This window comes from Helianthus annuus, chromosome 9 (genome assembly GCF_002127325.2).
Source record: "Helianthus annuus cultivar XRQ/B chromosome 9, HanXRQr2.0-SUNRISE, whole genome shotgun sequence".
Lineage (NCBI taxonomy): Eukaryota > Viridiplantae > Streptophyta > Magnoliopsida > Asterales > Asteraceae > Helianthus > Helianthus annuus.
In genome coordinates this window covers 26275376-26347464 of record NC_035441.2, presented here as the reverse complement: position 1 = coordinate 26347464, position 72089 = coordinate 26275376, and positions in this window count along the sequence as shown.

The following is a 72089-nucleotide window of genomic DNA, read 5'->3' as shown; positions in this document are numbered from 1 at the left end:
GCATCTCCTGTTAGTGGAATTTTCGTATAACAACAGTTACCACACCAGCATCCAGGCCGCTCCATTCGAGGCATTGTATGGACGGAAGTGCCGATCACCTCTCTGTTGGGCGGAAGTTGGTGACAGTCAAATCACCGGCCCAGAACTTGTAGTAGATACAATCGAGAAGATTGCTCAGATACGACAACAAATGGCGGCAGCTCGCGACCGTCAGAAAAGTTATGCTGATAAGCGGAGAAAGCCACTCGAGTTCCAGGTTGGGGATCGAGTGCTACACAAAGTCTCACCTTGGAAAGGTGTAGTTCGTTTTGGCAAACGAGCCAAGCTCAATCCGCGTTATGTTGGACCATTCGAGATCATTGAGAAAGTCGACAAGGTGTCCTACAGGGTGAATCTACCTGAAGAACTCAGCGGAGTTCACAACGTATTCCATGTGTCAAATCTGAAGAAGTGTCTGTCAGATGAGACCCTCATAGTTCCCTTAAAGGAGCTCATTATCGACAACCAGCTGCGATTCGTCGAAGAACCAGTAGAGATTACGGATCGAGATGTTAAGATTCTTAAGCGTAACAGGATACCTCTCGTCTGTGTTCGTTGGGATTCCCGTCGTGGCCCAGAGTATACCTGGGAACGAGAAGACCAAATGAAACTCAAGTATCCCCAACTATTTAAGAAAAACGCGACCACAACTGAGACTGAAGCTACTACGGAATTTCGGGATGAAATTCCAAATCAACGGGGGGATGATGTGACACCCCAGGAAAACCAGGAAACCAACGCAACTTAACTAGCTTCCTTAGTAACCACGTGCTAAATTCGGGACGAAATTTTCTTAACAGGGGGAGAATGTGACAACCCTCGTAATTCCATGTATTCCGTACAACTTATTAATGAAAATTAAAGTGCTTGATGACTGTGCTGAATCATTTAACTACTTTCTGATATCTGTGTTATACTTACATATGCATGGTAACATACTAGTAGTGTACAGAAAAGTCATTAAATATTCCTGTGTGTTTTTTCCTAAGTGTTAGAAATCAAATGTGTTACAAAAATATATATAAAAGACACTTTACGGATTAATTAAACACTTTAACGGAACAGTGTCAAACCGAACAACCGGACATTACTTGGAACATGAAAATATTGTCAGACACATTGTTTTTATGTTCTGAGCTAGTTAGGGTCCCCGAACACCCTAACACACTATATATTATATAACACACCATAAAACACAAACTAGATACTTAATCTCCTAACTAGATTTGTAACTAAACTAGTAACCAATACTTGAGACCCAACCAAGTACCCCCCCCCACCATGACCGGTTATAGACAAGGGCCCCACCCCTTGATTTCTTTAAATTGTTTAAAGGATTGTGTTGGATCATTGGAAACATGTTACACAAAAGTTAATGTTGTAGGATGGTTATAAGAAAGCACCAAAGGTTCCAAGCATCATCATCCTCATTCACCACTCAACAAACTTCTTCCCTCTCCTCCTCCCTTGGCTTTGGCCGTAACTAACCACACCACCATCACTATCATTCTTTCATCATCACACAATTCTACATATACTCAAAGGTGCTACGGGTCATACAACGAAGCTCGGCGCTCTCGGAAGTGGAAGGACCTTCTCCATTCGCTATTAACCACCACATTTCTTCACTCGAACTTCCCTAGTCTTGAACTAGTGGTAAGAACTTAGATCTGTTCATTTTTCATGTTATTAGAATGGTTAATAGTCATTTGATGATGAGAATCCATGAACACTAAAGAACCATGAACAAAGTCTTGCATATAAACTAACTTCGTAATGAAATATTGTTGAAATATAATGAAGTGATGATAATATGAAGTTGTCTTGATTATGTTGCTGATTACTTGCTGATCTACCTGTTAATATTGATGTTTGATGTTGTTGTGATCACTAAACATGTTAACGGAATCAATCGAACACAAGTTAGAAAGATAAAAGCTGAAACAGTAGGCTGTTTGGTGATTACAGCCAACTTCAGTTGTCTGTAACAGGACGGTAACTTAACGAAAAATTTATTTTCTGAAGTCTAGATTTATTTATTATGAAATACGGTTCTAATGACACCGGAATCATAATTTTTGGACTTCGTTTACTATTTTTAAAGACCCGATTCGTAACAGCAGCTAAAGCTGAGTTTTTACAGCAGTAAATGGGTGTTATATTTTTAGTCATAACTTGAAACCTGGGTAGAACTAGACCATGAAACTGGTGCTGTAGATGGACACTGATGTCGTAGTAATTTTCACACTGGAATTTCGTCAATCCGACTTGCAATGAATTTTTAATGAATTATTCCGTTGACTGCAGTCAGAAAAAGATAAATCTAAGTGCAGTCCGGAAAATGATTTTTAATAAAATATTAGTGATGAATTAGATCCCGAGATTTTTATACAATAATATCCATAGATTATTTAGCACCTTCTGTAAAAAGTTGGGAATTTTTGAAATAAGATAACTATTTTATTAAAATGCTCGAAAACAGCCCAGTTTTGGATATTTAAGTTGAAATGACATAAGTAGTAATTTGCGTGTCTAAATGTCAAGTATGTTATCCGTGAATGAGCTAACATGTTATGTGTCGATATAAGTGTTATGTGCAATGTCGTATGTTTATTTTTGAATGGGAATAGATGGGGAGTTTACATGGGCATAAACCGTTAAAGTAATGCATGTTATGTGATAGATGCGTGTAGGAACTTTGTGTTCTATTTGAAAAACCACCAAATGACTAACTGGTAATCATAGTAGGACGTGATTGACCGACCTTGACTGTTAGCTATATTTGAGAATCTAACCGAGCAAACCGAGGTGAGTTCGCACACTTTCTAAGGCATGGGATTCCCGGTGGTTGGGAATGGGTAAAAGAATTTAAAACGGAATCTACATATCCTCCTTGGGTAGGATATGTACGGCCATCTGTGACAACTCGAACTTTTGAATTTCACTTTGCATTAAATGCACGTTGACTTTGACCGTTGACTTTGACTATTTAAAGTGTGTGACTTGATTGACTAGTAATTGTACACGATGTGATATGTTGTCACACCCCGATTTCCACGTGTCTCACCGGTGGGCCCGGTGGGGGATTACCGTGACGATGTTGGCAACAATATAGTCAAACCACACAATTATATAATGCACAGCGGAAGCATAAGATAAATATATAAACTTCAACCTTTGGTTGTAATATCAAATGTATTACAGGGGTTGAATATATCCACAGTGGATCGTAAATAATCATAAAGTATTTGTTCCATCAGATACTGCAATCAAGCTTGCGAGACTTATCACGACGCTAGGGAGCTAATACCAGCCAATTTTCGTTTAGGTACCTGCACTTAATCTTTTTGGGGAAAATACGTCAGTTTACACTGGTAAATACATTCAACTGACACATTTGAAAAATGTTTATTAAAATTGATTTGAATGCACAAGGCACAAACTCTTTTATAACTTGGGAAAATTATAATAAAATCTTGTGAACGTTTTACATGTTCTTTTATGCGTTCAGTAGCCCGGGTCGTGCCGGGTTAAAGATTTATAGACACACCACGTTTGCGTAAAACCGTAGTATAAAAACCAACGGCTACGTCTTTTAATTTTAATGTCGACACTTTATACCGGGTGTACGCCTACACCGGGATGTCGATGGTCGTGGCCATTTCGTAAAATGATGCCAAGGATATCCGGGACAACGATCATTAAACCCCCCAAAGGCTTATAAGCAACAAAACTGTTTAAATGAGCCGATCATATTTAATCAATTAACCACCTAAGCGATGGAATTATATAATGCTCAATCAAGCGGTATTAATATACCGTAACCCAAGCCCATATAGGGGAAATAAGTTAAAGTATTTACCTTTGCAAGTATATTTCCTTATTTTGGATTAAATCACCGATAGCTTTTACTGGGGCTCCTAATCTGGAACGAAGGTTTTAATTAACCTCTTAGAATCCTAACGGGTCGTTATAATGGCCGTAGCCTAGACCGGTTGGTTCCGATATATATAGATATGGTTTAATCGCGCGAAAAGGCGAAAACCAAGAATGGAGTGTGATTCTGACCCAACAAGTTCAGAGACTTGTTTTATATGGGTTAATGGTTCACACTCTGGATTTTGGGGTTCAAATGATATTATTTGACCCGTATCGGCTAAATTATGAAAACTAGTTTCATAAGCCGAACCGTGCGCGCAATAGGCGAAACGGTTAACTATGAGGGTCGTACGCTTATTTTCTAAGTCAATATGCATTAATTGGGTTGTGGTATCAGTAGGATACCTTCCGTGACGCCCGTAACGAGTTTAAGTTAGTATTATGCCCCGTAGGGGCTTTTCGGTCATTTTAAAGACTTTAAAAGGGCTTTTTGAGTTCTACAGGAAATCTGAGTTTCCCGAACAGCTTATAAAGTTTAGAATACTTTATTTATTATTTAAAACCAGTAGCAACTGGAATCGGGTCAAAAGACCTTGTAGAACTCATGTTTTGGCCGAAAAGGGCATATTCGGTATTAACCGAACCGTAGCCATAACCGCAGGTTATGAGCAAGGTAAAAATTATTAAAAATCTTTAAAATTCCCAAAATATTAATTTATAACAGTGGGTAAAAGATTTGGTGACGAAATCTTGGTTTAGATAGGCGTTATGCTATTTGCGCCGTTAATTACTAAAGTTTATTTAAATTGCGCTAATTAGCATAACTCTCATTCTAGACCTCGGATTGACGTGAAACTTTAAGGACATGCTTATAATTTAATAAGCAAAGTTTTGGTCCGTTCACGTGTCCGAAATACTCGTTTTAATTTTAAAAGGTCGTTACGGTCAACTTTTAGGCGAATGACGGAATTGCGCAAAAGACTCGGATAACTCATGAACCGATCACAGAGGTTTATACCAACATGTGACCTGGTCCTAAGAGAGTCCTAAGGTATATCTATACCTTACTAAAACGGGTCAGAACTGAAGTCAAAGCAAAAGTCAAACTTTTGCGACATTCGGCTCCGAACCGGCTCAATATAGCAAATGATCGATTCAAACGAGCGCAAACAAGTTTATATACTTATTATCATGTTTTATGATTATCAAAACAGGTTCCATAACATATACATTACAGATTATGCATAAATCGCTAAAATAGCTTTCTGTTGACTTTTTAACCGCACGTTTGACTCGACATTTGACATAGTTAGAGTGGTGATCAGGGGGAACCATTTTAGAGGTTTATTACCCACATAAATACCAACTCATAACCACTTTTGATTCTTCATAAGACTGAACCATTACTGATTTATTGTAAAGTCAAACCGTAGTTACGACGGTTTGGTTCTTAGCCATTTACTAAGGAAATGTGAAACCACAAAGGGTTAGATCACTTACAGAAGTTGATTCTTGCTTAGAGAGCAGAGAAGGGTGCTTGGGAGCTCCTTAGAATGACCAGAGGTGTATGTTTAAGTTGTGTGAATGTTATGTGCAAAAATGTGGCTATTTATAGCCAATGCCAAGCATCTATGATCATTACAAACCCCCACAATAGTCCAGAGATGATGGGTAGGTGTCCCAGAGGGCTATGGGTCGAGTAGGGGGCGCCCATGCCTCATTTATTGGAGATTGATCGTTCACCATGCTCAAAAGTCAAGAAAACATCAACTTTCTGCATCTGGGCGTCTAATGCGGCCCGCATGGAAGTTCCATGCGTTTATAATGCGGGCCGCCTGGGATCTAAATACCAGACGCGTAATTGAGGAGGCTCGCGGCCCGCCTCAACTTAACCCAATATGCAATGCGGGTCGCGTGAGGTTAAGATTTCAGAAATTTTAAATCTTTTGTCATGATTGCGAAATCCTGGTAATTAATAACGAAATCTTTCGTAATGATTTACCTGACCTTTCGGTTTTGAAGGGGTAACTTTGCGGTTTGGCCCTCGGTTATTTACCGATAGGGGCCTCGTGTTATTTACCCGCGTTGTTAAGTCCCTGATTGGTTTATTAATTATTCAGAAAGTCTTAACTTTCATTATTGACGCTTTTAACCCTTCTCATACGAATCTGAGTATAACTCTCTCGTTTTAAGACGGAACTTCGCGGAATTTATACAGTATATTCTAGTGAGCGTATAATACTGTTACGAAGTCTTGGGAACGTTAAAGGGTCACTCAGAGGTATAATTAAACATGTTGACACAGTTAACCCCTGTAGTTCGTAATCTCTCACTTTCTTCCGTGTTTCACTTCCGTACGATTTATGATTTATTCGTTTGAAGGTACAAGCGTTATTTAGGGTTACTATACAGTATTTTTTACCCTTGTTGACATTTATAACCCTCGAATTTATATACTTTCAAGGTTTGTCAAAATCAGTCCTTTATTTAATATCAATGCCACGTGTAAACAAATGACACGTGTTAACACATTATTGGACACAAAAATTCGAGGTGTTACATCCTCACCCCCTTAAAATAAATCTCGACCCGAGATTTACTCAAATAAATAGGGGTACTTTTCTTTCATTGTTTCTTCGACTTCCCACGTATATTCGGGACCTCTACGAGCATCCCATTTGACTTTTACAATCGGTACGTGCTTTCTGCGAAGCTTCTTTACCTGTCGATCCTCAATCGACAAAGGTTTTTCTATAAACTTTAAGCTCTCATCTATATGCACATCTGTGTGTGGAATCACCAACGATTCGTCGGCGAAGCACTTTTTGAGATTGCAGATGTGGAACACATTGTGAATTCCATTGAGCTCTTCAGGCAAGTTCAGTTTATAGGCAACTGATCCGACTCGTTCAATGACCTCAAAAGGCCCTATGTATCTCGGACTCAGCTTGCCCTTCTTGCCGATACGCATCACCCCCTTCCAGGGTGATACCTTAAGTAATACCTTTTCACCCACTTCGAAGTGAAAATCCTTACGCTTTGGATCAGCGTAGCTCTTCTGCGTATCGCGGGCAGCCTTGAGACGTTCCCGGATCTGGACAATCTTGTCCGTTGTCTGGAAAACAATCTCTGGTCCTGACAGTTGGACCTCCCCTACTTCCGCCCAACAAACAGGCGATCTGCATTTCCTACCATATAATGCCTCAAAAGGCGCAGCCTTTATGCTGGTGTGGTAGCTATTATTGTAGGAGAATTCGATCAGGGGTAGGTTTTTATCCCAGTTACCACCTAAATCGATCGCACATGCACGAAGCATGTCTTCTAGCGTTTGGATAGTACGCTCACTTTGACCGTCCGTCTGTGGATGGTAAGCCGTACTAAAGTTTAAACGCGTGCCCAAAGATTGCTGGAAACTTTTCCAGAAGTGAGATGTGTATCTAGTATCCCTGTCGGAGATAATAGACACAGGTATGCCGTGTAAGGCTACAATCTTATCAACATAAAGTTGGGCTAACATATCAGAGCTATACGTCTCCTTGATGGGTAGAAAATGAGCTGATTTAGTCAGCCTATCGACTATGACCCATATTGTATCGTTTCCTTTCCTGGTCTTGGGTAACTTGGTTATGAAGTCCATAGTTACGCATTCCCACTTCCACTCGGGAAGTTCAGGCTGTTGTAGTAAGCCAGACGGCTTTTGGTGCTCGGCTTTGACTTGAGCACAAGTCAAGCACTTTGCTACATGGGCGGCTACAGACTTTTTCAAGCCTATCCACCAATAATTTGCCTTTAAGTCTTGGTACATTTTGTCAGCACCTGGATGGACTGAGTATTTGGAACTATGGGCTTCCTGGAGAACAACATCTCGTAGTCCTCCATAAATCGGAACCCATATACGTCCGTTCAGCCTCAAGATTCCATCCTTGCTAAGAGTCAACTGCTCCTCAGTTAGTCCCAGCTTTTCATTAGGGTAATTAGCTTCCAACACAGCCTCTCGCTGTGCAGCTAATATCCTTTCCATCAAATTATTCTTAACCTCAATGCTCTTGGCATTGATTCGAATGGGTTTTACCCTTTCCTTTCTGCTCAAGGCATCGGCGACTACATTCGCCTTGCCGGGATGGTACCTGATTTCGCAGTCATAATCATTCAGGGTTTCCATCCAACGGCGTTGCCTCATGTTCAACTCTTTCTGGTTGAACAGGTGCTGGAGGCTTTTGTGATCAGAATAAATCACAAATTTAATGCCATAAAGGTAGTGCCTCCACAACTTAAGTGCAAATACAACGGCACCCAACTCCAAATCATGGGTGGTGTAATTCTTTTCATGCACCTTTAATTGCCTTGAAGCATAGGCAATCACCTTGCCCTTCTGCATAAGCACACACCCCATGCCTGTATGTGATGCGTCGCAGTAAACCACGAACTCATCAGTACCTTCTGGTAATGTTAACACAGGAGCGTTGCTTAGCTTCTGCTTCAGGATTTTGAAGGACTCTTGCTGCTTTGGGCCCCAAATGTACTTCTCTTTCTTCTTGGTCAAGGAAGTCAAGGGCGCAGCAATCCTTGAAAAATTTTCAATAAACCTCCGGTAGTATCCTGCTAATCCTAGGAAACTACGGATTTCGGTAGGCGTCTTTGGCTCTTGCCAGTTCATAACCGCCTCTACCTTAGCGGGATCCACTTGGATACCATGCTCGCTCACAACGTGACCTAAAAATTGAACCTCTCGTAGCCAGAATTCACATTTCGAGAATTTGGCGTAGAGTTTCTCACGCTGTAGTAATTCGAGAATGCAACGAAGGTGCTTCTCGTGATCTGCTTGGTTCTTGGAATAAATAAGGATATCGTCGATGAAGACTATGACGAATTTGTCCAAGTACGGCTTGCAAACGCGATTCATGAGATCCATGAATGCAGCCGGTGCATTTGTGAGCCCAAAAGGCATCACTAGGAACTCGTAATGACCATAGCGAGTCCTAAATGATGTCTTATGTACATCTTCATCTCTGACCCTTAGCTGATGATAACCCGACCTTAAGTCGATCTTGGAGAAGTAGCTTGCTCCTTGCAGCTGATCGAATAGATCATCGATCCTTGGTAAAGGATATCTATTCTTTATGGTAACTTTATTTAGTTCTCTATAGTCGATGCACAACCGCATCGATCCGTCCTTCTTCTTTACAAACAGTACAGGAGCTCCTCAGGGAGATGAACTAGGTCTGATAAAACCTTTCGCCAGCAGTTCATCCAACTGGGTCCTCAGTTCTTTCATTTCCGTTGGAGGTAGCCTGTAAGGTGCTCTTGCTATCGGAGCTGCTCCAGGAATGATGTCTATCCTGAACTCCACTTGTCTATCTGGTGGCAAACCAGGTAGTTCTTCGGGAAAAATCTCGGGATATTCAGAAATGACAGGAAGATCCTCGATCTTCGGCTTAGGTTCTTCTATTATCACCTGAGCCATGTAAATTACACAGCCTCTGTTCAAACACCTTGAAGCTTTCAGCATAGATACGTCTTCGGGCAATCCGTAGTGCGTATCCCCTCGAATGGTAAGAGACTCACCACTCGGAGTCTTTAAAACTATCTGCCTCTTGCCGCAAATGATTTGGGCCTGATTACGAGATAACCAGTCCATGCCTAGCACAATGTCAAAACCCGCAAGTTTGAAAGGAAGTAGAGATAAAGGAAAAGAATGGTTCCTAATGGACATTTCACATCCTTCTAGAACAGTAGAGACGGTTTCTATCGTGCCGTCTGCTAACTCTACTTCGTATTTCATATCAAGGGTTTTGATAGGCATATTTAGTAGTTGGCAAAATTTCTGGTCTACAAAGGATTTATCGGCGCCAGAATCGAATAGTACTCTTGCAAATATATTATTTACGAGAAAAGTACCTGTAAGCACATTGTCGTCCTTAACCGCTTCCTTTGCATCCATGCGAAAAACTCTCGCATTCGACTTCTTCGTCTCTTCCGCCTTCTTGGCATACTTTGGGAAATTACTCTTGATATGCCCCTTTTCATTACAACCATAGCAGGTGTCATCCTTTATCTTTTTGCACTCCACGGTCTTATGATCCTTGGACTTGCATAGCCCACAGGATGGAGTCTTTTGTTGCGACTGTGAACCAGACGCAAACCTACACTTCCCGGAGTGAGGTTTCTTGCAGACCTTGCAGTGAGGTCTTCCATCAGCTTGCCCCTCCTTCTTTGCCTCCGACCCTCTCTTGCCCTCACCGTTTCCACGGTGCTTTTTCCCAGACTTTCGTGAGGTGTCATCCTCACGTTTCCGCTTTTCAGCCTCCTTGCTCCTTTGCGCCCTCAGACGGACAGCATCAAGTGTAAGAGACAAGGAGAGGTTAGTAACTGACCTGAAGGTCGTCGGCCTAGAGGCCTTCACACTGGCCTTGATCGCCGGCTCTAAGCCCCCAATGAAACGGGCAATTCTTCTGGGTTCTGGTGTCACCAGGTATGGAACTAGACGAGACATGGTATTGAAACTCGTCAAATACGCCTGGCAGTCTAGGTTCGTCATCACCAGTGAGACAAAATCAGCCTCTATCTTTTCAACCTCGTGCTGAGGGCAGTAGTTTTCTTTAATGAGAGCAATAAATTCCTCCCATGTCATCTTGTACAAAGCAGACTTACCAGATGCTTGCACCAATGCCCTCCACCATGCCAGGGCCTCGCCCTTAAAAGACTGGGACACATACTTCACCACATCCCTCGCTGCACACCCGCTGATGTCTATTATAGTATCCATCTCATCCAGCCAGGTGATGCAATCAACAACACCTTTCTCCCCTGTAAATTCCCGGGGCTTACATGATACAAAGTATTTGTAGGTGCAACCCTTAGCACTGGATGCATCAATATATTCTCTATCGCGATGAACGCTGTGCTCAGTGGACGAGTGTTTGTCGTCATCTTTCTTGGGTTCAGAGGGTGGTTTGGAGTGTGTCTTTGGTTTAGAGGGTGGTTTTGACACAGTTCTGCCTTGGGACTCAGTATATTGACGATCAATAGCTGCCTGAACAGCATTGTCAATCAGAGCCTTCAGTTGTGCGCCTGTCAAATGCACTGACGCATTGTCGTAGTCATCTTCATTTGTGTGGCTGTTCTCTCCATTGGGATCCGCCATTGTAACTTGAATATGTTACAGAAGATAACAAAATTTTATTTAGGAGATTATTATATAATTGTCTTTTATGACAATTTGTCAACCATGGTACAGAGACCATATTTGGTTAACTTTTTATTCTATTACATGCTAGGATTTGAATATATCCTATTTTAGCTATATAAATAGTATTGGCGGCATAAAGCCTAATCATGATGATGTTTTATAATATTAGCCGAGATTTCAGAGAATCAAAGGCATAGAGATTTGAACCGTAGTCCTTTTATCTCTTTCTGACAGAGAGTCATAGACTACCACTGTCTTTTGTCTTTATAAGACAATTATTATGGCCTATAGGCACTACACCTCTAATGGATGTTTTAATATAGTTGGCCCGTAGGCACTACATCTCTAACGGATGTTTTAATAATATTGGCCCGTAGGCACTACATCACAAATGGATGTTTTTATAATACTGGCCCGTAGGCACTACATCTCTAATGGATGTTTTAATAATATTGGCCCGTAGGCACTACATCACTAATGGATGTTTTTATAATACTGGCCCGTAGGCACTACATCTCTAATGGATGTTTTAATAATATTGGCCCGTAGGCACTACATCACTAATGGATGTTTTTATAATACTGGCCCGTAGGCACTACATCGCTAATGGATGTTTTAATAGTATTGGTCCGTAGGCACTACATCACTAATGGATGTTTTTATAATACTGGCCCGTAGGCACTACATCGCTAATGGATGTTTTAATAGTATTGGTCACCTTCATTGGTGATTTAACCCACGATTCATAAATCATTTAGTTGGGTTTTGAAATCCTTAAAGGATTATTGTATAAGAATGACGTGCGTGATCTTAATGAATCACATCTGCCATGATTGTTAACATGCGTACAGAGGTTAACAGGGAATCAGAATCTTTTCATTTAGGTCATACCATCTTGACTGGATCTTAAAAGACACCAAGCTAGGTTTCACCTTTCAAGATTCTTTATTTAGGCAGATCAATATAAAAGGAATGGTTTTGATTTATTTTATACATGTTAAAACAAAATTCATAACATACATTCCAAAATCTCAAATACAATTACATATTGCCCGAAACGGGTCTTTCAAATAGTACATACCTCCATAGAGGTTTTTTTTTAAAAATAAGTGACAAGTCCACGCAGAGACTAATACAAGATAGATGTCCATGCAAGGACTAAAGATAAGTCCACGTAGGGACTGAAATACGATAAGTTGTCCACACAGGGACTTATTTTAAAGTAGAAATTACATTCGTACAACTATTAAGGGCTAGTGGTCACGTTTCTTCTTTTTGCCCTTTAGTAGATTCGCCAAGCCTTTGAGAAATCCTCGGTGGCTTTTCTTCTCTTCCTCGAACTCTCTCTCCACACGATCTAGTCGATGGAGTATTTCTTCCTGTTCAGGAGGAGAGAAACGTGGTTGTGGCGCTTGATGCGGAACTAGAGGTCTGGGAGGTATTGGATACCCATGAGCTGAGTAGTCCGGTGGTCCCATGTTTCCATGTGCTCCGTCAGGGTAGCGCGCATTATATCTTGCCGACACCACATATGGGTCGCGCTCATAGCCATAGTTGTATTGTGCTTGTGACGGTTCGAACGGGTTGTAAGCCGTTGGACCCGTGTAAGCAGGTATGGGTTGGTCATACCCAAATGGTGGCGAATTTTGTGCAGCTGGTGCGGAGTTCGCCTCCTGTATAGGACTTGAAGGTCCTTCTTCTTGTAGCGGCGGGTAGTGGCTACTACTAGAATGTCGAGGAGTGCTGAAGTGGATACCCCCTCCTCCTCGTGTAGACATACGAGCATTTGTCCTCCTACGCCTCGGCGGATCAGGTATTACTGGTTGTGCCGGTGGCGGAGGTGGTGGCGTAACTGCCTCAAAGCGTGAATCCTCAGAGGGATCCTGTGGATGTCTCGGTTGTTGAGATGTCTGCTGAGGTGGCGTGTAGTACCACTCATGTCGGTCAAACATCGCTTGGAAACTGTCAGGTCCTTGATAGGGCGTTCCATGGAAGGATGACCCATCAGAAACTTCTATCGGATGCGTGGGCGTACCACGAGCTGGTTCAGTAGGATCCTCATCTTCCTCCATGGGATCTTCAGAAAAGTGGTCTTGTGAACCAAGCGGAACAAATCCTGAAGGTTCCTGTATGTAGTCAGCTGGATTAAACTGACCTATGTAGTAGGGAGTGGGGTCGTCATAATTCCGGTGCGAAACCGAACGTTGTAGAGGTATGAAGGAAGGTTGTGGGTTTTTGGGATCATTTTCTGAATCTGGCCCAAAGGAGTGCCGGTAGGATGGCGTCGAGCTGTGCGAAGTGGAATGCCTCGCGGGTTCGTAAATATCTCTTCGTCGTTGTGGCTCTTCGCTCCGTGTCATCGAAGGATGTCTTGTACCAGATGGTCCAGCCTCGTTATCGTGATGTGTCACGATTTCTCCTCGGCCTCTTCTTCCCCTTCCTCTTCCTCGGAATATAACAGGTGGCATTTTCCTGCTCCAAAACTTATTAAAAATCGAATCGAAAATAAAGACAAAAAGGAGTAATAATCCGAATTTGTCCTAAGTTATTGTCTAGACTCAAGTATGTGCAATTGTGTCATTGAGATTAAACACAATAGGATAGTGTTTAATTCACTCAATGTTGGCTCTGATACCAACCTGTCACACCCCGATTTCCACGTGTCTCACCGGTGGGCCCGGTGGGGGATTACCGTGACGATGTTGGCAACAATATAGTCAAACCACACAATTATATAATGCACAGCGGAAGCATAAGATAAATATATAAACTTCAACCTTTGGTTGTAATATCAAATGTATTACAGGGGTTGAATATATCCACAGTGGATCGTAAATAATCATAAAGTATTTGTTCCATCAGATACTGCAATCAAGCTTGCGAGACTTATCACGACGCTAGGGAGCTAATACCAGCCAATTTTCGTTTAGGTACCTGCACTTAATCTTTTTGGGGAAATTACGTCAGTTTACACTGGTAAATACATTCAACTGACATATTTGAAAAATGTTTATTAAAATTGATTTGAATGCACAAGGCACAAACTCTTTTATAACTTGGGAAAATTATAATAAAATCTTGTGAACGTTTTACATGTTCTTTTATGCGTTCAGTAGCCCGGGTCGTGCCGGGTTAAAGATTTATAGACACACCACGTTTGCGTAAAACCGTAGTATAAAAACCAACGGCTACGTCTTTTAATTTTAATGTCGACACTTTATACCGGGTGTACGCCTACACCGGGATGTCGATGGTCGTGGCCATTTCGTAAAATGATGCCAAGGATATCCGGGACAACGGTCATTAAACCCCCCAAAGGCTTATAAGCAAAAAAAACTGTTTAAATGAGCCGATCATATTTAATCAATTAACCACCTAAGCGATGGAATTATATAATGCTCAATCAAGCGGTATTAATATACCGTAACCCAAGCCCATATAGGGGAAATAAGTTAAAGTATTTACCTTTGCAAGTATATTTCCTTATTTTGGATTAAATCACCGATAGCTTTTACTGGGGCTCCTAATCTGGAACGAAGGTTTTAATTAACCTCTTAGAATCCTAACGGGTCGTTATAATGGCCGTAGCCTAGACCGGTTGGTTCCGATATATATAGATATGGTTTAATCGCGCGAAAAGGCGAAAACCAAGAATGGAGTGTGATTCTGACCCAACAAGTTCAGAGACTTGTTTTATATGGGTTAATGGTTCACACTCTGGATTTTGGGGTTCAAATGATATTATTTGACCCGTATCGGCTAAATTATGAAAACTAGTTTCATAAGCCGAACCGTGCGCGCAATAGGCGAAACGGTTAACTATGAGGGTCGTACGCTTATTTTCTAAGTCAATATGCCTTAATTGGGTTGTGGTATCAGTAGGATACCTTCCGTGACGCCCGTAACGAGTTTAAGTTAGTATTATGCCCCTTAGGGGCTTTTCGGTCATTTTAAAGACTTTAAAAGGGCTTTTTGAGTTCTACAGGAAATCTGAGTTTCCCGAACAGCTTATAAAGTTTAGAATACTTTATTTATTATTTAAAACCAGTAGCAACTGGAATCGGGTCAAAAGACCTTGTAGAACTCATGTTTTGGCCGAAAATGGCATATTCGGTATTAACCAAACCGTAGCCATAACCGCAGGTTATGAGCAAGGTAAAAATTATTAAAAATCTTTAAAATTCCCAAAATATTAATTTATAACAGTGGGTAAAAGATTTGGTGACGAAATCTTGGTTTAGATAGGCGTTATGCTATTTGCGCCGTTAATTACTAAAGTTTATTTAAATTGCGCTAATTAGCATAACTCTCATTCTAGACCTCGGATTGACGTGAAACTTTAAGGACATGCTTATAATTTAATAAGCAAAGTTTTGGTCCGTTCACTGTCCGAAATACTAGTTTTAATTTTAAAAGATCGTTACGGTCAACTTTTAGGCGAATGACGGAATTGCGCAAAAGACTCGGATAACTCATGAACCGATCACAGAGGTTTATACCAACATGTGACCTGGTCCTAAGAGAGTCCTAAGGTATATCTATACCTTACTAAAACGGGTCAGAACTGAAGTTAAAGCAAAAGTCAAACTTTTGCGACATTCGGCTCCGAACCGGCTCAATATAGCAAATGATCGATTCAAACGAGCGCAAACAAGTTTATATACTTATTATCATGTTTTATGATTATCAAAACAGGTTCCATAACATATACATTACAGATTATGCATAAATCGCTAAAATAGCTTTCTGTTGACTTTTTAACCGCACGTTTGACTCGACATTTGACATAGTTAGAGTGGTGATCAGGGGGAACCATTTTAGAGGTTTATTACCCACATAAATACCAACTCATAACCACTTTTGATTCGTCATAAGACTGAACCATTACTGATTTATTGTAAAGTCAAACCGTAGTTACGACGGTTTGGTTCTTAGCCATTTACTAAGGAAATGTGAAACCACAAAGGGTTAGATCACTTACAGAAGTTGATTCTTGCTTAGAGAGCAGAGAAGGGTGCTTGGGAGCTCCTTAGAATGACCAGAGGTGTATGTTTAAGTTGTGTGAATGTTATGTGCAAAAATGTGGCTATTTATAGCCAATGCCAAGCATCTATGATCATTACAAACCCCCACAATAGTCCAGAGATGATGGGTAGGTGTCCCAGAGGGCTATGGGTCGAGTAGGGGGCGCCCATGCCTCATTTATTGGAGATTGATCGTTCACCATGCTCAAAAGTCAAGAAAACATCAACTTTCTGCATCTGGGCGTCTAATGCGGCCCGCATGGAAGTTCCATGCGTTTATAATGCGGGCCGCCTGGGATCTAAATACCAGACGCGTAATTGAGGAGGCTCGCGGCCCGCCTCAACTTAACCCAATATGCAATGCGGGTCGCGTGAGGTTAAGATTTCAGAAATTTTAAATCTTTTGTCATGATTGCGAAATCCTGGTAATTAATAACGAAATCTTTCGTAATGATTTACCTGACCTTTCGGTTTTGAAGGGGTAACTTTGCGGTTTGGCCCTCGGTTATTTACCGATAGGGGCCTCGTGTTATTTACCCGCGTTGTTAAGTCCCTGATTGGTTTATTAATTATTCAGAAAGTCTTAACTTTCATTATTGACGCTTTTAACCCTTCTCATAAGAATCTGAGTATAACTCTCTCGTTTTAAGACGGAACTTCGCGGAATTTATACAGTATATTCTAGTGAGCGTATAATACTGTTACGAAGTCTTGGGAACGTTAAAGGGTCACTCAGAGGTATAATTAAACATGTTGACACAGTTAACCCCTGTAGTTCGTAATCTCTCACTTTCTTCCGCGTTTCACTTCCGTACGATTTATGATTTATTCGTTTGAAGGTACAAGCGTTATTTAGGGTTACTATACAGTATTTTTTACCCTTGTTGACATTTATAACCCTCGAATTTATATACTTTCAAGGTTTGTCAAAATCAGTCCTTTATTTAATATCAATGCCACGTGTAAACAAATGACACGTGTTAACACATTATTGGACACAAAAATTCGAGGTGTTACATATGTCAAGACGTGTTGTGATTATTGAATATGTGTTAGTGTTCGTTATTATAATGTGTTATAGTGTGAAAAGCTTATTTATAAACCCGAACTGAATAAAGCCCATTAAGAACCCGACGAATCAAATGTGATTCGCCATACAATTCTCGATGAGATGGATGTTGTTTCGCCGAGCCTTGATTCGCCAAACCGCCAAAGCCCAAATCACGGCCCAAACGTGTTTGCGTAAAAAAAATATATATATTAGATTAGGGGAATCAGTTATCAAATACTTAAACCCTAGAGCCCTTCCCTACCGACGGCAATCTTGTGACTGCGAGGCCCTCAAGAACCATCGTGGTTAGTGCTAATCATTATCAGATTATATGTTTTAAAACAGTTATTGGAATATTACTCGTGCATATCGATTTTGATGCTTGTTGATGTGTGTTACATATTAGCCGAGGGCATGCTTGAAATTGATTGATATATATATGCTTATCATGAACTATTTGTCGTCATCATATGTCAACTGTTATGTGATTATGATTGTGGCTCAATTATTGGTAAATAGTTGTACATCATTGGATGAATGGGCGGTTGGGTCTAGTGTAGGTCCAATCATCAAAATAGTGGCTCTACACCTTTATTTGTAGCAAAAGCCAATTATGCAGTGCATGTGTTTACTGAAAATGTGTCAGCCGATATGTTTGTATTGCATGTGATTGTATAGGAGGGTGCATGTGGGTGTCGGCTAGTATATTAGGGTTATTAGGATTTAATGATTAAAATTAAAGTTCTATGACAGATACATGTGCTGTGATGCTGCCGTTATGTTGTTTAGGGTGTGGTAATGTGATTGGAGGGATGGGGGCGGTCAACCGAATTCAATTGGATGTGGGCTTGGCCCAATAGGGAACCGAATTTCTTTGTGAGTGGCAGCTAACCTTTCACGTGACCAACTCACTAATTTGATTAATGTTGTTAAGCGGCCAACTTATCCTAATTGGTGGGACTTGGGCGGCCCTTATAAGGGCATTGGTCACTTTTGTCGGCCCACTTATTCATGGGTGTCAACCAAATATTTGGAAATCATTATTTTGTTACTGTGATGATATTAACGAAACTGGACTTTAATTTCGCCAAAGGGGATCTTGACGAAACAGAAAGTGTTTCGCCAAGGATATGTTGACGTATTAGAGGGGTGTTTCGCCAAGGGTAGTTGGCGAAACATAATATGTCTCGTCAATTATGTGTTTCGCCAAAAATCCTTGTTTCGCCAACTTGGTTATTTTGCACAGTAACATGATTTAACCCTGTTAAAGGTTAACTGGATTATTTAACTGCTGTTAAGTGTTGTACATAACTTATGTGATAACGACTACATGCTGGTACTTGTATGATTACCTATACGTGCCCAACCTGGAAATAAACTGATTGTGTATACGTGCATACTCTAGGACGTGACTGATTTATTTGAGCACATACTTAGCATACCGAGCAAACCCAAGGTGAGTTCACACAGCCAAGGCATGGGTTCCCGGGTGGGAATGGGATTTGATGGATTATTGTGTATACTCAGATGGTAGAACCTAACGAATACGAACCAACTAGACTAGTAACACTTATTGAACTGATCTTCGCACACCTGCCAAGGGTTGGCCGCGATATTATGACATCTTCGCACACCTGCCTTTGGAAGGCCGCGAACTAAACCTACTAACATCTTCGCACACCTGCCTGGTAGGCCGCGATACTAGTAAACCTAGTCTAGAACACTTGGGAGAAACATCCCCTAATATCTTCGCACACCTGCCTGGGAGGCCGTGATGGAAATATGATACACGATATAAACGAACGAACATACTATTACTCATACCATACTATTACTGAACTGTTAACTGTGAACTCGCTCAACTAGTTGTTGACTCTCTGCTGCATGCCTTGCAGGACCTTAGGTACTTATGGAGCTTGCACTGGAGGAGCGGGTCGTTGTGGGCAATGGATCATGAATACTATGTTTAACGTTTCGAATATTTGAACTTATGATTTACTTTGGGTTTACATTATTATGCTTCCGCTATTGATACTATGTTTGGTTTAGAACATCAATTATATTGAATTGGGTTTTACGAATTATTTTATTTATATTATGCTATGTTCAATATGATTGATGGCTTGATCCTGGTCGCGTCACGCCTCCAAGCGGTGGTACTCCGCGTGTGGATTTTGGGGGTGTGACAGATTGGTATCAGAGCCATTGGTTATAGAGAACTAGGTTTTAATATGGGAAAACGTTTTTATTAAAACCAGACTATAACCAGAACAGTGCTCTCAACGATCCACAACGGCGCTTCGCTCCACGTGCAAGACTCGACATCCTAGGTAATAAGGTTTATGTTTATTGCCTACATGCTAGAATTACATAGAACTTTGCTCATGGTATGCTTAGATTACGTTGCTCACTATTTGTTATTGCATGAGAACACTCGTGTGTGCTTACACTCTTCTGTCATTGCACTACTCGCGAACCATTCATACTTATGCTACCTTTACTACTCGATCATGTCTGGACGTGTTGACATGACTCAAGCCCAGTTGACGGCTCTCACTAACGAACAAGTTGCTGCGGCGCTTGCAGCCGCACAAGCAGGAGGCATAACCTGCTATTCCAGACCTATCCTAGGATGTTAGATCCTACTCTCGTGACCCAACTCTCGCCTATCTTTCTCACGCAACGGGTCAGAACGCACAGCAGCTTGTCTGCACAATCAAGAACTTCATGGACTGTCGTCCAAGCACATTCAGTGGCACAGAAGGAGCAGTGGGACTACTCCATTGGTTTGGGAAGCTCGAGTCAGTATTCGAGATGTGTGAATGCCCAGAGGCTCGCAGGGTCAAGTACGCCACTGTTACGTTGGAAGGAATCGCGCTAACCTGGTGGAACGCGCAAGTTCAGATATTAGGGTTGGCAGCTGCTAACGCCACCCCTGAAACGAATTCAAAGAACGCATTAAAAGGGAATACTGCACGCGTGATGACATCCACAAGTTGGAAGTGGAGCTTTACCATTTGAAAATGACGGGGTCAGAAATTGAAGCTCATACAAATCGGTCGAACGAACTGGCCATTATGTGTCCAACCATGGTGGACCCTCCAAGCAAGCGTATCGAATTGTACCTCAAAGGTCTAGCCTCAGAGATTCAGAGCCATGCTGCATCGGCTAACCTCGACAATAATCAAGACATTCAGCGTCTTGCTCATCGCCTCACGGATCAGGCAGTGGAACAGAACAGGCTGCCTAGTTGTATCAGCGCTATTACTACCGCTATCACTTCTGCTACTCTCGCTACTCCTAGTGACAACAAGCGGAAATGGGATGGGTATTCCAGCAAGGGTTCCGCTACCATTCAGTCTCAAGCACAGCAGCAGCGCAAGAATAGTGATCACCAGAGCCGAGTCAGCCAACTTCTGGTGGTCAGGGGCAGGGTGGATATCGGGGAATTCACCCAATGTGTAACTAATGCAACAGACACCACGGTGGTTAGTGCAACGAGGGACGTTGCCAGAGGTGTCTCAAGATGGGCCATGAAGCTAAGGATTCAGGAGCCCACGGCCTGCAAATCGGAATCGCCAGCAGCAACAGCAAGCAAAAATCCTATGCAAAGAAAAGATTGTTCGCATTCCTCGTTCTGGTCAAGAACCTCTCGAAGTTCAAGGCGACAAGAGTGGTGCTGTGGTTGGCATCACCTCTTTCTTGAAGGCTCAGAAATGTTTGCGGAAGGGCCACACCGCAATTTTGGCTCTCGTTATTGACGCATCAACGAAAGAAAAGGAAGTTGGAAGACCATCCAGTTGTACGCGACTTCCCTCAGGTGTTTTCTGAAGATTTACCTGGTCTACCGCCTCATCGTCAAGTCGAATTTCAGATCGAGCTCGCTCCAGGAGCAGCATCTATAGCTCGCGCACCGTATCGTTTAGCCCCAGCTGAACTGGAAGAACTTTCAAAGCAACTGCAAGAGCTCTTGGATAAGGGCTTCATTCGTCCAAGCTCTTCGCCTTGGGGAGCTCCAGCACTATTTGTGAAGAAGAAAGATGGAACTTTCAGGATGTGCATTGATTACCGTGAACTGAACAAGGTCATAGTGAAGAACCGTTATCCTCTTCCACGCATTGACGACTTATTCGACCAGTTGCAAGGGTCGAGTTACTACTCCAAGATTGATCTGAGGTCGGGGTATCATCAGCTGAGAGTCCGCGAGGAGGACGTCTCCAAGACAGCATTCAGAATTCGCTACGGTCACTACGGGTTTCTTGTTATGCCATTTGGGCTTACGAACGCGCCCGCAGTCTTCATGGATCTTATGAACAGGGTGTGCAAACCCTATCTAGACAAGTTCGTCATTGTCTTCATCGACGACATTCTGATATACTCCAAGAGTCAGGAGGAACACGAGCAGCACTTACGACTTATCTTGGAACTGCTTCGAAAGGAGCAATTGTACGCCAAGTTTTCTAAATGCGACTTCTGGCTTCGTGAAGTCCACTTTCTAGGCCATGTGGTGAACAGGGATGGGATTCATGTCGATCCATCCAAGGTAGATTCAGTACGAAACTGGTCTGCACCGCGTACACCGACAGAAATACGCCAATTCTTGGGTTTGGCGGGTTATTACAGGCGATTTATTAAAGACTTCTCCAAGATCGCTCAGTCGCTCACTATGCTGACACAGAAGGGTGTCACCTACCGTTGGGGAGATTCCCAGGAAATGGCTTTTCAGTACTTAAAGGATAGGCTTTGCAGCGCACTTATTCTCTCACTGCCGGAGGGCACGGATGACTTCGTGGTTTATTGTGACGCATCGATACAGGGGCTTGGTTGTGTATTGATGCAACGAGATAAAGTTATTGCCTACGCTTCGCGACAACTTAAGATTCATGAACGTAATTACACGACGCACGATTTAGAGCTGGGAGCTGTTGTTTTCGCGCTTAAGATATGGCGACACTACCTGTACGGTACCAGGTGCACGGTTTACACCGATCACAGGAGTCTCGAGCATATCCTTAAGCAAAAGGATTTGAACATGCGTCAACGGAGATGGGTCGAACTACTGAACGATTACGAATGCGCCATCAAGTATCATCCAGGCAAAGCCAATGTGGTGGCTGACGCTCTCAGTCGGAAAGACACTTTACCTAGACGCGTACGAGCTTTGCAGCTCACTATTCAGTCCAGTCTTCCTGCACAGATACGAACTGCTCAGATAGAAGCTTTAAAACTCGAAAACGTCAAGGCTGAAACCTTACGCGGCTCAAGGCAACGAATGGAACAAAAGGAAGACGGTGCCTACTATGTAGCGGGGCGTATTTGGGTCCCACTTTTTGGCGGTTTACGAGAGCTGGTAATGGACGAAGCTCACAAGTCTCGCTACTCGGTACATCCAGGGTCGGGCAAAATGTACCACGACATCAGGACTACTTATTGGTGGCCCAGTATGAAAGCTCACATCGCTACTTACGTTGGCAAGTGCTTGACCTGTGCGAGAGTCAAGGTTGAATACCAGAAACCAGCGGGCCTACTTCAGCAACCCACGATACCGCAATGGAAATGGGAAGAAATTTCCATGGATTTCGTTACAGGCCTACCTAGATCCCAGCGTGGGAATGATACCATATGGGTGATCGTGGATCGACTCACAAAGTCTGCACACTTCCTGGCTATAAAGGAAACGGATAAGTTCTCCACTCTCGCAGACGTCTATCTTAAAGAAGTTGTTTCGAGGCACGGAGTGCCCACTTCCATCATTTCAGATCGGGATGCACGATTCACGTCAGAACTATGGCAAGCGACGCACAAATCTTTCGGCTCAGGGTTAGACATGAGCACAGCATATCATCCTCAGACGGATGGGCAGTCTGAGCGAACGATTCAAACTCTTGAAGACATGCTTCGGGCATGCGTTATTGATTTCGGCAACGGCTGGGAAAAGCACCTCCCTTTGGTGGAGTTCTCATATAATAACAGTTATCACACCAGCATACAAGCCGCTCCATTCGAGGCATTGTACGGACGTAAATGCCGGTCACCTCTCTGTTGGGCAGAGGTGGGGGATAGTCAGATTACGGGTCCAGAGATTGTAGTGGACGCCACGGAAAAGATTGCACAAATACGACAACGCATGGCGGCAGCACGAGACCGTCAGAAAGCCTACGCGGACAAGCGTAGAAAGCCTTTGGAATTTCAGGTCGGGGACCGGGTTTTACTTAAAGTCTCACCCTGGAAGGGTGTGGTTCGTTTTGGCAAACGGGGCAAACTAAATCCGCGGTATGTCGGACCATTCGAGATCATAGAGAAAATAGGCAAAGTAGCCTACAAGCTAAACCTACCAGCTGAACTCGGTGCAGTTCACAATGTATTCCACGTGTCGAATCTGAAGAAATGTCTGTCAGATGAGACCCTCATAGTTCCTTTTAAGGAACTCACTATCGACGAGCGGTTGCAGTTCGTCGAGGAACCAGTTGAGATCATGGACCGGGATGTGAAGGTCCTCAAACACAAGAGAATCCCTCTTGTTCGAGTTCGTTGGAACTCCCGTCGCGGCCCAGAGTACACCTGGGAACGCGAAGACCAGATGACAGAAAAGTACCCCCAGTTATTCGAAACCAATGCAACCACTACTGAGGCTGAAGCTACTACTGCGGAATTTTGGGACGAAATTCCAGATCAACGGGGGGAGGATGTGACACCCCAGGAAAACCAGTGAACGATGCAACCTATCTAGCTTCCTCAGTAAGTAAGTACCAAATTTCGGGACGAAATTTCTTTCAAGTTGGGGATAATGTGACAACTCGAACTTTTGACTTTCACTTTGCATTAAATGCACGTTGACTTTGACCGTTGACTTTGACTATTTAAAGTGTGTGACTTGATTGACTAGTAATTGTACACGATGTGATATGTCAAGACGTGTTGTGATTATTGAATATGTGTTAGTGTTCGTTATTATAATGTGTTATAGTGTGAAAAGCTTATTTATAAACCCGAACTGAATAAAGCCCATTAAGAACCCGACGAATCAAATGTGATTCGCCATACAATTCTCGACGAGATGGATGTTGTTTCGCCGAGCCTTGATTCGCCAAACCGCCAAAGCCCAAATCACGGCCCAAACTTGTTTGCGTAAAAAAAAATATATATATTAGATTAGGGGAATCAGTTATCAAATACTTAAACCCTAGAGCCCTTCCCTACCGACGGCAATCTTGTGACTGCGAGGCCCTCAAGAACCATCGTGGTTAGTGCTAATCATTATCAGATTATATGTTTTAAAACAGTTATTGGAATATTACTCGTGCATATCGATTTTGATGCTTGTTGATGTGTGTTACATATTAGCCGAGGGCATGCTTGAAATTGATTGATATATATATGCTTATCATGAACTATTTGTCGTCATCCTATGTCAACTGTTATGTGATTATGATTGTGGCTCAATTGTTGGTAAATAGTTGTACATCATTGGATGAATGGGTGGTTGGGTCTAGTGTAGGTCCAATCATCAAAATAGTGGCTCTACACCTTTATTTGTAGCAAAAGCAAATTATGCAGTGCATGTGTTTACTGAAAATGTGTCAGCCGATATGTTTGTATTGCATGTGATTGTATAGGAGGGTGCATGTGGGTGTCGGCTAGTATATTAGGGTTATTAGGATTTAATGATTAAAATTAAAGTTCTATGACAGATACATGTGCTGTGATGCTGCCGTTATGTTGTTTAGGGTGTGGTAATGTGATTGGAGGGATGGGGGCGGTCAACCGAATTCAATTGGATGTGGGCTTGGCCCAATAGGGAACCGAATTTCTTTGTGAGTGGCAGCTAACCTTTCATGTGACCAACTCACTAATTTGATTAATGTTGTTAAGCGGCCAACTTATCCTAATTGGTGGGACTTGGGCGGCCCTTATAAGGGCATTGGTCACATTTGTCGGCCCACTTATTCATGGGTGTCAACCAAATATTTGGAAATCATTATTTTGTTACTGTGTTGATATTAACGAAACTGGACTTTAATTTCGCCAAAGGGGATCTTGACGAAACAGAAAGTGTTTCGCCAAGGATATGTTGACGTATTAGAGGGGTGTTTCGCCAAGGGTAGTTGGCGAAACATAATATGTCTCGTCAATTATGTGTTTCGCCAAAAATCCTTGTTTCGCCAACTTGGTTATTTTGCACAGTAACATGATTTAACCCTGTTAAAGGTTAACTGGATTATTTAACTGCTGTTAAGTGTTGTACATAACTTATGTGATAACGACTACATGCTGGTACTTGTATGATTACCTATACGTGCCCAACCTGGAAATAAACTGATTGTGTATACGTGCATACTCTAGGACGTGACTGATTTATTTGAGCACATACTTAGCATACCGAGCAAACCCAAGGTGAGTTCACACAGCCAAGGCATGGGTTCCCGGGTGGGAATGGGATTTGATGGATTATTGTGTATACTCAGATGGTAGAACCTAACGAATACGAACCAACTAGACTAGTAACACTTATTGAACTGATCTTCGCACACCTGCCAAGGGTTGGCCGCGATATTATGACATCTTCGCACACCTGCCTTTGGAAGGCCGCGAACTAAACCTACTAACATCTTCGCACACCTGCCTGGTAGGCCGCGATACTAGTAAACCTAGTCTAGAACACTTGGGAGAAACATCCCCTAATATCTTCGCACACCTGCCTGGGAGGCCGCGATGGAAATATGATACACGATATAAACGAACGAACATACTATTACACATACCATACTATTACTGAACTGTTAACTGTGAACTCGCTCAACTAGTTGTTGACTCTCTGCTGCATGCCTTGCAGGACCTTAGGTACTTATGGAGCTTGCACTGGAGGAGCGGGTCGTTGTGGGCAATGGATCATGAATACTATGTTTAACGTTTCGAATATTTGAACTTATGATTTACTTTGGGTTTACATTATTATGCTTCCGCTATTGATACTATGTTTGGTTTAGAACATCAATTATATTGAATTGGGTTTTACGAATTATTTTATTTATATTATGCTATGTTCAATATGATTGATGGCTTGATCCTGGTCGCGTCACGCCTCCAAGCGGTGGTACTCCGCGTGTGGATTTTGGGGGTGTGACACCATCCTCCATAGGTAGGATGCCAATATTAATCCTGCGTATTCTCCTTGGGTAGAACTACGTACGTTCGTCCTCCTTGGGTAGGACAACAACCTTAAAACTTACTAGAAAAAACTCTATCATAAGTCCCCCATTTTATATCGACTTAACGCCGAGGCCAATGGCGAGCGGGTCATTAGTTAATAGCGCTATTAGGTTTAACAAACCTCACACCGTGCCAGTCGGACGGGCGTGTACTAATGGACTATGGAAAACCGTCAGTGATGATAGACACTGATGTAGGGTACAACTTACTTGCGTAGTAGTCGATATCATACCGTCTAGTGGTTCACATGGGGAAGCTCCCACTGATCATGGATATGGTTTGGGTAATAAAGAATGAACTGGTTAATCATGCTTTCAACTACGGGGTAACCCCCACGGCAATTACGCCAACGAAAGACAAACCACGTTTGCAGAAACAACTTAAAACTAAACAACCAACCGTGAATTCACTCAACCTTGTTGTTGACTCGTTGTTACATGCCTTATAGGTCGTTAAATGCTTGGAGCTTGCACGAGGAAGGAGTCGTTGTGGAGTACGGACTGTTATGTTCCGTGCTTAATATTTAAATCCTTATGAACTTATTAAACTTACGCCTTGGTCTTTAAACTTATAAACTATGGACTTATGTTTTAGACTTTACGTTTATGCTTCCGCTGTTGAATTTAAAACTTGGTTAACTAGCTTTTGGTCACCAATCGTATTGTGGTTGGCTTTATTTACTTAAATACGTTTTTAAGTATGATTGGTGGCTCGATCCTAGTCATGTCACGCCTCAAAGCGGTGATGCTCCGCATGGTGGATTTTGGGGGTGTGACATACACTCCCTACTAGTGTAGTGATTTGTTCCTGGCTCATACCCGCCTCAGAAACAATTTCTGTCTAGTGCTGGCAATGTCAGCATGTTTTACTGGGTTATCCGCTCACTGTGCTAACTGTGCTTTTATGCATCAAGTTTGTCACTGTTGTTTGTGTATAATAAAGGGAGTGACAGTATAAAATGTGATGCGTGAGTATGTATGTATCAGAAAGCAGAAAGAAGTTTATTCATAATTGTAATCAAGCACAGTAATTAAGCACTAATTCTCCCCCGTTAAGAAAATTTCGTCCCGAAATTTTAGGCTCTGCTTCTAGTCGTAGGGGTCTTAGGAAATAAATGGGGGTATTTTTATTTCATACGATGCTCACGTTCCTATGTATATTCTGGACCATGTCTTGCATTCCAACGAACTTTGACGAGCTTGACACTACTCCTACGTCTTTTGTTCACCTTCCAATCCATAACCTCAACGGGTTCTTCAACAAAGTGGAGCGTGTCGTCAATATGAATTTCGTCAGCAGGAATGACAACAGTTTCTTGAGTTGGACTCTTCTTCAAGTTTGATACATGGAATGTATCTTGAATACCGTTAAGTTCGGCAGGTAAGTCCAACTTGTATGCTACGAAACCAATCCTCTTCAAAATCTTGAATGGACCAATGTATCGCGGATTCAACTTTCTACGCTTTTCAAAGCATGCCACACCCTTCCAGAGTGAAACCCAACAAAACCATGTCTCCCACCTCGAATTCCAGAGGTTTCCTTCTTCGATCCGCATAACACTTTTGACGATCGCGAGCCGCCTTGATGCGTTCTCGGATCTGTGCAATCTTGTCTGTGGTTTCCTGGACCACTTCAGAACCAACTAACTGTCTATCACCTGCGTCAGCCCAACAGATCGGTGACCGACATTTGCGTCCGTATTGAGCTTCGAACGGTGCGGCTTGAATACTTGCGTGATAAATGTTATTGTATGAAAATTCGACCAATGGTAGGTGAGTATCCCAACTTCCACCTAAATCCATAACGCAAGCTCGCAGCATATCTTCTAAAGTTTGGATCGTTCGTTCACTCTGTCCATCCGTTTGCGGGTGGAAAGCTGTACTCAGGTTCAACTGAGATCCGAATGCTTCCTAAAAAGACTGCCAAATTCTTGACACAAACCTTCCGTCTCTATCAGAGATGATCGAGAGAGGCACTCCATGACGTGCAACGATCTCTCTCATGTATATCTCAGCTAATTTTCTAGTGTTATCTTTTTCTCTGATTGGCAAGAAATGCGCAGATTTCGTTAACCGGGCTACTATTACCCAAATAGTATCGTGACCTTTGGGCGTTCTCTGCAGTTTCGTTATAAAATCCATTGAAATCTGTTCCCATTTCCATTTGAGTATCTCAGGTTGCTGCAGTAGACCTGAAGGCTTCTAGTATTCGGCTTTTACCTTGGCGCACCTTAAACACTTACTAACATAAACAGCAACATCACCTTTCATCCTTGGCCACCAGTAGAAATCCTTAAGATCTTGGTACATCTTATCCGCTCCTGGATGAATTGAGTATCGTGACTTGTGAGCTTCATCGAAAATAACCTTTCTCAAGCCACCAAACAGAGGAACCCAAATTCTTTTCATGAAACACAGAGTTCCTTCCTCGTTTGGTACCAACTGCTTCTCCATCCCACGGAGATATTCCTCTTCAATGTTCCTTTCTTTAAGAGCTTCTTTTTGTGTGGCACGGATGTGCAATGAAAGATTTGTCTGGATAATCATCTCCAGAGCCCTATCCCTTATGGGCTTCATCCTTTCCTTTCGACTTAGGGCATCAGCGACCACATTCGCCTTCCCTGGATGATACATGATCTCGCAGTCGTAGTCGTTCAGCAGTTCGACCCAGCGTCTTTGTCTCATGTTAAGCTCCTTTTGGTCGAATATGTGTTGCAGGCTCTTGTGATCAGTGAAGATTGTACACTTCGTACCATATAAATAATGTCTCCAAATTTTCAACGCAAATACCACTGCGCCTAACTCCAAATCGTGCGTGGTGTAATTCTCCTCATGAACCTTCAGTTGGCGTGACGCGTAAGCTATAACTTTCTGTCGTTGTATTAGCACGCAACCTAAACCTTGACGCGACGCCTCACAATATACCATAAAATCATCAGTTCCTTCGGGTAGCGATAAGATCGGCGCATTGCAAAGCTTGTCCTTCAACAACTGGAACGCTTCTTCTTGTTTGATTCCCCAATCAAACTTCTTATCTTTCTGCGTGAGGGAAGTCAAAGGTTGAGCGATTTTTGAGAAATCCTCAATGAATCTTCGATAATAACCAGCCAAACCTAAGAATTGTCGTATCTCGGTCATCGTCTTCGTCTTCGAATAGATCAAGATATCGTCTATGAATACAATCACAAACTTGTCGAGGTACGGCTTACAAACTCGGTTCATCAAATCCATGAAAACGACTAGCGCGTTTCTCAACCCAAACGGCATCACCAGAAACTCGTAATGTCCATATCGAGTTCTAAAAGCAGTCTTGGGAATACTTTCCTCTTGAATTCTCAACTGATGATAACTTGATCGCAAATCGATCTTTGAGTAGTAACTTGAACCTGGCAGCTGATCAAACAGGTCATCAACTCTTGGCAGAGGATATCTATTCTTGATGGTCAACTTGTTCAGTTCCCGGTAATCGATACACATACGAAAGCTACCATCTTTCTTCTTGACAAATAAAACTGGAGCTCCCCAAGGTGAGAAGCTTGGTCTGATAAATCCCTTGTCTAACAACTCCTGGAGTTGCGTCGACAATTCCTGCATCTCTGATGGTGCAAGTCGATAAGGTGCTTTAGCCACAGGCGCGGCGCCTAGAAATAAGTCAATGTGGAACTCGACTTGTCTTTGCGGCGGCAATCCTGGCAAGTCTTCTGGGAAAACTTCAGGATATTCTTTCACCACCGAGATGTCTTCAATCTTCGGCTCAGCAGCTTCTTTATCCACGATGTGTGCCAAGAAGGCAACACATCCCTTCTTTAAACACTTCCTAGCTTTCTGACAGCTGATGATTCTCAGAGGCATATCGCGCTTCTCTCCGTGAACCACGATCGTTTCTCCATCTTCTATTGGGATGCGAATGGTCTTTCCATGACAAACAATCTCAGCTTTGTTGTTTGACAACCAATCCATCCCTACCACCACGTCGAAACTTCTCAGCTCGACTGGTAGTAGATCCAGAGTGAACTCGCGTTCTCCCAGCTCAATGACACAACCTCTGACAACTTCATTCGCTTCAACTAGCTTTCCATTAGCCAGTTCAATTGAGTACGGGATATCTAACTTACTTGCAGTTAACCCAAGCGTGTTCTTAAATTCTAATGACACAAAGCTATAGTCGGCACCAGTATCAAACAGAACAGATGCAAAGCGTTGATTTATAGGGAACGTACCAGTGACAACGTTGGGATCCTGGCACGCTTCCCTCGCTCTAATGTTAAACACTCTACCACAGGCTTGATTCAGCTTTGGGCATTCCTTCTTAAAGTGCCCAACTTCTCCACAGTTAAAACATCCGGGTCCTTGACCATTACCATTTCCGTTTCCAGCTTGAGTGTTGTTTTGGTTGCGATTCCCATTCCCAGCTTGATTCGCATTGTTTCCATGGTTTCCATTTCCTCCATTATTCCCTTGCGGCCGGTTTCCATTACCACCGCGGTTGTTGTTACCGAAACCCCTTCGGCCACCCTGGCCTGAACCAACCCAGCAAGTATCCTTCAAGTGGCCAATTTTCCCACAAGTTTCACATTTTCTATTTCTACACGGAGCAGCATGGTGATACTGGCATAATGCACACTTGGGCAGAGTGTCCATGTAACCCTTTCCTTTATTCTCAACACCGGTTGCAGCTCTGGCCGGTGTGCTTGATTCACTCTTCTTGTTCACATTGCTTGTACCCTGCTTGAAGTTCGAAAATTTCCTTTTATTTTCACCAGACGACTCCACGTGAGTCTCTTTCTTCTTTTGCTCAGAATTCGAGAACTTGTTCAATCGAATAGCTTCCTCAGTAAGAGCCACACTGAGATCAATAGCTTCTGTGATTGTCGTGGGCTTGGAAGTGGTAACCATACTCATAATCTGAGGTGCTAATCCCCAAATAAAGCGCTCAATTCGTTTGAACTCCAGTGTGACCACGTATGGCACTACATGGGATAAATCGTGGAATCTCTGAACATACTCTGCAATCTTGGAACCTTCCATTTTAGATGCCAGAACTCGGTCTCTAGCTTCTGAATTTCGGGACGTGAGCAGTATTTCCTTCTCATGAGCTCCTTCAGCTCATTCCATGACATCGCATAAGCAGCAACTTCTCCAAGAGTTTGCACTTGCAAATTCCACCAAGATAGGGCTCCATCCAGAAATAGCCCTGAGATGTAGGTCACTTGTTGCTCGGGAGCACACTTGCTCATTCTAAGAACAGATTCAGTCTTCTCAGCCCATCTAACAAATGCAACAGTACCTCCTGTGCCGTCGAAATTTACGGGCTTGCAATCGAGATATTGCTTGTAAGTGCACCCTGCACATACGTTTCAATTTACAAATGGTATTAGCATACATGCTATAAATATCAAGATGTATCATAGTATATCCCAAACGACTTAACATTACCATTAGGTGGATTGTTATTGCCGTGGTTTTGAGAGATATTTCCACTTGTTTCTGCATGAGAAGCAGCATATTGCGCGATAGCAGTGGCAATGATTCCTTGAAGTTCTGCCTCATTAGTGGGCATGCGCGGATCACGTCTTGGTGGCATCTTCTAAAAGATGTTTCACTTTGGTCAGGTCATAATAAGTAAATGGTATACATACGTAACAACATCATTAAACACATAACATCTCATGTTACAAATTAATCAAGCACATAACATCACATGTTATAGAATATAAACAATCAATCCAACATCACATATAATGAGAATACTGCGATTGTGCTATCATAAATCAAGATCACAATGTAATGTTTACAAGTGCATAACTGTATCGTAGATCAATAGTGACTAAGGGCCACATCACCCTAGTCCAATCTATCTAATTAGTTACAACAACAACCAAAATACAAAACATCAAAAGTCATAACATCAAAATGCGGTCTCCAAAAAGCTGTATAGTCTGCACAATCGCGGTCGTCTCACCAAAAGTCTACCTGCATCGAATCAAAATGCCTATGCTGATGGCGGAGGAGGAGGAGGAAAATGAGAAAAGAGTAAGCGACGCATTTGCAACCAGTCCTACTCTAAAGCACGACAGACGCGCAGCGAATATGCTATCTGCTACTCAGAAGTCCAAAAGCGAGCGTCTGAGTCGGGGGAAAGTGGACGCGGAGGGTGTGATGCTGCAAATGGGGTCTGACAATAGTAAGGTGGTCGTGGAGCTCTCTCCAACTCCTGAATACGACGTGTCACTGCCTCCTGCTATATCATCAAAGAAGTAAGGATGTCCTCCGTAGAGTACCCAACACGGTACGGGTGATACGGATCAGACAGTGGCATGATAGGGGCGTAGTCCATAAAAATGGCTCGCTCGATGGAGTGAAAGATGGTGCAGTAGGTGGTGCAACATGGGGAAACTGTGATGTGAATGGAAAAGTGGATGACAACATGGGTGGAACAGGGATAGGCGGCTGCCTAGATGACCCCTCTCCAGGACGCGGTGGCGGTATGTCCTGAAGAAACGTAATTGGAAGATCTGTGCGATGAGCATCTGTGGTGTGTGGGGGAATCAGTGGGTGCTGAAATGGGTGCTAAAATGGGGGCTACTGGAGGTGTAACAGGAAACACAAATGGTGGGTAATCGTCATCGTCATCAATCCACCCGTTACGGGTGTTGGCGTAACATGGATCTACATGAGTAGCAAATGGTGCACGGTCGAACGGCACCGGCACAGGATCAGGAAATGGTGCAACAACAGGATCCTCTATCAAGAGTGGGGCGTCAACAGGAGCGTCAGCAATGGGTGCATCATCAACAAAGGGTGCAATGGCTAGTGCATCATGATGAACAGGGTCATGCTCTATTGCAGGGTCAGGAGCAGCTAAAGGCTCTGGGGCCACAGCAGGCTCCGGGTCAACAAAATCCATATCAAAACCAGCTGGATCATCAAACAAAGGATCGATAGGGGCTACATGCTCCTCTAGGGGCTGGTCAAGGTGAATGAACTCGATATCCTGGTCAGGATCAAAACCAGGGGGAAACACAGGATCCAGATCATCATCAACCTCATGATCAAACTCGTACTCGTGTGCTGGAGCAGATGCAGCTGATAACGCCATGTCTGGGTCGGCGTCATGAGAGTGATGCTGCACTCCCTGAGCGTGTAAGGACGCAAATGCCACATACTAAGGAATCTGGGACGGGTGAATCAACAGGAAGCTCCTCCACAGGGGCCTCAATGGGAAAAATGACATCAGCAGTAATAGGGGCCCCGCCCTCATGGTCAGCCTCAGGTGGGTCCTCCTCAAACAGATCGATGTCGTCGTTAGAAACAACATCGAGTGGCATATCTACAACTGGATAAGCAGCAAGAGGTATAGGAGCAGGGATCACCACAAGTGGTAAGTCCCCGACAGGAAGGACATCAACAGGCTCTACTCCGACGTCAGGTAGCACGAACGGATGGAAATCGTCGTCGTCAGTGCTGGTGGTGTCCGAGGTGTAGACCTCTCGCTCAGATGGAATCTCGTCATCTGATACTATCGCCATGGGATCTAAGGTGTCCGAAACTCCTGTGTCTGAGGATGATGGCATGATGTCTGTAACACAACCACACATATGCACAAATAATCAACATAAGATCAAATAAACATGTAAGTCACCATAAAGCAAACAAGTAATCCTCCTAGTCTCACTAGACTACCCTCCCAGCCTCTCAGACTGAACCTCCTAGTCTCTCAGACTAACTCCCTGGCCTCACAGACCAAAACCTCCCCAATCTCAAAGATTGGCCCCTCAGTCTCCATGACTGAACCTCCCCAGCCTTTAGGGCTGAACTCCCTCAGTCGCCAAGACTGAACCATAAATTTGGAAAAGTGCTCATACTTTTTGTTTGTAAAAATGTTTTGTATCTTGGAACTGGACGTATATGTATGCAATGTGAAAAATGTTTTTGTGAGAGCCCTAGTGATCATAGTCTAGACTCGAGAAATAATCCTAGTTCGCTATGATCTATGCTCTGATACCAAGCTATCACACCCTGGCTTTGCGGAAGCGTGGGTTTATTTGGTGTGACTTCTTAATACCTTATCATAATCACAACAATGGTATATGAAAATAAAACCATGATGTTCATCCATTAATTCAAGTTTAAAAAGTAAAATACAACAACATTGTTTTCAAAAGTCGACCCATGCAACGGATTACAACATGACATAATAAAAATCTTGTTCATTCGACACAACCATAAGATGTGAATAAAAAACACAGTTCAAGACTTGTGACTCGTCCAGGAAAAAGTGACAATACCTGAACTCGGATGACATCATTTCTTCTACGCAGCTTGATGACATAGCATACCTTGCCAGATCCCTAATTTCCTGAAATACATGTAATTTGAAAAATCAACAAAAAGTTGAGCGAGTTCATGTAAAAGTGAGTATGTTTATAAATCGTTAGAGTACGTCCCAAAGTATAAATGTTCCTGGTATGTAGCAATTAAGGAAAAGAGATCACCACTGGGTTGCAAAGCCACTGGTATGTGTGAAGTGATGCAGGAAAACTCAAACCTAGCAAATTTGTACCGAGCCTCGGCTGTAAGACACAGTCACCACTATGGGCCTCCCCGGCCTCACGGGTGTGGGCTTGCTACACCCAAATAGATCTATCACTCTTGTGTCCTTCGGTCCTAACAACGAGGATTAATGGCTTTAAGTGTTGTACCCACCACTCACATGATCTGAACGTCCTAACCCTCCTTAAGCTAACCATACCATGTATAAAAATGTTCTAAATAAATGTAACATGTATTTCACCCCCGAAGTTATAAAACTGGAAACAGTTAAGAGAAAAGGGGGACATGAACTCACTGAAGTGCGTCTCGTGAAATAGTCGATCCCAACTCAACCTGCTGCGTGACGACCTACATGTACTAATTTCTATTAGACGAACGGCCGTGCCTTGGCTTAAGGTTTAACGTTTTTGAGAAATAGTTAGGCAACTATTTCGTATTCACACTTCTTAATTATTTTGTAAGTATATTCCTTCCCAAGGATGGGGGTTTTAATACATGTTTGCTGTCTGATTCTGAAAATATATTTTTAAGTCTAACTAGAAAAATATATTTTAATCACTTTGTCTAAAGTGTTTTAATTTCCAAAATATATATATTTTTCCCAAAAATATTATATTTTATGTCATAAGTTTTTCCAAAATAATATTTTCACAAAGATGTACAAATAGGAGTATTTTTCTGAAAAATACATAAGTTATGTTTTTAAGGTTCGCGTTGTATTACGATACCTGCATAACTTAAATATTTATTTGTGAGAGCGTTGGTAATATTTTGGGAGTCGTAATTTCATGATTTTTCAAGTTATATTATTTTTACTCTAAAAATAATATATATCTAGTTCACAAGATAATCACATAATCACACAAGCGTCTTATTATAAAATATATATTCTAAATATATATTTACCAAGTTTTATTTACGAAAATCCACCTTCGATACTTGGTAATTTTTGTAATAAAAATCATGGCGAAGTTTCTTTTTGGAAACAAGTTAAAAATATATTTGTAAATATTTGTTAGAAAAATATTTCTAAGTGCTATATTTCTAGAAAAATTTCGCCTAAGTTTCCTTTGTAAATGGAGGTGTCCATGCTTTTAGCATATCATTTTCTTTTGAAGAATCAATCAACAATCATCAATATACAATTCTCAACCACTAATCTTGACAAAATAAGACTATATCATAAACTCATGAACTTGAGGGTTTATAAAAATATGTAGTAAATTACTATCATATTTAGTAGGTCTTGTTATCTTTAAAAATAAGATTAGTTTCCTTGAAAACTTTAATTTTAAAGAACTTGAAGTTTCACAACTTCTTGTCATAATTTACAAAAAATACTTCTTTGTTAAATTTCCTTGTTACACAAGTGTTTACACACTTGTTTGTTTACCAAAAATGCTTCTAGTTCATAAAATGTCTGGGTTTTAATAAAACTAGTATCTTTCACTTGGTTCTTCCGAAAAATCACTTGTAGATCTTTAGATCTACAAGTTTACAACTTCAGTTTGCAAGAAAACTTACGTTTATTCAAGTTCAAGGCTTATGGGTGGATGGATCCATCATCTTTCAACTTTCTAACTTTTACATCCTACTAGTTTATGTTCTTAAACATGAACTAGTATGTCTAGATGATGATCTATCTTGTTTCTACTAACAACAACATCAAATAATCACAACTACACAAGATTTACATGATTTACACACATATCTTCTCTTTATCCACCCTTTGCTTCTTTATGATCAAGATTAATGTAAGTTCTTTAGAGTTTCTTAAGTTTTAACCATTCAATCAACTAATAACCACCAAAAACAAGATCAATATGAAGATTAGAAGCACTTACTACTAGCACAAGGCTAGGGAAGAAACAAGGTGTAAAAGTGGTGGACAAAAGAAAACTAGAGTGGTTCTTGAACTTCCGAGTGCACCGGGCTTGTTTGTAGGACTCCTTGCACCTTTGAGTGTATGAGAAACACTTGTATGGAGGTTGGATGGTGGTGATAGGGTGGTTGATGGTGGCGGCCGTGAGGTGGTGTAGAGAGGAGAGAAGATGAGTTGTTGATGATGAGTGTTGATGAAAGAGAATGGAAGACTAGAGTGTATATTTATAAACCAAGTCTTAAGTTTACCCAACATGCAACATGTCTCTAATTGTCCAACATTAGTGAATAAAATAATCAAAGGAAGGCAAGGGGTGGGTCACCCCTTGTGACTGTCAAAATGAGGGGGGGAGGTATGGTTGGGGTGTAATGATCTAGTTACTAATTTGGTTAGGATTTAAGTATTTAGTTAGTATATTAAGTGTGTTAACTAATATAAAGGGTGTTAGGGTGTTCGGGGACCCTAACTAGTTCAGAAAAGTAAAAACTATGTGTTTGGCAATATTTTTTATGTTACGGGTAAAGTTCGGTTGTTCGGTTGGATGTTGATCCGTTAAAGTACTAAATAAAGCTTTAAAGTGTCGTTTACATTGTTTTTAGTGACACATTAAATTTCCAACACCTTGGAAAGTGTCTAGGACTATTTTGCCAAGTTTTTTCACTTTACTAGTATTGTTAAATGCTGAATTTTTGTATGTAGTGCAGAATTTTGTAATTAAAGTATGTTTTAGGCACATCCGGTAACTATAACTATCACCTAGTGACGCAGTTTTATGATTCTCACCCCCCTACACTCCCTACTAGTGTAGTGATCTATTCCTGGCTCATACCGGCCTCAGAAAAAATGTATGTCTAGTGCTGGCAATGTCAGCATGTTTTACTGGGTTATCCGCTCACTGTGCTAACTGTGCTTTTATGCATCAAGTTTGTCACTGTTGTTTGTGTATAATAAAGGGAGTGACAGTATAAAATGTGATGCATGAGTATGTATGTATCAGAAAACAGAAAGCAGTTTATTCATAATTGTAATCAAGCACAGTAATTAAGCACTAATTAAATATTAATTAATTTGTATGGATACCTGGATTTGTGAGGGTTGTCACAATGTGTTTCTTCTTTGAAGATGAATAAGGAATGGTCACATTGGCTATGTTGAAAACCCATCTTAAAAACAAAATCAGTGAACCGTTGGTACCATGCACTTGTTGCTTGTTTAAGATTGTAGAGAGAATTTTTGAGGAGGCACACATGATTCAGATAAGTCGGATATGGTTGGTGCATGAAAAACGTTTCATTTAGGTGGCCATGTAAAGAGCGTTTTTGACATTAAGTTGATGTATTGGCAATGCCAAAGAGAGAACGGTTCTAATTGTAGCTAGTTTAACAACAGGGCTAAGAGTTTCCCCGCAGTCAACTCCGACTTGTTGAGATCGACCTTCACAAAAACTAACTGAGCCTTGTATCTTTCAAGAGTTTCGTTCACTTTCTTTTTGTGCCTATAAATTTACATACTCCGAACAATATTCATAGCAGGTTGTTTTGGTACTAATTCCCAAGTCCCGTTATCAATAAGTACTCGAAACTCATCTGTCATGGCATTTTTCTAGTGCGGATTAGAAAGGGCCTCTGTTGGTGATTTGAGTAATGGAGAGATTGGAGGAGGAATAGATGCGTTAAGGTTAAAGTGTTGTTTGGGCTTAAAAACACCGGACATTGACCGGGTCTTTATGGTATGTGTTCTTTGGGTCAATTGGGTTGCAAGTGGTGGGTTGGGAGGAAAGGGAGTGGGATTGGGCTGAGTATGTGGGCCGTTTAGTGTTGGATTGGGCTGAGGAGTAGTATGGGATGGTGGGATAGAAGGTGTATTAGGGGATTAGTTGAGTTGTTTGTTTGACCAGTGGGAGAAGGTGGTCTCGTGAGTGGGAAATTGGGTGGGGTATTTTCTAAGGCAGAAGTGGAAACATGGGTTGGAGTGTTTTGAGTAGGTGAGGAGGTCCAAAAAAATGGGTAAGGAGTAGAAGTTAGAAAACCATAAGATGAGGGGGGGTAGAGGATTGAGTGGCGATTGTAAAATCAAAAAAGTGGGTGTGAAGTTGTGAAGAACCTTGGTAGGTACGGTATTTAAAAGCTAGGTTGCATGTTCTAGAGCATGGTGCCAAAAATTATGAGAAACAGAGGATTGAGATAAAATGGTTAACATTATGTTGTTGATGGACCATATTTTGCTCCTCGATTTACCGTTTTGAGCGGATGTGTATGGACATGAAAAACGGAATGTGATGCCATTCCAAGTGCAAAAATTATGAAATGAGTTGTTATTATACTTGTGACAACTCGAATTTTACCTTTCACGTTCAACTTACTTTGTAACCTTGTGAAATTACTGAACATGGTTAGTTATGCTTAATTGGTCCTATGTAAAAGTATATGATTATATTTGTCACACCTTCAATTTCTTCTTGCGGAATACCACGGCGAGGCTTGCGACTAACCAGGATCCAGCTACCAATCATGTTGAACATCATAATAAATAAACTGTTTCCATCACAAGCAATATGATTAGTGACTAAAGTCCATAATTCATAGTTTTAAAAGCATTAATAAAAGTTAAGATGGGAAGCATAACACGGGTTCATGAGACCACTACAGTTTAATTTATTAAAAGGAAACCCAACACGGGTTCAAGTCCATAATTTATTAAAAGGAAACCCAACACAGGTTCATGCGACCACTACACTCCCCGCTGCAAGCTTCTGCTATCACTGAGTACCTGTAAAGCATGTAGTAGGGCATCAACATAAAATGACAATATAATTTTAGATTAGATTTCATAGCAATGCTAAAATGTCATACAAGATTCAACATAAACGATAACAACATTGTTTCAAACATAACATCAAAATAAATTGTTTAATTCTAGGTGTGTTTCTAAGTCCACCTAAATCTCGTTTCTTCACTTAGCATCATCTCGTCTATCAACTTGCCACATGTATGAAACTATGATCAACAAAAAAGTTTACGAGTATACAAGTTTTGTACATAGCATAATATAGAATAAAAAGTTTAACAAGGCTCATATCCAACATGAATAACATAGATAAAAGTTACTAATATGCTGAAACGGTGTAACAATATGTTCAAACCCAAGTATACAACGCAAATTTTCCTTTCCCAAGAGATTAGTGGGAGGTTAACATGTTTAACTTAACAATACCCCAAGACTAATGGGCTATGCGTTAATCCTATAGCGCTATGATTGTTAAGGTAGGTGTAGGTCCCCTTGACGTCTATGGATCTTCACAGAATCGTCTTTCCAATCAAGAGTGCGGAATCCTCTTGATCAGAATAAGCAGAAAACGAGTAGAAAACAGTAATAGCAATTCTAATCAAATCGGGTTTTCTATTGATTATCAATCAAACAAGAATTACAATCAATCTAAACCCTAACCCTCACAATTTCGTCCAAGCCTCTATCTCTCACGAAATTTCTCTCTCACAAACTGTTTTGGCTGATTAACCTAAACCCTAATGTCTAACCTTGTTTATATAACACAAGGTTTACAAGTGGGCTAGGTTTACACTCTTGGGCTGCGAATTGGACAGGCCCAATTCGCCCCCATCACCCAATTCTTTGGGTTTAGTTAGCCCAAACATTACAACTAACTATTACAAAGCTAAACCCGCTAACCGTTTATCGTTTAACTAATTACAAGATATCCAAAGACCAAATCTAAGCTGTTGTCACAAATATGCACCAACAAACTCCCCCTTGACAATAGCTTCATAAAAACTTTGTCTTGAGTCAAAACTTTGTCTTCGGTCTTCTTGCAATCTTCAAGTAGTCTTGCACTGTCTTTGGTCTTTGGATAGCTTCAGCTTCAATAGCTTCTGTCAGCAACAGACTCCCCCTAAGCTGATGCATCCAATCACCAAATCTTCAACATGTTAGCGTTTGAGTAAACTCCAGTTCAGCATTTGCACAACAATCTTCAAACTCTTCAATCTTGTCTGCAATATAGAAAGGAGGTTCTACCATGCATCCAATCAAACTCTCATCTTCACACTTCACAGCAACTTCTCAGCAACAAACTGCTTCAATCTGTATACTATAAAACAAACATCTCGAGAAAACATAAGAATTCAACAAAGTTAAATAAATTATTATTTTTCAAGAGACAGTTAAACTGTATCACAGATTAAGCTTTTTCAACTTATCACCAACACGCAAAACTTTTTGTTCAACACACAAGAACTTGCAAGATTTAAAAATTTGAACTCACTTTCTAACACCGTCTCCCCCTATCAGTAACAATTCTTCCATGAATAACAGTTTTCCGTACGTTAAGAATTTTAAACAGAAAGAAAAAGACACTATTTTTGTATTTTTATATTTTTTGAAAGCAAGTAAATACAAAAGCAATAAACACTCTATTTTTGTGAGAATCACTGGTAAGAAGATCATATCAGCACAAGCAAACTGTTTCACACAATTAGATAATTCTTTATGTAATTTTTCGTGAAAAACAGTTCAAGACGATTACCAGTATGTTTGTCCACTTAAACAAAATGCATGAACATTTCAAGTACCATTACCATATGATACGTTAAGGTAATTTTATTTATTTATTTATTGAAATACGAGCGTGTCCCACAACAGGATATACCCCCGCGATCAAGGTATGCACAAAGATTCATCGTAGTAGGTGAGTATACTGATGTCATCCTTTAAGATATCCTGACTGTGTCTAGTTCTGCATATAAACTGTTTTATCATGTTTTAATTACTTAACTCTGAACACCCAAATAAATACTAATCAAATCCTGGAAATATAAACAACACACTCTATCATGCAAGTATCTTCCCTACCACATATTTCACAAGTCCAATCCAGATTTCTGAAATCTTAACTGGGAATAGGTTGAGAAGAGAACAGAATAGATCTTTAGTAGAGATGGTATAATATACAGATCAAATGAGATTTTCTCAGTTTGATATAGGTTTCTTGGGTTTCTTTTGGGCACTAGAGGGCCTCTTTCGGGTGTATTAGATCTATAGTGCGACAACGTACAGCTAGGTCAGCATGTATCTGGATGCAGCAGAAGCTGTCGTTGCCTAGCACCTCCAGGTCAGCATATATCTGGATGCAACAGAGGAGGTACACGACTTTTTTCAGAGAAGATTTCAGAATCAGATCAAAATTGTGTGTATCGGGAAATATACAGACATTCAAATAGAAATGAGCTAATTCCAAGTGACTTTCTTTCCTGGGGTCATGTACAATTTTAGTTCTAACAGACAGACAGCCAAGATATCCCTAGATAAAACAACAATATAAAGACCCAAAACTTCAGATTTTGGCAATCTATCAACGCAAGAATTAAGGTCATTAAACCATACACCTCTGATGTGTTCCCCACTCATATTCAGTTCATTTAAGTTTATATCACATTGGTAAGTTGATTATTTCATGCTTTTGCCTACTGGTACATCATATAATGAAGCTGCTATCACACTTAAGCAATTTAGGTTCAAGTTCAGTGTGACAGTCTAACTTGCTGATGTACTATCATCTCTTCTTTTTCACACAATGATAACTCATTTTTGATTTTCTATTTTTTTTTATGTTTTTGATTTTTCAATTTTTTTTTTATTTTTGAGTTTTAAGAAAAACAGTAAACTATTTACAAAAATTCTTATGAAAAACCAGTTATTCAGGATTCCTCATCCCGTTGAGTTCGACTAAATGTTCAAAGCGAGCCCTGTCAAATGCTTTAGTATAAAGATCTGCCAGGTTATCCTCTGTGTCGACTCGATGTAATTCAATTAGTCTCTTTTCAGCACAATCCCGTATAAAATGATGACGTATGTCAATATGTTTTGTGCGACTGTGGTTCACGGGATTATTAGTTATTGAAATAGTGGCATTATTGTCTATCATAATAGGAGTACGAGTGAAATCCAAACCGTAATCGCGCATTTGCTGTTGTATCCAGAGAACCTGAGAGCAGCAGCTTCCAGCAGCAATATATTCAGCTTCACACGTAGAGGTAGACACACAGGATTGCTTCTTGCATTGCCAAGACACGATCCTGCCTCCAAAGAACTGACAACCACCTGTGGTAGACTTTCTGTTCGATTTGCATCCTCCAAAGTCTGAGTCAGTGTAAGCAACAAACGTCAAATCACTATCAGCTGGATACCACAACCCAAGTTTAGGTTTCCCCTTTAAGTAACGAAGAATCCGCTTCACTGCTTTCATGTGTGACTCCTTAGGATTCGCCTGATATCTGGCACACAAGCATACGGCAAACATGATGTCGGGTCTTGAAGCAGTCAAGTACATTAGAGAACCAATCATCGCCCTGTATTGAGTAGGATCAACGTCTTCAGTACTTTCATGATCTGGGCCAAGATTGTGATTTTCACATATGGGTGTGTTGGAAGTAGAGCAATCATTCATTTTGAACCGACTCAAAATGTCATACACATACTTTGTTTGATGAATAAACATCCCATCCTCCTTCTGTTCAACTTGTAATCCCAGAAAGTAAGACAGCTCACCCATAGCACTCATTTCGAACTTGCTCTTCATCACCTGCTCGAACTCTTTACACATGCTTTCATCAGATGACCCAAAGATGATGTCATCCACTTACACCTGCACCAGCAGAAAATCTTCCTTCTTTCTCTTGATGAACAATGTGCTGTCAATCTGACCTCTTTCAAAACCATTCTTGATCAGATGTGTAGACAGTGTCTCGTACCACGCCCTGGGTGCTTGATGTAACCCATACAAAGCCTTATCAAGTTTGTACACTCGATCTGGATAATCTGGATCAACGAACCCATCTGGTTGTGAGACATACACCACTTCTTGGACTTTCCCATAAAGAAACGCACTCTTCACGTCTAGTGGGTAAACTTTGAAGCCCTTGAAAGTTGCGAAAGCCAGAAACAAACGAATTGCCTCCTACCTTGCCACTGGTGCAAACACTTCATTGTAATCTATCCCTTCTTGCTGATTGAAACCTTTGACAACCAATCGAGCCTTGTTTCGCGTGACTATACCTCTTTCATCCTTCTTGCACCTAAACACCCATTTAGTGCCAATCTCTCTTTCACCTTTAGGAAGATCAACCAACTCCCAAACCTTCAACTTAGCAAACCGGGCCAATTCCTCTTGCATAGCTTCAACCCATGAATTGTCGTTAAGAGCCATATGAATGTTCTTCGGCTCCTCTTGGGAAATAAAGCAACTATATAAGCACTCGTTCACAATCCCAGTCTTCTCAATCGACACAAATAAACCAGTATTCGCTGATATGCTTCTTCTCGTCTGAACACCTGCAGTAGGATCTCCAAGTATCATGTCAACTGGATGATCTCTATTTGCTCGTGTAGTAGCAACATCATCGACTACTAGATTGTCACCCAGGTTTGATCCAACCTCCCCTGAATGTTCTGATTTGCAAACGGATTAATGAAATCCTCCCCCTGATTGGGTTCGGGTTCACCATCACTTGAATCAGTATCAGCAGCATCATGGGAAGTTTCCGGAGCATCTGTCATATCAACATTCGATCTAGGCATGAACTCGCCTTCATCATCTCCATTTATCACTGTTTGAATCAGCTGAGACTCATCTGCATTGAAAAACTCAGGAATATTAAATGATTTAAAAACACTTTCATAATCATATAATATAGCTGGTCCACTCGTTGACTGTTGAGGTTTGTAAGAAGTAATTTCAACATTAAACACAACCTCAATTTTACCAGTTTTTAGATTAAAAACCCTTTTATTTGGTGCGCCAGGTACGTAACCTAGAAAGTAGCCCTCGTCAGCCACCTCACCGAATTTTTGTTTATCTTTATTTCGCACAATGGTGCAGGGTAATCCAAATGGTTCAAAGCCTTCTAAGTTTGGTTTCTTGTTAAACATTAATTCATGACAAGTTTTGTTAAAACGTTTAACAGTCAAAACTTTGTTTAAGACATAGCAAGCTGTATTCACAGCTTCTCCCCAGAAGAGAACTGGTAGCTTAGAATCTGAAAGCATCGTCCTAGCGGCTTCAATCAACGTCCTGTTTTTCCTCTCAGCGACTCCATTCTGTTGAGGCGTATAAGGAGCAGAATATTGATGTTCAATTCCCTTGCGAAGACAGTAGAGATCCAGAATACGATTCTTGAACTCCGTGCCATTATCACTCCTTATCCTCTTTATCTTTGCATCATGGACGTTTTCCAATTTTGTAAAAAGATCTATCAACATCTCTGTTGTCTCATCTTTTGTACCTAAAAGAAAACCCATGAATAACGTGAGTAATCATCAGTGACAACTAAACAATAGTACTTTCCACCTATGCTCCTCACGTTCACTGGACCGAATAAATCCATGTGAAGTAATTCGTAAGGGGCATCTATGGAATTTACTGTTTTTGATTTGTGAGGTTTCTTGTGTTGTTTTCCCTTTTGACATGGAAGACATTTGTCCTCCACTTGAAACCTCTGCAATGGAACCCCTTTCACTAGCTCATTTTTAACAAGGTAATTCATTTTTCGATAGTGAATATGGGCCATGCGTCTGTGCCACAACATCGATTCAGCTTCAGATGCTTTTGATAGTAAACACGCCACCACTGCAGTTGGATCCTTAGCACCCATGTCCATGACATAAGTGTCATTTCTCCTTGGTGCTCGCATCACTATCCAATCGTCCGGTATCTCCAAACCTGGTTTCAACACTAATGCTTCATTCTTGGTGAAATGGACCGAGTGACCCTTGTCGCAGACTTCTGACACGCTCATGAGATTGTGTTTAAGCTGCTCCACATAGTTCACTTTGTCCAGTGTGAAATGGACCGAGTGATCCTCGTCCTGTAATTCTACCACCTTTCGCACCCGCAAAATTCACATGTCCTCCATCATAATCTTCAAATTCAGTCAACAACCTCGCATCCCCCGTCATGTGCCTGGAGCAGCCACTATCAACATACCACAAGTTGATAATCCTCCTTAGCAGCTCCTGCACACACCAACCAAGAAATTAGTTAGATTGGGGGACCCAAGCCTTAATGGTCTTGGGTCGTCCAAATTCACCAACCACCGGAACATCCATCCAATATCCATTACTCCTAACTGGAGTCTTGGATCTCAGACAAGTTGGGATTTGATTTTGATTTCCACTAGGTCTTTGGTCCTGAGGGTTCCTATGTGTGTTTGGACTATTTGACCTTTGAAAATTTTGATTTTGATTCCAAGAAGCATTATTATTATAATTTCTAAAGCCATTGTTATAAAAATTTCGACCACCATTTTTTTGGTATCGATTTTGATATTGACCTTGACTTCTGACATTATTTGTATTTTGGTTGTTCATTCTTGGTGAACTGTTTCTAGGTCTCTCAAATCTGCCTGGTGGAGATCTAGGCTGAAATCTAGGTTGATTTCTTTGAAAACGAGGAACTTGTGGAGTTCCTTTTTCAGCCTTATCCACACCAACAGCAACTTTCTCTGGTTGCTTAGGAGCAGATTTCTTTGGAGAGTTTGACTCTCTCTCCTGCTTATCACCACTTTTCTCTGGTGACTTCTCTCTCTTCCTCTCATCCAGTTGTGCTTCATTCCTTTTGTTAGGACAGCAGCTAGCTACATGTCCTTTGGTGTGACATTTGAAGCACGACATCCTCTTTGAAGACTTCTTATCTGAAGCCTTTGAACTAGATTCAGGCTTTGATGATGATGCTTTAGAAGAATCTGGTTCAGTTTGCTTAGTTTCAGAATTTTCTTTGTTCTTGTTTTTAGCAAACTCTACATTAGATTCATTTTCAATAACAGCTGTTTCGTTTTTCATGTCACTTCCTTGAACAAAATTAATCTGTTTAATAACAGTTGGATTCTTATTCTTAGGATGTGAAGTTTTCTTTTTCAAAGCTGGTTTGCTGCTATCATTCTTCTTAGCATCATCACACGACTCATCACCTCGACTTGCTGTGGAACTACTTGGTGCTGTTGACATCAACTTTGTTAGCTCATCTTCATCAGGTAGGAATGAATAATCATGACTAAGAGGAGGTGGGACTTCATTAAAGCCTTGGAATCCCACACTAGTCTTGTCATTACTCTTCTTTAACCCACCCATCATATGTTTCATAACAAAAGTAGAATCCCTGAATTGACCCAATTTCTTTTCAAGTTCAACAATTCTCTTTTGTTTTCTCAGCCATCATGTCATGAGCTAAGTCTATGACTTGAAGTTTTTCATTTAATTTGCAGGTTACGGCTTCAATTTCACTTTCATAACCTTTTATTTTCTTCAAGTATGACGTTTCATTTCTTTTAGCAAAAAAGTTTGATTCTTTAATGTTAGACATCTCGCTTACCAAACTTTTGTTTTGTACAGACAACCTGTCAACCTCACCCTGTAATTCACGACATTTTAAACACACAGAATTAGATTTTACCTCTCCTGTTTGTTTGTCAAGGTTGGCCATTAGAGCTGCAAGCTGAGATTCCAATTGTTTATACTTAGGATCCTTTTCCTCAGCTACTCTTTCATGTTCAGACTTTTGTTTTTCATCTTCAGCTTTATTCTCTACCTTCACCTCAGCATCCACTTTCACTTCAGCATCATCTACTTTAGCTTCACCATCATCGATTGGAGTAATCTCTGCCATGAATGCTTGAGTGACATTCCCATCATTTTCTAAATGAATGCTCCAATCATATGAACCCTCTCTTGCAGTAGAGATCAATGCCTTTGAGCTAGAGTTGTTTGATGCATTCCTGTTGTTTGAACTCTGACTCGAATTTTTTTGCTTTTGTTTCTGACATTCCCTAGCAAAATGCCCATAACTTTGACAATTAAAGCACCTTACTTTGGTCTTGTCGAAACCAACACTTTTTCCCACAAACTTCCTTCCTGTTCTTTTCATGAACCTTTTCACACGCCTAGAAATCATGTCCATCTGCCATTGCAAATCCATCTACTCAAGATCATCAGGGTCAATCTGATCATAGTCTTCATCTAAAGTAGCAGGCTCAGATATCTTTCCCTGAATGTAGTTTTCATAAGAAGCCACAAACGAAGCAAGTAGAGCCAGATGCTCTTCAGCAGACTTCACACTCATTGGCATTGACTTAGCACTACTACTCTGCTTAGAAGCTGACGATTTCTTTACTCCTGATGATCCTCCTGAAGCAGCAACAAAACACACATCACCATCCTGATTCACCATAACCTGCTCATTTTCACATGATAAAAAAGCAGTAGCAGAGTCGCTAGAAGCGTTGTGAGATGAAGAAGATGTAAGCCCATTGTAAACCGCCGGATCTTGAACCTGATCATATCCAGTATCTTTCTTCTTCATGCTGAGCTTATAAGCTCTCAACTTTCCTACCACCTCTTCAAGCTCTTTTGTTTCATAATCTGCTTCACCCTTGATAATAAGAGTGTAGATATCCCACTTAGTAGGCAAAGCATCAAGCAGCTTGTCATTCTTCTCTACGTCAGAATAGCAATCGATCTCATAATTGTCCATTTCTGACATCAGATGGTAGTAACGAGTGATGACATCTTCAATTGACTCATGCTTCATGTACTTGAAAACAGCAAACTGCTTCTTCAGTAGATCAATCTTGTTCTTCTTGACATCAGCATTTCCAGCGTATCTTTTCTCCAAAGCATCCCACATATCCTTTGAGTTAGTGTACTTCTTGAAGGTATGTTTGATGCTATCAGGTAACGACATTTTGATTGCAGCCAAGGCTCTCTTTTCAGCCTCATACATCTTTTTATCATTATCTTGCATGTTCACATATTCTGTTCTACGTGGTATGCCCTCAAAGTCGTGTGTAGGATTCACGTACCCATCTTCGATGCATATCCACATGCGCGTATCCTGATATTCAATGAAGGACTGAAAACGATCCTTCCATGTCAAATAGTTTTCCACCTTCATCATCTTAGGTGGTTTGTTTGTAGTACCAACCTCATGTTCCATCTTCAACAGCTCGTTCAAAGTAGACATGTTCGACATTTTAAACGTAACAGACTGAGAAAACCGTACAAAATTTTCCGAAAACAGTGATTACTAAATTACACCGTTAGAATCGTCTCGAAAAGACGAATTCAATGATATATAATGTCAAAAAACCGAATTCGGGATTTTTTTTCCCTAAAAATCCAAGGAATCTAACGGCGCAAACGGTTCTGACAAACGAGCTACGGATCAAATTCTATTTGCGAAACACTGAAAATTTTCCGACGCTTGCCAACTTAAATTCCACCCCTTAACTTCTCTACTAATTTCGCTGGGTTTGTTTAATTTCGCTGGCCAAAACGTTAATTATGCTGTTCTAGTTCGCTGAGATGTTCAAGTTCACTGATCAGTTAATTTCGCTGGTCAAGTCAAATTCGCTGGTAAATTCGCTATTATGACGACCAGTAAAGTCGCCGAAAACCGTAATAATTTTGCTGTGGAAAATTTATACGGTTACCAAAGTCGCCTTTGGATTTTACTTCGCCGATCACCGAGTAATTTTGTCACAAATTCGCTGGGTGTTAATTTCGCTAGTCAGTCAGCAAAATTAATCAAATTCGCCAGTTAAGTTTGGAAACTTGATCTGATTGAAATTTTGAAGATTTTTCTGATTTTCTAACACTAATCTGCAAAATCAAAACACCAAATCAACAACTTAAATCGAAAATTATGAAGAACTGATTGAATAAACACGAAGAACAGTCTTCGAATCTTCAAGTCTATCAGCCGAAAACTTTTCCAGAATCAACCGAATCTTTCCAGAAATCCTGCAAACCACCAAACAAACAAACCAGAAGATCAAACAGCCAAAAATTCGAAAATTTTATCAAACCAAAACACACAAATTTCGAAAATTTTAAAAACCCTAATTTTCAGTTTCAAAAATTTTCGAAAAACTTCCTGTTTCTGCAGCAAACAATTCTGAACCGAGCTTCTTCAAGAGCCTAATGCTCTGATACCAATTGTAGGTCCCCTTGATGTCTATGGATCTTCACAGAATCATCTTTCCAATCAAGAGTGCGGAATCCTCTTGATCAGAATAAGCAGAAAACGAGTAGAAAACAGTAACAACAATTCCAATCAAATCGGGTTTTCTATTGATTATCAATCAAACAAGAATTACAATCAATCTAAACCCTAACCCTCACAATTTCGTCCAAGCCTCTATCTCTCACGAAATTTCTCTCTCACAAACTGTTTTGGCTGATTAACCTAAACCCTAATGTCTAACCTTGTTTATATTACACAAGGTTTACAAGTGGGCTAGGTTTACACTCTTGGGCTGCGAATTGGACAGGCCCAATTCGCCCCCATCACCCAATTCTTTGGGTTTAGTTAGCCCAAACATTACAACTAACTATTACAAAGCTAAACCAGCTAACCGTTTATCGTTTAACTAATTACAAGATATCCAAAGACCAAATCTAAGCTGTTGTCACAAATATGCACCAACAGTAGGCTAGCAAAGTTAATGAGCATATATCGACACAAAAGTTTACATAGCATATGAGATTAACAAGCATCATATAGTTTCATGTTTAAGCATGGATAGAGTGAGATTAAAATAGTTTCAAGTGTTGCGTGTTTTGTATAAAATACATGTTGCACCCAAAGTGTTAAAAGGTAAAATGGGATCGAGTATACTCATGGTTTTGCAAGCTTTCCACTTGGTAATCCGCGAGTGTTGTTGGTTGATTAGGATGGAGCACCAAGTCCTTCTACACGAATAAACATAGGTGTATGAGTATTGGATAATTATGGAGGATTAAGGATTCCGAGTTTAAAAGTACATGAAAGTAGACATATGAAAAATAATCATCTAGCCCATAATGCTTGTTTTGACACTATGAAACCCAAAAGAGTTTAAATGTTTTCATGGGTCAAAATGCCCATTAGAATCGTAACAAGTACTATGGTCTTTAGATGATGTAACCTAATATTTTGACAAATAACCACTAGGTTATCATCAAGGGTTTGGTTACTTAGATAATATATAGGTTACATAGTATATAGTATAGATTCTAGTCCATCAAGTAATACAAGAACATCATACAAGTCATGCATGATGTAGGAAGATGAATCCTGCATTTAGGAACCTCTTGTGTTTCACCAATGCACAAGTTGTCATAGACAACAAGGATGGTCATGAATACGTACAATAAGGAATGAAATAACTACAAGCTAACTAAGAAAACATCAAGTGATGTGTGGATTTTCAAGTAGGATAGCCCAAGCTAACCTTATAGTCACACAATCTCCAAGTCTTAGACTTGTTCATCACTTGTGGGTTAAAACCCTATCAAAACAGAATGTTTGTGAGGATTATACCTCTGGATTTACATGTCACAACCTTGTTTTTAAGCTCACATAACCATGGTTTTGATTAGTGGCATAAGGACATAGGAATGTGTTGAGAAATCTCAATTTAAAGTGTGTTAAACAAGAGTTTATACAAATCAGAAAGTTTATTGCACTTTGGAGACTTTTATGGCGATGTTCCAGCCTTGGTTTTCCATGGAAAACCTGTGGAAACATACCTAAGGTTGTTCCAAGTGATTAGAAAGAAGAATCAATGAAGAAGATGGAAGAATGATGAAGTTATGCTCACCTTAGTAACTTGAAATGAATTGTCCTTGCTTCTGATTTTCAGCAGATTATGGAGTGATTTGAGGGTGTTTAAGTGAGTTGCAAAGTGGAAAAAGTGTGGAGGAGGCTAGGGTTTTATAGGAAAGGATTAGGGTTGGGTTTGGTGAGCATTTAATGAAGAAAACACAAACAAAAACACAAAAACTCGCCAATAAACGAGCTGGAAGCATGAATCTGCGGATTAGACTGACTCGCGGGCAGAGAGCCAGAAGGAGGGCCGAGTCGCGGCCGATGAGGGACTCGGAGCTGGGCAAAAGTTTGATATTCTGTCATATTTCATCCCTAAACTTCCATATTTGATGTTTTAAGGTGTTTTAGGGTTGTTTAGGCATAAGGAACCATATTTAAAGGCAAGAAATGAAACTATATCATAAAAATAGTATAAAATGAGTATAAACAAGTATCTTTTTTGAATTTGCGTAAATTGAGCATATAAGTCACATGTTTGCATGTTTAACGTGTTTTGCATAAATTGTGAATAAAGTATCATATGTTTAACAAATTCGAACGTATAAACGTGTGTGAAATACGTACAACATGAATTTAAAGAAAATACGAAATTTTATTATGATCCAAGTCTCGGATTTTACAACGATTACAATGAAAAGACGAATACAAGAATACAAGATTTCCCAAAATAGGAATACGAACAACGCTTTCTACTTACGTTAAATATTGTAGGATCGTGTAACGACCTAACGAGTCGATCAGAAGAGTGCTCAGATAGAATCAGAGGCGGAATTCATTGATTCTGTCTTTGTTTAGCTTGAATTCACTTTTAATTGTCTCTTGTATTGATCAGAAAGCTATTACAGACACGGAGACACTTCGACGGAGCTTCGCCATCGGAAACTAGAACTGAACTGACTAACTATGAGATTTCACTTGAATAGCCTATATATAGGCAGGCTGATTTCGCTTGAACACAGTTCAAGAGGAATCACCAACAACATTTCAAGCGGAATCAGACATGAACATTTGGAGCGGAATCATAAGCTTATGTGATTTCGCTTGAACATGACCTAGTGCCATTTCAAGCGGAATCACCTCTAATTTCCACTTTCTCGTTTTACGTGCACTATACAATCAGTTCTAAACTAAGACTCGAACGAAGATGAAGTCGACAGATAACTGCACCAACAGACTCCCCCTTGAATGTTGACGGAATCTTCAGTGAGAGTCTTCAACATGACGACTCTTCAATCTTGATCGGTCTGCTTGAATGATGTTCCAGGATTTATCTCTTTGGCTCTAACCTGTCAGACTCCCCCTTTCACCATGCTGGGATCGCTGTCTGGATTTAGCTATCACCTTGAGATCAATTTCTGGCTTTGTCTCTGATTAAGTTCTCCACAGGTTCTGAATTTCATCCTGGCTTTCTGTAGCAACAGGATCAGAAACCTTTCTTTCACCTACACATATCTCATCCCATTCATAAGATAAACAAATTTTCACATTTGAAAGACCTATCAAATTTGAAACATTCTAAAAACTGATTCAATTTAAAGAATCATCTTAAACATTTCAAATCAATTATCTAATCCATTTGTTCATCATGTTTAGCCTTTGGAATTTTGAAAATCAGCTCTTCACCATTAGTTGTCGAAAATCTTTTTGGATTTTTCAAAATATGTAAACTAAATAGAAATTTAAATGCAGAAATGAAATATGTACAAACATTAATTTTGCGAGTTTGTGAAAGAGGATCATAGTTTTGAGACACATCACTAGCACCGTTAAGCTTTTAATCGTGTTAAGTTCTAAACAATTCATATAGATTGACGATATTGTTGTCCACTTAAACTCAATCTAAAAACTTTCGAAATGCTTACTGATACGTTAAGGTATATTAATTATGCACTAAGTTCTTATGGACCCCACGATCTCAGCATATCCCCTCATCATGTAATACACTAACTCAAGTAATGCCTTTAAACTTTGATCAACTGTGATTTGTGCAAAAACAACGCAGAATGTTTAAACATTAACAATCAGGTTGATACTTCCATATACGCAGAGAAAGTCCAATGTTTAAACAAAATAAAGAAAATAAAAACAAGATGAAGTTGTTTAGGCTTTAACCACTAGGTCGATACTTCCGTATTCGCAGATGTGATCCAAAGCTTAAACGAAACACCAAAGAAAATAAAGCAGAATGTCTAGGCACTAACATCCAGGTCGATACTCACGTATACGCAGAGGATGTCCAATACTTAAACAAAATAAAGAAATAAAACAAGTTTAAATCTTTGCAAAACAAATACACAATCACAGTGTCATTTTCAGCAAAGTTGTGAAAGCTCACAAACTTAACCAGTTTTTATGCTTTTAGGCATTCAGCGATTACTGAGCAGGCACACAATCAAGAAGGACAAAACTAAGTACTATGCTTTCAATCATGTTTCCCACTAGAACTAGGCTTTTTCTTTATGTTTGTATCGTTATCGTAAATCTACTAGTCTAGCTGAGCCTATCGTCACATCCTTAGTGAGATCGTTTATCACTTTTGGCAATACATTTCTTTGGCATGCTGTGATAGTCTAACTGATCTACTATCATTTCCTGTTGTATCAACAAAAACTCATTTTTGAATTTTTCAATGTTTTTGAATTTTTCAAATTTTCTAACTTGTTAAAATTTTTACTCCCTCTAAAATCAAAATATGTTTCAATTTTGATTTTCCGGGAAAATTTGAAACAAACTTGACAACTTGATGAGAATTGCTTGAATTCTCCATTTTCTAGGCGTATACAATCAGAACTCCCCCTCACAACAAGCTATTCTCCCATTGTGATTTCAAAACACTTAAGTTTGTTTTAATCATCATGGTTTTCCCGAAAATTAGTTTGTTTATCAACCATTTGTAGGTACGGGGTCACTTCATCACTTTGTTCTCCTCAAACACATGTAAAGATTTAGTATTTTTCAGTTTTAAACCTCAACACCACTTGTAGAAAATCAAGTACAATTTAATGTCCTTGATTAACCACTTGTCGATCGAAATATCAATGATAGAATTATCATCCACTTTGGTGATATTTCTCAAGAAAGATGCCGATTCATGTTCCACGCTTACCAACCTGGGAACTCCGGCAAGTCAGGTTTTTCATTTAAACAGATTCACCCAAGCCTGACGATCCTTGGGTGATTTTGAATTCTTGTTCAACAATGGTGGAAAATTTGCATCATCCATTGTTAAACCTAAATTCTCAACTTTTACCTTAACAACTGGCTCCTCTGGTTTTGACGAACCAAAATCATTGCCTGAATGTGGCTTGTCTGACTTTGATGAGCCAGATTCAACGCCGACACGTGGCTCCTTTGTTTCCAAAGAAACAGATTCATTGCCAACAACTTTCTTTTTCTTCTTTCTCTCTTCTGTCCTCAGATTTGTATCTGATGAATTCGTTTTGCTTGATTTGTCATTCTTTGGAGAGCAAGACGATTTATTAGAAATGTTGTTTGGTTTTTCTGATGTACCCGAGGACAAAATCCTTTCTAGATACTCTCTCGCCTTCTTTCTCTTCTTCCTCAGCCTGTCTTTCTGCATTTGAGAAAGCTTAACTTTCTTTTCTTGAAGTTTATGTTCTTGAACTTTTGGTTCTTGAACTTTCTGTTCTTTGGGCTTGACACTGACTGATGTCTTTGCCAATTTCTGAGATTCAGCCCTCGATCTTCCCTTTGATCTCATTGGGCATTCTCTGGCAATGTGACCTTTGATTTGGCAGTTATAGCATCTTCTCATCTCATAACTCCAACTCTGCCAGTTAACAGCAATGTGTCCTTGATAACTGCATCGGTAACACACTCTGTTATCATACCAATCACCATTTTCAGTCCAAACATTCAGATCATAGCACTGTTTGGCTTGGTGATAGTCATTTCTCCTCCTGAAAACTGGATTTGGCTTTGAAGCACTGTGGTCAAACCTGCACCACTTATTACCAACTATTTTTGAGTTTTCATTTTTCAATTTTTGTGATTTTTGATTGCGATTGGATGGTTGATCTGATGATTTTTATTTTCTTTTTGAACAATTTTCTTATTTTTCATTTTTTGTTTTGGATCTGCATTCTTTTCCAAAGGTTTCTGCTTTGAACATTCACCTTTTTCTGTAGAATGCAAATTCGTTTTCTGAAACTTTTCTTTTAATTTCAAAAACATTTTCTTTTTCTCAATTTTTTTCATTTTCATCATCAGATTTCTCATCGCAATCTTCAATTTTGACTTTGTCAAAATTTGTGACATTGTCACTTATTGGAATAGAATTGATCGGTTTTGGACAAGGATGACTCAAAAACTCGGATGAAGTCACAAAACCTTTCAATTTCTTTCAAGCTCATTAATTTTAGCTCTTGAATTCTCAGCTTAATTTTCAAGCTGAGATATTCTTTCAAGATGAGACTTGATTGTCTTTTCATTTTCAATCTTAAAGTTTTCAAGAACAGACTTTTCATTGTCCAAAACATTTATCTGTTCTTGATATTTTGTTTCATTTGCTTTCAGATTTTTGTTTTCAAGCTTTATCCAGAAATCTTCATCTTTTGATGATTTCTTTTTGCTTTCAAACTTTTTTCTTTCTCTTTCAAAATCTTGTTTTCTAATGTCAAACCGTTTAAGTCACTTAACAGTTTAACATTTTCAGATTTCAGCTTCTCACAATCTCCCTGCAAAACAAGAATCTCTTTATCATCAGATTGCTTTTCATCCTTCAACTTTTTGATTTCCAATGCCAAACTTTCCGCATCCTTCAAGAGTTTGCCATTGTCAGCCTCAAGTTGTTGGTGCATACGTCTGTCGGCTTCGTCTTGTATCGAGTCTTGTAATAAAATAATTAGATCGAGTTACTTAGTTCAGGAAAATAGAATTTTAGAGATCATTTCCCACGAAATGTTTATTCCCCACGAAATAGACATGGCACTTTCAAGGGGAATTAGAAACATTGCACTTTCAAGGGGAATTAGAAACATAGCACTTTCAAGGGGAATTAGAAACTCTATAAATAGGGAGTTTAGTCATTTCATTTGTAACTTCTCCCATTCCAGCAGCGAAGCTGTGCTGAAGTGTCTACAGGTCTGTAAACGTGTCATATCAATAAACAAGACGGTTAAACTACTTTCTAGTGCAAATCAAGCTGAACCGACACCGAAACGTCTGATTCCGCCTCTCGTTTTGGTCGAGAACTCTTCTGAAAGATTTGTTTTGGTCGTTACTCGATCCTACAAGTGGTATCAGAGCTCAGGAGGAAGAGTTCTTACCGATTCAGCTTGATTTCATCCAAAAATCTGATTTCTACTCATTCTTTCACGTTTTTTTTTTCTGATTTTCACAAAATCGAACAGGTTTTTACGGTCCAAATCGGCTAATTTTTGGATATGTTGTGCGAAAACACCAGATCTACAACCCTACAAAGTTTCAGACCATAATTCCAAGCCGTTTGAGAGTAATCTGATTTTTTCGGTCCGATATCGAGTGACATCAGCTTGATTCCGCTTGAAAACAGCATGATTTCGCTTGAATACACCTAATTCCGCTTAAACGTTGCTGTTAATTTCGCTTGAAAACAATATTCCGCTTGAACATTACTGTTGATTCCGCTTCAGATTGCAATTCCGCTTGAACATTGTTGTTAATTTCGCTTGAAAACGATATTCCGCTTGAACATTGTTGTTGATTCCGCTTCAGATTGCTATCCCGCTTGAAAGGGTCTGTTAACAGTTTATTGGTCCAATCACAAACATCAATGGAGAATATGTCAGCCATGTTAAGGTGTGTACGTGAAAATTAAAGTGGACGGCCAATTGATTCTATCACAATTAAAGTAGATGTTGCATGCGAGATATTAATGTTGTCATCTCTTTTATCATTATACATGAATCAAGTAAAATCACCGACCCACTTGTCTTGAATGGCCCAATCAAGTTAACATAGTTCTGACAAATGCATGTGATCGTAATACTCAATTAGATTTACTTTGGTTTATGTTGAACGATAAGCCTGCGGGGTATGGTGGGGCGGGGGTTGGGCTTGGGTTGGGGCATTTGTTGACACGTGCCTTGGGGTGGCAGACATGGGGCGACCCACATTTAAACAGGGTATGGTGGGGCGGGGGTTTGGGGCGTGGGTTTGGTGGGCTTCGCTAGATCTGAGCCATTGATAGTTAAATCAACGGCTAGCCCAACGGCTTCTTTGGTTTGTCCAATTAGAGCCCGCCATGTCAGCTTGGCCAGACCGCCCCACGCCCGGCTTCAAACCCACGAAAAAGGGGCCACGCCAAAACCCATGCCCATCCGGGGTGGTGGCTTGGGCGTTTTCAGCCCACCCACGCCCAAACCCCCGCCCCATACCCCGCTGTCTAATAAAAAGGTTTTTGTTGTCTGACATACACATAAAGAGGTCCAATTAAAATCATTTGTGAAACCCAATAGTTTTTTAAAAAAAAATGTCGGTTACGTTGAATTGAATTCATTATTATTCACAAGATTATCTTGGGTTATGGACTATTGATTGCATGTTCAGATTTATCGGTCCAGTGGGAATTTAATGATTCAATGTTGTCGGCTTAGTGGTGCATGTGTGAGTGTGTTGGTTTAAGACAAAGGTTGTCTGCCCAACTGTTAAGTCATTAAAAGAAGATATTTCGGCCCAATATTTTGAGTCCATAGTTGCAGCTCCCATCAAAGTGTAAGAGGTCCAATTGTTTTTGAATGATATCAGTTTACAATTGCCTTCGGTCCAATTAAAGTTTTGTTTGTTCATTTAATCGCGGCCCAATCAAATTGAGTATAGCTTTTATCTTGTCGGCGAAATATACATTTGGATTATCTTACGAGATCACACGAAGTTAACCAAATTGTTCAGTTTGCATTAAGTCTCCAGGTCACACGAAGTGAATCTAGATCACACAGTTTGATTACTAATTCTCACCAAATTTATCTACTTCACACGTATTGTGCACGAGGTCGCGTCAAATTTGTTACACGTCAAACTAAATGGTCGTTTAGTGTGGTCAGGTCGCGTGAAAAAGTCCAATTCGTTTGAAAGATAACTCAGTTCGCTTGAAAATTCAGTTCGTATCAAAGTCATCAATTCGCTTAAAAGTTAGTTCCAGTTCGTATGGTTTGGAGTTCCAAGTTGTCAAAAGTTCATCAGGTCATTTGAGAGTCCATCAGTTTGCATGTAATAGGGTCAGGTCATTTGAATTGGATCCAGGTCATAGCAGTCTGCACGGTTTGACAATTTAAACCTCAGTTCACACAGAATAATCATCAGTTCGAGTATTAGTCTTATTATGTGAATTGATAAGTCTTTAAACTGATTGTGTTTTGTTTGTTTGTTTGTCTACAGGTGATACAGGTGTTTTACGAGGTGAACCAGTTAGTTTGAAAGCTTGTTTGAAAAATTCTTGGTTACCGAATCATAGAAGAAGAGTTCTATAACGCGTTTGCTACATCTTCAACTACTCCGGCTTCCATTGCTCAAAACATGAACTTGGAAATCGAAACTGGACTTTACAAAAACCCCCGAAGCTTATGGGAATTGAAGAGTATCATGGCTGGAAAAATCGTTTTGAGAATTGGGTTCAGGCAAACCATCTAAGAGCTTGGGAAAGTATTGAAATAAAGTATGTAAGACCACAGCCTGCTTTGAGAGTTGATAAAATCATTTCAGAATTCACAGAGCAAGAGAGAGACAGTTATAAAGGGGAGAAAATGATGATTAGCCTTCTACAACAAGCTGTCAAAGAAGACATCTTCATTTTGCTTTAGCATGATGGTAGTGCATTTTCGATCCGGGAAGCACTTGAGAAGAAGTTTGAAGGAAGCACAAAAATGCTCAAGAGTAAAGCATCATTGCTGAAAAAGGAGTTTGAGTTATTTACTAGTATGCCTGGTGAAACTACAAAGACTCTCAATGAGACATATTGTCATCTTGTGCGTACCATGTCTCAGTTGAAAATTACTAAAACTCCAGCAGAATGGGTTGAAAAGCTAGCTGACGCATTACCGCAGAAAGAATGGGGTACTTATCTAATGATTTTGAAGAATTCTGGAGAATTTAGCAGATTATCAATTGGACAGTTTATTGAAAAACATGAGGCACAGGATCTTGAACAGCAGAAGATTGCCAGAATGAACAGCTCAAGCAATCAACAAGACATCAAACTGTACTATAAAGGAAATGTTTAAACTGTTGAAACAAGTCCAAAGATCCAAACTGCTTTTAGTGCAGGAAATTTATCCGGATCAGCCAGTCAAAGTTCAGTCAACACTAGTGGATTTTCAAATGTTAATCCTCCAAGTGTTCAAAGTGCAAGTGTTGGTAATGGGCATGTGATTCAGTGCAATGTGGCATTACACCTTCAAAATGGCTGAGGAAGTTGTTAAAAAGCATATGGCTTTACTGTGACTGCCTTAGAATCTTATGAAGGTCTGATTGCTGGAAAAATTGGTAATCCTATGCTAACAAAGGAAGACTACGGTCAGATCGATGCAGAAGAATTAGAGCTCATGGACATTAAATGGTGTTTAGCTAGTGTCTTGAGAAGAGCTGAAAAGTTCAAAATGATTACAGGGCGAAATGATTTTTTGGATGCACATCTTTCAGCTTTAGGTTTTGATAAATCTAAAGTTACTTGTTTTAAATGTAGGGAGAAAGGTCATTTCAAAAGAGAGTGCAAAAATCAAGAGACTAATGGAGCAAAGAATCCGTTTGGAAAAGATGATTATTATCGAAAGGCTATATATCAACAAATCACTAATCAACCGCATCAACAAAAGGATTCACAAACTGCATATGGAAAAATGATCGAAGATGCAAATAAGAAAGCTTATTATGGCATTATTGATCAAGATGATGAGAAAGTGGTTGAAGGTTTTAGCTGGGATAAGTACATTCCAGCTGATTCCAATGTTCAAGCTTTCATTGCTCAGATTGTTCAAAAGCCAGAGTTGATGAAGGAATGGATAGCTGTGTTATCTGATGAGGAGAAAAACCAAGATGAAGGATCTGTTTCATCAGAAAACAGTTCAACAGAAAGCAGTGATGATGATGAAGAAATTGAACAGATTAATGTTGGAAAAAATAGTTTTGAATTTTATTTTGCAGATAAACTGAAGAAATTCAAAGAGAGAAAAGCTGCAAAAGAAAAGAAAGAAATCAAGATTGTGGAGAAGATAGCTGAAGTAGAGAAGATTGTGGAGGTCGAAAAGATTGTTGAAGTCACAAAACCATGTGTTACATGTTCTGTATCTTGCATACAATGTGAAGAAAAAGACGAGAGGTTTAGTGAATCAGAAAAATTGAAAGAAAAATTGATGTTTGATGTTAAGAATGTAAAAGAATCGTATGATGTTTTGAACAAGACAGTGAACAGTTTGCAAAAGACAAACTCAGAAAGAGAAAATGCTTTGAAGATGATGAATGCAACAATGATGTCGAAGCAGAAAGAGATAAACTTTTACATCGAAGAATGTGCGAAATGGAAGCAAGAGTTGGAAACTAAGAAAGCTGAAAATGAAAGAATCAGAAGATTGTTGAGAAGTTATACAAGTTCGGATTATATAATTGACAGAATTTATCCAACTGTTGCAGGTTTTGAAGCATTTGAAGACAAGAAGTCAAAGAAGAACGATACTGGTAAGAAACAGAGTGTCTGTTACAATATGTGTCCACCTCCCATTTGGGAAGGGTATTCGCCTAGGAAACCGAATGAGGAACAACTAAAAAAAGCAGTCAATATATAGTTAGAGTCCAAGATAACCGATGTATTACCAGACAATATCGACGTCACATTCACAGCGTCCGACACAGATCATGAGTCCGAATTAATAAAAATGGTGGTCGATCAGGTGTTGGATAAGGATGAGGAGTCAGAGTCAAAGTCCGAGTCCAAAAGTTGGTGTTTGTCAGTCGGAAGTTCGAGTTCGTCTATCAGGAGTTCAAAAACGTCAGGAAAACGGGTTTATAGTAAAGAATTTTTGTTGTCAAAATCTAATTTGAGGGACGAAACATTTGAAGTTGCATATACTTTGAATGATTCTGAAAAATTATATTTTGATAAAGAGTTTCCAATAAGAGGTCTTAAACTTGAAATGATCAAAAAGGTTTTCAAACTTACAGAAATTAATATTTCTGAAATAAAAGATTTAAATCTTTCTGAAAAACCTAGACCTTACACCTCAAGAATAAAACAAAAGATAAACAAGAAAATGGGTTGCAATTATGGTTTAGACTTTCGAAAGAAACCAAACCATAATGGAAATTACAAAAAGAAAGGATTGGGTTTTATTCCACCAGAAAATTATAAAAATGAGAAAATTTCTAAAAATACAAAATTTGTTTCAGGACCATCTGCTGAGGAAGAAAAGAAGAGCTCATTCTGGAGACAATCAAATCAGGAATTTCTTGCTGAAAAGAAGAAAACTGAAACTTTTCAGAGAAAAGAAACTAGAACCTGTTTTAGATGCAATGAAGTTGGTCACATTGCATGGAATTGTCCGTTGGCAACAAAGACAAAACAGGGAGTCTCTGAAAAACTAAAAGATATTGTTGTTGATAACACCGAACCACAAACTGAAAGTTTAAAGTGTTTAAAAACTCAATGTATGAAGTTGGTGAATGTTCGAAAAGATTTTACAAACGAAGGGGAAATCTTGACAGTCAAGTCTGGGTTGTTAAGAAATCAGATGTAAAATCTGGCTATGAGTCTGATTCCACAAAATCAGAGGAGCCACATGTTATTAAAAAAGGTGAAAACTTAGTTCCTCCGATGGATGATGAGAACTTTCCACCATTAAGGACTGAGAATTTTAAACAAAAGATTGGGAAAGTTGAGATCTCGCATCAATTTTATTCTGAGAAGAATGAATTTGATGTTGAGAAAGTTTTTAATGGAAATGTAAAGAAAATTTTTGGGAAGATGATCGATAGGAAGGTTAAAGGGGTAAAAGATTTTTATGCTACGAAAAAAGCAACCTACACCCCAACAAAAGAGGAGTTGATATCACCCAAGGTTGGTCAGGCTTGGGTGGACATTTTCTTCCATTGAAAAATCTGACTTGCCGGAGCTCCCAAGTTGGTAAGTGTGGAGCAGGAATCGGCATCTTTCTTGGGAAATTCACTTTTGTGATATTTCGTCTTTCAACGTGGTAAATCAGGGACATTAAGTTGTAGTTGATTTTCTACAAGTGATATTGTTGTTAAAATTCAAAATTGTTATATTTGTCAAATGGTTAAAAAAAACAATGTGATGAACCCCTAACCTACAAGTAGTAAAATCAGCAAAACTTATTTTCCAGAAAAATCATTTTTGTTAAAACAAACTTAAGTGTTTTGAAATCATAATGAGAAAATAGTTTGTTGAAAGGGGGAGTTCTGATTGTTTATGCCAAGTAGATGGCGAATTGATGTGATTTGATATTAGTTGTCAACTTTACTTGTATAGTTTGTTTTCATTTTTCTTTAAATGTTTGTGAATTTTAGGGGGAGTAAGAATTTTCAGAAAATCCAAAAACATTAGAAAATTGAAAAAGCCAAAAACATGATAAAATGCAAAAATGAGTTTGTTGTGAAAAAGAGGAAATGATAGTACATCAGTAGACAGTTACAGTATGCTAAAGAAATGTAATGTTTAAATAGCGTTAAACGGTCTCACTGATGATATGCCGATAGGTTTTTACACATTTAGTAAGCTTTTTCGGGATATAAACTTAAATTCAAACTTGCTTATTTTGTGGGGAACACTACTTGGATATATAGGTAACCCCTGAAATTTCGTTTGAAAGATCCCTCTTTCTGAGATACTAGGTCTTTATGCTCAGTGATATCTGGGGTATTATCCCGGGACTTCTGATTTTGCGGAAGCAATGGCCTAGTCCCCGGAGAATACTTTACGCTTGCTTGAAATAAAAGCCTGCCGTCAGTACAAAAATTGAAGAAACATTGAAAAATGCCAATCATGTGCTGTTGTAAAAAAGATCCTCTAAAGGGGACCCACCAAAAGTCGAAGCCGTCATCTCTCTGCTGAACGGAAGTTCTGACCTGAGCTCTCACGGTTCTTCGCATTTAACCCCTTACAGATATCATCTGTGGTATACTCACTTGTAAGACTGAATATTGGGATCTGGATACGGGAGTATATTCAAGAGGTGGGACACGTGAATGAGTTTAAGTCCTTAATACACTTAATTCATATCCTGAATCAGTTGAAATTTGTGTGAGAATTTAAATGGATTAGTATATCGGCAATCTAAGTGAATTGTTTAATTCTTAATGTGTAACTAAGCTTAACGGTACTTGTGACTTGTCAAAAACTGATATGATCCTCTTACACAAACTCACAAAAATATTGATTGTAAATACTACTTTTCTGCATGTTTCATTTCATTCAAAAATCCAAAAAGATTTTAGTGTGTTTTAACATAAAATTTTGAAAAATCCAAAAAGATTTTTGACAACTGGTGTTAAAGAGCTGATTTTCAAAATTCCAAGTGCTAAACATGATGAGCATGTGGTGAGGGGGAGCTTGTGTTTAAATGAGAAAAGGTTTTGAATATTTAATTACAAGTAGTTCATCAATTGTTAACATTGTTATATCATTTTGGATAAATTTGAGGGGGAGTCTGGTTATATAAATTTGTCAAATGTTAAATTTGTGAAATTTATTATGAGGTAGAGGATGTGCAGGATAGCCTGGATTTTGAAGTCTGAGTATAGAGCCAGGACACAATTCTGATCCTGTGAAAGTCAGATTGCAATCAACATCCGAGGGTAAATGAGATTGTTCGAGGGGAGTATGTTGAGGCTGAAGAGGAGGACAACGAGATAAAATTTGAGAATGCATCCTGTTGGAAAGTGTTCCTTCACCGATAATACAACCTCCCTGATTACCCGCAAAACCAACATATCCTCCATTAATGTTTCTCACATCATACAGTAATGCGGTCTTCCCTGTCATATGTCTTGACGCACCACTATCCATAATCCACCTGGATATAAATTTTGGAAGATCCTGCACATAACACACTATGACTTAAACAACTTCAAGAAAGATGCCGATTCATGCTTCACAAACCAGGAAGCTCCGGCAATTCAAACTGTTTAGTCAAACATTGTGTCCAACCAGGCCTCATCAGCCTTAGGTGTAACCTTGACTCTTGCAATTTGAATTTTGAAATTTTCAGCCTTGAGAGGTGGAAAATTTGCATCATAATCAACCGTAGTTGATACTTCAACCTTTTTCACCTCAGAAGTTGAAATTTTCTTATCACTTTTTGGCTTCCAAACTTGTTGAGATAATGCATCCATTTTGTAAACTTTGTCGTTCTGAGTGACCAACTTCTTTACGGGTTCATTCTTCACATTCTTTTTCTTAACAACGATTGGTGTTTTTCCCTTCACATCATCTTTCTTTCTTTGAGTCCTTACAGATTCAGTCTTAGGCTTCACACTGGTACACTGTCGTGCAATGTGACCAACATGATTACATCTAAAGCAAGTTCGAGTCTCACCAACTCGACTTGTGCCTTCAGACTGAGCCTGTGAAGTTCTCTTTTCAAAGAACTCTTTGTTAGATTTTGAAAAAAAAATTGTTTTTCTTCATCAGCAAGTGAACGCGAACTGTTCACAAACACCTTCTTTTCAGCAAACCTCTTGTTTTGAACATTCCTTTTATGATAACTCCTACCACCCTGATAACCTCCCGACCAGTTGTTTCGATTGTTATTATAAACACGTGGTGGATTAACAGACTTCTTGTTGTAAACTCTTTGTTTCTCAAAACTTGTTTTTCTCTTTGTTTGACTCAGATTGTTCACTTCTGACAATTCCACTTCAATCAGTTTGAAAACATTTGACAATTTGTTCATGTTTACATTCTTGATCGGAAACTCTGAATCCGAAAAAACCTATCTGAACCCAACATCTTGTACATGACAAGATTTGATTCTTCATTTAAGTTGTTCTTGGACTTTTGTTTCGGAATGTATTTATCTAAGAAACTCCCATCTTCCTCAGTAGTGTCACTATCCGGTTTTAACACCTTTTCCACAACACTTTTTACCACATCATTTTGGACACTAACGTCATTGGAAGACGTAAACGTGACATCAATGTTCTCAGGAAGTTTTACTTCACTTTCTTCCTCAAATTCAACCAACCCAGATTGCTTTTTCGTGTAGTTATCCAAAATCGGCGGTGGAACTTTGTGAAAACCCACCCTAGTTCCATCAGAATACAAGTCTTCGCCAGCTTTGTTTTTCCCGATGGGTTTGGGAACATTGTGCTGCAACACAAAGCTTGCGGAGCTATAGCTGTTAAGCTTCAACTGGATTCGCTCGTTTTCGATTTCAGCCTCTTGAACTTTAAGTTTCAATTTAGCGATTTCATCCAGTTGTTTGTTGATTGATTCTTCTTTGATTCTCAACACTGCTTTTAGATGTTCATTTTCTTTAAAAGTTTTACCATTTCGATCATCACTATCTTTCACAGTGCTTCTAAGTTTTTCAATTTTTTCAACAACTTGACGGTTTTCGAGAATTAACTTTTCATTTTCATTTTTAACTTTTTCATGTTCAATTTTATCTGTTCAATTTGAGCAGTTAATTCTTTAATCCGTTCAGTTGAAGCTTTAACTGTTTTGTCACGCCCAAGAATCTGATTCTCAACGTTTCTGACTTTCACGGTCAGATCCTTAATTTTCTCACCGTTGAGATACGTGATAGTATTACAAAATTTGCATTCTTTGTTGCAATTTTTGCAATCAGCATTTCTTTCAAACTTTTTACCTGACACATTTGTCGACGATTTTGGACTGACCTGGCCTTTTGACTCAGACATGGAGTTAGAGTCTACCTCAAGTGCTTTAGCAGCTAGCACTTTGTCAGCCATTTTTCCCAGGTTCTCTGCCGTCAACTCCTGCGTAGTATCAATAATGCCCGTATCAATCTTCTTTGCATTCTCAATCTCTTCTTTTTCTTTCTTCTCTTTCTGTTCTTTCTCCTTTCTCTCTTTCTCTTTCTCTTCTTCTATCATTTTCTCGGTTGGAGTTCCCCACCATTTGTGCTGCCAATATTCATCATCTTCTTTTATCTCTTTGATGATGGCCTCCAAATCGAGCATTTTGTCATCGATTGCAATGTTTCCGTATTCATCCAGATAACATTCCCTGTCTGGATCCCATCTTCTCGCTCTTCTCGCTTCCAGATAGATACGAGAGATTCTAATGATTCTGTTTTCAGCAATCATTTTCCTATAGCAATACTTTTGCTCTTCCGTACGCTCGTCTTTCCACGGAATAGGTTCATCATTACTTGCCATAAATGCGTAACCCACCGCATCTTCTTCCGGTAAAACCTCTTTGCTCCAATCATACCCCTCATCATCAAAAATCACTGCTAGAGCTCTAGATTTTTCTCTGCTGTCTTCACCCTGCTTCAATCTAGGCGGCTCGGATTTATTCTGATGGTATATAGCCTTCTTGTAGTAATCATCCCTAAAAGGATTCTCCGACTCATCAGCATAAGCGTTTCTGCATTCTCGCTTGAAGTGACCCTTCTACTTACATTTGAAGCAAGTCACCTTTGATTTATCAAATCCCAACTTAGTAGACGGACCACCAATTGTCTTTCTGCCGGTAATTTCCATGAAACGCTGTGCTCTACAAACAGTACTGGCCATCGCCCACCGAATATCAATCAGTTCCATTTCTTCGGGATCTATCTGATCATAATCTTCCTTCGTCAGATTTGTATTCCCGATCTTACCAGCTACCAACCATTCATACGATTCCAATACTGACGCCAAGAAAACCATTTGTTGCTTAGCCGACTCCTCATCAAAATTCTGTGCATTCTTCAAATCTATTGCGATGTTGCATGAAAATTTTGCATCAGAACGATTTGCAGAAGATGAAGATCCACTGTGATACCCACTGTGACTTCCACTGCTTTGACTGCTTTGACTTTCTTTGTTTGCTGACGAAACATTCTCAGCAGAAAATGCAGTCTTGGGAGAAGTAGCTTTCTGCATCATGCTTTTCGGATAGTATAAATCTAGGTTTTGTTGATAAGAAGAGTGATTGACTTTGTACGTCTTCTTCAGCTCCAACTCATAACTTTTAAGTCTCTCTATCACCAAATCTGGTTTCAGATTTTCAGGAGCAATAGTGTTCTTCAACATCAGCGCATAATATCTCCAATCCATATCGTCTGGTAATGAATCGAACAGTTTGTCAACAAGTTCTTCATCAGAATATGTGATCTCATGTCGTGCTAATTCCAGCTTTAGATGACCAAAACGTTCTATCATTTTACAAACTGACTCGTTTTTGAGACATCCAAAAAGATCAAATTCTTTTCTAAGAAGCTTTCGGTTGTTCTTCACAATTTCCTCGCTTCCTAAACATTTTGCTCTAAGTTTGTTCCCCAGATCTTTAGCATTTGAATAATCAATCAAAGAAATGATGTCTTCCCGAACAGACTGGAACAACAAAGCTACACACTTTTGCTCGGCTACAAATGACTCAATCTCCTCAGCCGATATTAACGCTTCACCATTTTTGTTTCCATTTGCATAACCGTTCTTCAAACTTTTCCAGCTGGGAAATGCGAATGCCATCAGCCAATCTTCAAACTTCCTAGACCATCGACTATACTCCTCAATAGCCATAAGCTTTGGGGGTCTATTGAATGTTCCAAAAGCACTCTCCGATTCCCAAGCTTCCTTTTTCTTTTCTTTCTGCAAGTTCTCGTTCACATTGCTTGACGATGTATCATCATTTCCAGAGTTTCCCGTGAATGCATACATGTCACTGAACGGGTTCAAGAAAATATCATCCATCATGAATGTACCTATAAAATCAGACAACACTTAGAAAAATTTTGGTTTTGGAAAATATCAGATTCAAACGGAACCTGTTCAAACGGAATGGTGTAAACAATGGTTCAAACGAACTGGTTATTTTCAAACGGAATGGGCTGTTCCGTTTGAAATAACAATAGTTTCAAACGGAATAGACTCAAACGGTATGGTTTCAAACAAAAGCTTTTCAAACGATACAATTTCAAACGATAGCTGTCCTGATCGTTTGAAGATACACCACTTTCAAACGATAAGTTTGATTTCAAACGGTATGATTAGTTTCAAACGATACGTTCAAACGGACTGTGTCTTTTCAAACGGATGACGTCGTTTTTTCTCGAACAATTTCAAACGGACAAGATGATTTCGATTAGTTTTAGGTCGAATTTTAGTTCCAAATTGTCAAGGATTAGTTAATAGTGAATTTCGTTTGATATGTGAACGTTTCAAGCTATTTTAACCGTGACGACTAGTTCAAATCAGAAAAGAAAGGTAGAAGTGAGATAATCTGATGATTTCAAGCTGTATTTGGTATGAACTCCTCGTCCTGAGCTCTGATACCACTTGTTGGACCGTTTCGGTGACCTTAAACGTCAGCAAAGGTAGTTCATCTCAGTTTACAAAGGCGGAATCAAAGTAAACTAAGTCAAAACAGCTTGTTCCTTCCAATTTCTCTTTCTATTACTGATTGCGAGTCTTTACAATGATTCTGATAAAAATTCAACAGCACCTCGACTCACAAACACACACATCACCACCACTGACCGTTTGAAATGACTCACTATATATAGACTCATGACCCTTCCGTTTGAATCATGTTCAAACGATCAATCATTCAAATGACCAGGTGACTTCAAACGGCCAGGGTTCAAACGGATAGGCTGTTTCAAACGGCCATCACTATTTCAAATGGCCAGCACTATTTCAAACGGCCAGGCATCCTAAAACCTATACAAACCCTAATTTAATCACGTTTATGCACCCGTTTAACCTATCTAGACATAAGATTTGATAAGACATAGTCAGGAGACATTTAGTTCACCAACAGAGAGCGATCAGACTGATAAAGACTGAAGACATTGAAGACTCGACACTTAAGACTCCTCAACATCCGAGGGGGAGTCTGTTGGTGCATACGTCTGTCGACTTCGTCTTGTATCGAGTCTTGTAATAAAATAGTTAGATCGAGTTACTTAGTTCAGGAAAATAGAGTTTTAGAGATCATTTCCCACGAAATGTTTATTCCCCACGAAATAGACATGGCACTTTCAAGGGGAATTAGAAATATTGCACTTTCAAGGGGAATTAGAAACATATCACTTTCAAGGGGAATTAGAAGCATAGCACTTTTAAGGGGAATTAGAAACTCTATAAATAGGGAGTTTAGTCATTTCATTTGTAACTTCTCCCATTCCAGCAGCGAAGCTCTGCTGAAGTGTCTACAGGTCTGTAAACGTGTCATATCAATAAACAAGACGGTTAAACTACTTTCTAGTGCAAATCAAGCTGAACCGACACCGAAACGTCTGATTCCGCCTCTCGTTTTGGTCTAGAACTCTTCTGAAAGATTTGTTTAGGTCGTTACTCGATCCTACACAAGTTTATCACATTTAGAGCATTCTGATTCAGAATTCGAAGATTCAATCTTCACAGATTCTTCATTCTTTGGAGCTTCTTCTTCCTTTGTCCTGAATGTGCCTGCACAAAAAATTTTAACGAAATCAAGAGGAATAGTATTCTCATCAATATAACAACCCCTCTCTATATCGTGATTCAAATAACTTTTTGCATCAAGACATTCATAAAATCTTCTTCTTATTTCAATCAACACATTCAAACTTACTTCTTCTAAATTCTTTTCTAATTCATTCATCAACTCTTTCTTCTTCTTTTCATTTTCATACTTATGTGTTTTAAGTTTGCTGATGAAACTATATAGATGTAGCTTTGAAAAATTTATATTTCCTTTTAGATTTTCTAAAAAATCATCCCATTCAGCTGGTAATGCATTAGCAAACTTTCATACTATTTCAATTTATGGTATTATTATCTTATGCTCATTCAAATGATCAATCAAACGCTTAAATCTTTTCTCCAAATCATCTAACTGTTCATCTTTCTTACAGATAAAATATTCGAACCGGTTAATCCAAACATTCTTAGGCAAATTTTGATAGTAACTACTAAAATATCCTCGATACCAATCATTTATCTTTTCAAGATCATGATTTTCCTTTTCATTAAACATTTTGTCCATACTTCAAACAGTCCCGACAAATTTTTAAACAAGACACACTTTCAAGCTGAATACCCTTTGAAGCGAAATCACACTTTTTAAAGTAAACTAAGTGATTTCGATTGAAATGTTTCAAGCGGAGTAAGCAATCTGAAGCGGAATCAAATGATTCACTCAAGCGGAATCAAACTACTCAAGCGGAATCAGGTGATCTTCAAGCGGAATCACCCAATTCAACTGGAAACACTGATTTCACTTCAAATTTTCAAGCGAAATAAGAACTTTTCAAGCAGAATACCCTATTTCGCTCGAAATATCACACGTTTTCAAGCGGAATCAGAAACTACTCGTTCAAGCGGAATCAGGTTTCAGTCCATTTTTACCAGTTTTAGGCCGAATTTTAAACTGATTCTTTTAAGGATTTGTTAAAATGCAATTTTACACAATCTGTGAAAAATTTGTCCGATTTTAACCGTGAAAACTAGAAAAATTGTGAAAAGAAGGTGTAGAAATCAGAATTTTCCAGCGAAAACGAGCTAAAAGGTAAGAACTCTTCCTACTGAGCTCTGATACCACTTGTAGGATCGTGTAACGACGTAACGAGTCGATCAGAAGAGTGCTCAGACCGAATCAGAGGCGGAATTCATTGATTCTGTCTTTGTTTAGCTTGAATTCACATTTAATTGTCTCTTGTATTGATTAGAAAGCTATTACAGACACGGAGACACTTCGACGGAGCTTCGCCGTCGGAAACTAGAATTGAACTGAATAACTATGAGATTTCGCTTGAATAGCCTATATATAGGCAGGCTGATTTCGCTTGAACACAGTTCAAGCGGAATCACCAACAACATTTCAAGCGGAATCAGACATGAACATTTGGAGCGGAATCAGAAGCTTATGTGATTTCGCTTGAACATAACCTAGTGTCATTTCAAGCGGAATCACCTCTAATTTCCACTTTCTCGTTTTACGTGCACTATACAATCAGTTCTAAACTAAGACTCGAACAAAGATGAAGTCGACAAACAACTGCACCAACAAATATGAAAAAGCAGGGCGTTACAGCGAGTTGAAGAGTTGTCCAGTTTTAATTCCACAAAACTTATGTTTGTGTTAAATTACTCATTTATACCATACCATGGGGAGCTACCCCATATGTAATTTACAAAACTGCGTAATACCGAATACTTTGTGACCTGTTGTTTCGTTGTTGCCCCGTTTGTCAATGTCTATCATCATTGACGGTTTGCCAACATCTATTAGTTCACGACTAATCCTCTCCAGGCATGGTCTAAGGTTGGTGAAACCTAAATGGCTCTAGCAACTAATAACCCGTTCGCCAGGCACCAGCGACTAATCGGTATAGTAAGTAGGGACTTCGTGATTGTGACACCTGTGTCACTTCAACCATCAAACAAATTCCAAAACAATGAAATATTGTATCTCATACTTGGGATTCGTAAAAATATGTGTATCATTTG